The sequence below is a fragment of the Vicia villosa genome, unplaced genomic scaffold (genome assembly GCF_029867415.1).
Source record: "Vicia villosa cultivar HV-30 ecotype Madison, WI unplaced genomic scaffold, Vvil1.0 ctg.000460F_1_1, whole genome shotgun sequence".
Classification (NCBI taxonomy): domain Eukaryota; kingdom Viridiplantae; phylum Streptophyta; class Magnoliopsida; order Fabales; family Fabaceae; genus Vicia; species Vicia villosa.
Genome location: NW_026705220.1, coordinates 232,870 through 304,958, shown reverse-complemented (window position 1 = coordinate 304,958; position 72,089 = coordinate 232,870). Strand labels below are relative to the sequence as shown.

Sequence of the window (72,089 nt, the reverse complement as noted above, 5' to 3'; positions counted from 1 at the left end):
TACCTCGTTCTAAAAGCAGTCTTCTGAATATCGTCATCTTTCACACGTATCTGATGATACCCAGACCTCAGATCAATCTTACTAAACACACGTGTTCCAACCAACTGGTCCATCAAATCATCAATCCTCGGCAATGGATACCGATTCTTGATAGTGACCTTGTTCAATTGTCTGTAATCTACACACAGCCTCATTGAACCCTCTTTCTTCTTTACCAGCAACACAGGCGCACCCCACGGCGAAAAACTAGGACGAATAAACTTCTTCTCAAGCAATTTCTCTAACTGCTTCTTCAGTTCAGCCAATTCAGACGGCGACATACGATACGGAGTCATTGACACTGGACTAGTTCCTAGAACCAAATCAATAGAAAACTCTACTTCTCTTTCCGGTGGTAATTCATTCACATCTTCTGGAAAAACTTCTGGAAATTCACACACCACAGGCAATTCGCCACTCGCCACTTTCTCTTTTATATTCATCAATGCGAACAACATAAACACTGTTGCACCATCTCCGATAGCTTCATTCACCTGTCTAGCCGTCATTTCCAGACTATCAGAACTAACCTCTTCAGGAAAAATCACCGTCTTCGCAAAACAGTTGATATGAACACGGTTGAATTCCAACCAGTTCATTCCTAGGATTACATCAAGTTGTTTCAACGGAAGGCACACTAATTCCATCCCAAATTCTCTGCCAAAAATGTCAACCGGACAATTCAAGCATGCAGACGAAGTAGTTACTGAACCCGACGCAGGAGTGTCAATAACCATACTTCCATTTATATCAGATATCTCAAGATTTAACCTCTCAGCACAATCCAAAGAAATAAAAGAGTGAGTTGCTCCAGTATCAATAATTGCAACTAAAGGTGTGCCATGAATGAAACACGTACCTTTAATCAACCTGTCTTCCGGAGTAGTCTCAGATCCAGTCAAAGCAAAAACCTTTCCTCCCGATTGGTTCTTCTTCGGCTTAGGACAATCAGGACTGATGTGACCCTCTTCACCACAGTTGTAGCAAGTCACAACCCTCTTCTTGCAGTCAGCAGCAATATGACCCACTTGGTCACACTTGTAACACTTCTTCTGATCAACCTTGCATTCACTCCTACGATGTCCCATCTCACCACAATTGTAACATCTGATACGGGCACTGGAATCTCCCCCACTGGGTTTCTTCCAATCAACAGGTTTACCTCTACCATATGGCTTACCTCGATCCATATGTTTCTTTCCTTTTCTGTCAACCAACTCGCGAGAGTGAGATGACCTCAGCTTGATGTTATCTTCCTCAAAAATCCTGCTACAATCTACCAGATCAACAAACCTCCGGATTCTCTGGTACCTGATACCCTGCTTGATCTCATCACGAAGACCATTCTCAAATTTGACACATTTCGAGAACTCACTGGCTTCGTCATCATTGTAATGCACATAGTACCTTGCCAGTTCCACAAACTTGGCAGCATACTCCGGTACTGACATATTGCCTTGAATCAGCGCCAGAAATTCAACTTCCTTTCTTCCCCTGACATCTTCAGGAAAATACCTCCTCAAAAATTCCCTCCTGAATACAGTCCAGGTGATTGCTGTACCGCTAGCATCCAGCTCAGTTCTGGTTGACATCCACCAGTCATCAGCTTCCTCTGATAACATGTGAGTGCCATATCTCACTTTGAGATCCTCAGCACAGTCAATGACTCTGAAAATCCTCTCGATCTCCTTAAGCCATTTCTGAGCACCCTCAGGATCATGCGTGCCCTTGAACAATGGAGGATTGTTCCTCTGGAAACTGTTCAGTTGTCTGTCGGCACCAATCGCAGCTCCATTGGCATTCCCTCCCAGCACACCAACAATCATGCCCAGAGCCTCAGCGATAGCATCATCGTTTCTTCCTCCTCTTCCAGCCATCGTTCTCCTTAACACAAACAATCCAGTCAGAATAAAAGTATCGACAAATAACTCGTATTAGTCGCATACACGGAAAGACTGACACTAAGACTCTGATCACAACGATCGACTATGCTCTGATACCACTATTGTAACACCCCTCTAATAACCCGCGGCAATTAAATAATTATTAATCAGAGTAAACATGTAGAGAGGCATCACAATTCATAAAATGAAGAAAACATACGTCGGTACATATCATGCATTCACTGAAACAACTGAAATTATAACTCATTAAATAAAATCATGTTTTACACAGCGGAATCAAAAACATAGAGTCAACATTCATCATTAATGTATCCGACTCAACCAACAAAACCAATTAGAGTTATAATCAACTCAAAACAAACGTGTTCCCAGTGTTACATCTACCAGAGCATGACACCGACACTATAACTAGAAACCGACTTATGAGCTAATCCTCAACAAGTCGCGCCGCTATCCTCTATCTGAAAATGACAACAAGTAAGGGTGAGTCTCATCACAGTTAACCAATGTTATTGCATCATAAATAATAACATATCATAGTTATATCATTCACCCAATTGTTTCATATTCAGACAAATCATCATTCACACATCCACAGATAAACAGACAGTCAACATGTAACATATATCATCATGCTATTAACAAATCATGCACATGTATGAAACTGACACTATGCATGTGGTACCAATCATCACCAGTGGAAATCATCCACCGACCGATCTATCATCATCCAGATACGGCCCTGCCAGCACCAATTCCACACAATGGGAATTCGGCCCCTCACTGAATCCTCTCATCATCTAGGATTCAGCCCATGTTTATGAATGCATGCAACATATATATAACATACTTTCATCATTACCATTCTATGAGTAGCATCATCTATACTCATTTCATCATCATCATCATCATCATCAACAATACTAAGCATGTTCATATATACATTACATCATTCAATACAATCAATCAACAGTAAACCGCAGAATCACATCACAAGGTTTACACAGTCTAAAACAGCATACAAACAGGCCTACAAATCGAAAGTTACACAACATCGAACTTTCCAGAAAAATCACAAAATAGAAATTTCACATGCAGGAAACCATACGCGTATCATAGGGTCCATACGCGCCCATACGCGTATCCCCTTGCCTCATACGCGTATCATACGCATTTCAACAGACCAGGTTTTGCCCAAAAGCAACCTCATACGCGTATCAGTCTTGTCATACGCGTATCACCAGAATAATTTTCCTCTTTCAAAATTTCCATACGCGTATGAGCATCCTCATACGCTCCTCATACGCAAAACACCAGTACGTGGTATTTGGGACAGGGCAACTGCGTATCATACGCGTATAGCCCATTGGGAGTGTCCCCGATACGCGTATGACCTCATCCCATACGCGTATGGCACTGTTTCATACGCGAAACACCAGAAAATGCCCAGAACCTGCAGAATTCGTAATAGTCCAAAACCCATTCGTTTTTACTCATACCAGTCCACGATTTTGAGTCTAAAAACCAGAAAAATTGCATCTAAACAGCATACGAATTCGTCCATAACCATAGTATATGATCTCATAATCAATTTCATTCATCATACCCTAAATCTATCAGTTATTAGGGATTAACAGTTCAATTTCAATGATGAACACAGATGAAAATTCAGAATATAGAATCAATGGATCAAATCATACTCCTAATCCATACTATCACCTATAATACGATAAAAGAGATTAAACGGAGAGTCTCCCCTTACCTCAGATAAAAGTCTTGGTTCTTGGTCTCTCCCTCTACAGTTCTCCTTCACGTACCTTGTTCCCAATTCTATTCTTTCACGTTCTTTCTTTCCCAATTCCCAATTCTGATTATTTTATGAAAAATAATATTAAATTAGTAAGGGCTTTACTGCACCACACCCCCTCTTCTTACTAATTTCACACATGGCCCAAATGCCATTAACCATCATTTTCCTCTTATTTTCATAAAATCCATAATAATAATAATTATTAATCTAATATTCAAATTAAATTAAAAATTAAAATTATACGGGTGTTACACTTTACATATACTGATGGTATATGGCTTAAGTTTGTACTAAGCTTGGATAAAAAAAATGAAAATGAAAAACTAAACTATATATAGTGGATTCTGGATCAGCATAAAGACAGGAGTGCCCCTCAACTCCTTTTGAGCGGGAGTCTTTTTGTGAAGGTCGCGGGCGCGGTAGCTCCACCGCGGGCGCGGTGAGGAGTAACAGACATGATCGTGTGATCGTGGCAGTTAGCTCCATCATGAAGTGGCAGAATGATCGTGAGGAGTAACAGACATGATCGTGTGATCGTGGCAGAATGCCATTAGTGCATTTCTTCTTGAAAAAACCTTAATTTCCTGGCGTTTCGGCTCGTTTCTTCACTAGAGGCTTCGAAAAGTCAAGTATCCTGAAAACAAAGAAAGTACAAGCATAATACGAGATAAAGATAATAAAAACTAAGGAAAACATGTGATATTCGAGCCAGAAACATAGTGCGATTCAGTGTGATCAGTGTCCATTTCTCCTTCCACCAATAATTGTTCCAAATTTCTCATTCCGCCACCATGCATGCTTCCTCTTCTACTTTTGTCTTTTTTTAATTCCTCGTAAAGGTATGACTATGCTTGATTTAGATATCCAGTTTTGGCATTTTTGTTTTCTGTTGTTCTCCATGGTCTCCTTTTATTGCTCTAGATAGGTTCCCCTTGGTTCACCTATGATGCTAGATTCAATATTCTCTTTACACGGTATATCAACTTCCCATACTTCTTCAGTTTGCTTCGCCTCTTCTTCATTGATTTATTTAAGCAGCACCTCATTTATTTCTTTTAGTTCTCTTCCTTTTTAGCATCCTAGTCCAAGGCCCGACAATTGTAATCATTTGATCCTCTTGCTGCTTACCTTTCTTTTGATCCTTTCTTGCACCCTTGATTCCCAAAGCTTGTTCCTTCTGGGCCCGAACTTCACAATTTTCAACATAATGGCCGAATTTCCCACGAGAGAGACTTAAAAAATGTCGGTCTTCATATTCCACTTTGTAATGTTTTCCTTAAAAAATTTAACTTGTAAAAATTTTGATCTAAAAATATAATTACTTCTATATTTAGGAGATTTTTCTCTCAAAATAAAAAGGTGTGATTTATTTTTTAAATGCATGAAATTAAAAATGTAATAAAAATATTTTTCATAATATATAACTCAAAATGTTTAAAGGACATAATTTTTTTTAAAAAAAAGTTCAAAAAATTGTGTTATTGGATCTAAAATTTCAATTAGCCCAAATTCTAAAATATTTGTTCGAAAAGGGAAACTCTTATTGCACTCATATGCTTTTTCACATACCGTCGGTAAAAACCCCAAAATATCCCTATATTTCGGATATGCGTCTCAGAAGTCACTTTTAAAAAAAAAGGGTGACTTCGCATATGCATATCCGAAGTCGCCCTATTTTACACAAAAAGGGTGATTTCGGATATGCATATGCGAAGTCACCTTTTTTTAAAAAAGGTTGCATTGGGAGATGCATATCCAAAATAAGTTGTGTTATATCAAAAAACGCAAACAACCACCCCCATTCTTTGCATTCTCTTCAAACACCGCATTCTCCCTACAACAACAAAAATCCATTTTTTTAACCAAAATTTCTATTGAAGATTCTCACTCCAGAACCTCCATTCAAGCATTCCAACTTCAACTCAAAGCTCAAACAATTTGTAAGTTTTCAATATCCTTACCTCAAGCTCAAAGTTATGATTTAGGGTTGTAAGATTTTAGGATAATGTGTAGATTTATCTTATTGTAGTTTAATGTTTTTGTTTAGATGTAAAAAATTGGATTTTGGATGAGTTAGGGTAAGTAATGGAAGTTGCTCAAAAATGGTTGTTCGCAGGTTATTTCGGAAGTGCATATCCGAAATCCCCTCTTACCAGTTTCAGATATGCACTTGCGAAATGTGCTCTGAGTTATTTTTTTTTAATTTTCAATTTTGTTTCTTACTCGAACTTTAACTGTTCTTAACCAGTGGCATTTTTTCAGAAAAAGGGCAGCCAATCAGGCACCGACCGATCGACTAAGGTGGAGGAGGCCAACCCAGACAGCCTCGGTTCGACGCGAGAGAGCCACACAACAAGGAGTGGCTCTGAGACGGGAAAGAGTCCAAGTCTAAGTGGAGGAGGCGCCAACAGGATCTATTATGGCTAGATTATCTGGGTATGAACCTATTTATGGCTGACTACAAGTGTAGAACAACGAATGGGACGCATGTCCGGTTCTCCGCCCTAAAAGAGATTTATGAGCACAACTTGGAAGCGGCAGCTGGGGCCGAGGATTAGGGGGATACGGTTTTTGTTGAGTACCACCGCGGTTGTGCTTTGCGATGTTGGTTCATGTTCTTGGTTGGCACGTCCCTCTTTGTGGATAAAAGTGCAACCTACATGGGCGTGACATACCTCCAGTACTTTATGGATTTGAGTACAGTTCATGAGTGGAACTAGGGGGCCGCCATTCTGGTATACATATACCAGAAGCTGAATGAATCATACAACTGGATGATCAGACAGTTGACTGGCTCTTGCACACTCCTCACGGTACATTTAATTTTGAGGTGTAGTAGTAGGATTAGGCATATGTTAGGATTAGACATACTCAGCAGTAGTAGTAGCCTATGTTTTATCATTTTTTTGGTGTTGTAACATTTCGATATTTTGCACTTATCAGAACACCGGTTACTATACTTTGATATTTTATTTTAGTCTACGTACTTTTTATTTCCATTACATTTTATCTGATAAAAAGGTATTAAACTTAGTTACTATGATTATAACAATGTATGTTTCTAGTTTTTTTTTTCAAAAAACAATTCTCAGAGCACATTTTGCATGTACATATCCGAAAGTGGTTTAGGGTGTTTTTCGGATATATATATATATATATATATATATATATGCATATCCGAAACATCTTAAAATGTGAAAAGGGTGCTTTCGGATATATGCATATCCGAAGGGTATTTTGGGGTTTTCAGAGGTGTTTTTCACCCTATATGGGTATAATGAGAAATTTCTATCCGAAAATACTTGCACCTCGTCAAAACCAAACCCGTAATAATCAATTTTAAATTTGGACAGAATTGGACCTTTTCATCAGCGTGTTTAATTGGGTTGTGTGTTTTAACCCGAAACTCTCCTACCTCCCCGTTGTCCACTCCCCTAACTCCATTTTTGTTTCCATCTGCTTTTGTTGGAAAGAAAGAGAAGCAAGTGCATATCCGAGATGTTGTTTGGGGTTGTAAAGCGTTAATTTGGAGGGCTATTTTCCCTCGTAGCTTTGGCCCCTTTTTGTAAGTGCATATTTTACTGAGTCTAAAATTTTTTTAGATAAATTTTTTAGTACTCATAAATATAAGTTGGGTATCTGCCATATTTTAATTTGTTTTAAAATAAAATAATTAAGTGACATAACATTGAATTATAGTTTTTGATTGAATGAAGTTAATAGTACCCAATTAAATTTTAGGGTATAAAAGCATCTTCAATGGGGAGAACTTATTAGAGCATCTCCAATTGGAGAACTTATTTTGGTTGCTTGTGTCATATTTTGTGGGTCCAAATTGCCACATTGCATATAAGCAATCTCTAAGCAATTTCAAGTACTTTTACTCCAATGGTAATTATAAATAAGCAACATACATTTGACCCCACCAATTTATATTATTTTATTTGTACTACAATTTAATGGCCACTTTTCAATTGAATTTGTTCAAAAATAATAATATTTAATGTTAAGTTCCCCACTTTCAAGATTGTTTCATGAAGCTCTATCTCTTAAATTTAAGCAACCAATGTTGCCACATCAACACACTCCAATGGTTAAAAAAATAAGCAGCAGAACGTAAGAGATAAAGAATCAATAAGTTCTCCCCAATGGAGTGTGCTGATGTGGCAATATTAATTGCTTAAATTTGAGATAGAGCTTCATGAAACAATCTTGAAAGTAGGGAACTTAACATTAAATATTATTAGTTTTGAACCAATTCAATTAAAAAGTGATCATTAAATTGTAGTACAAATAAAATAATATAAATTGATGAAGTCAAATATATGTTGCTTATTTATGATTACTATTGGAGTAAAAGTTGTTGAAATTGTTTAGAGATTGCTTATATACAATGGGGCAATTTAGACCCACAAAATAAGACACAAGCAACTAAAATAAGTTCTCCCAATGGAGATGCTCTAAGACTCTTGATCAAAATTTTATGGTACAAAGAAGTTTTAGAAAAGGTTACGACTTTGCACCTAAACAATTTCCCTTAGCTATCATGGAAAGGTGGTGCTGGTGAATTAAGATGTGAAATATGTACCTATTTTGCTTTCACATCATTGCTAATAGGTTAATAAACTACATCAATTGGAGGCATGCATTAATAGAAATGTAATTTGTAAGATGCATGTAACTGGTTACTCTATATTTATAGAGAATAAAGATTACATATACACTGGAAAAATTCTTTAGTCTTTGACACACCTTTGGAAGTCATTAGAATTAGTAAACAAAAGAAAAATGGAGTAAAATTGTAGAATTAAAGAATAAAACTCATATTATATTAGATTAAATAAATTCAGGATCATACAAATCTCAGATTCCCTAATCCACTAATATATAAACTCTTAACCACAATAGTATTCACTCATATCTCACAAATATTGCATAACAATACATCACACTCTTGAATATTCATATCATGTTACTTAATAGATTGAACGTTGGTAAATTGAAATCCTATTCTTGTTTATGCAGACAATGAAGTTAACATAACTGCTCCAAGGAAAAGAGATATCCACTTTCCATAGGCATTGATTTTTACCGAACCAGAGTTATCATTTAGGGGCTTAGCTTGAGATGAATGATCAGAAGAATCTGGTGATAGGGGCTTCTCCTTTTCGGCTTTTGGAGTCAGTGCAGAAGGTTCCGGCGCCAAAGAGGGTCCCTTCTTTGGTGCCTTAGCAACGGAAAAGAAATCCATAGGAAGAAGCACTTTGCCAACTTTATAGATAGCAAGATGCTTATCGGTATATATAATGCCATTGATTGTAGTGTTCACTTCTCCCGTTGATATGTTGACACTTCCACCGTAACTCACAACGTTCAGCTCCACCTTTCCTGGTTTAGCTCCTGCAAGTGTTCTCACAGGGTTGGTTAGGATATCAAAGTTAGAGCTTGATACGTAGTCGGAAATAACGTGGAACTGTAAGAGTTCGAGTTTCTGTCCGTCAGAAAGAGAGTTGAGGAATCCTGCTTTGAGTTCTGAGAAGGCACTGTCATCTGGTGCAAGAATTGTTAATCCGCCTGTTTTTGTAGTCAATAGTTGCGAATTGAGTTGGTTGATTAATTGAGTTGTTTTCATGAGTCGGACTAGGACGTTGAATGACTTGGCTTTTCTCAGGATTCCGACTATGTCAACAGCTGCGGTGTCAGGTGTGGAGTCAGTAGGTGATTCCGGTAATGAAGGTACCAATGGTTTGGGGGATGCAGCTGGCGTGGTTGGGGAAGGTAGTGTAGGTTGTATTGGAGCATTAGCAGGTGATAATTGGGATAAAGTAATTGTGGTGGAATACAAAAGAGAAATTAGTATTGCAAGGGAGAAGGAGAAGAGATGAGATTGCTTCTTAAACATCATTTTGGTTTTGATTTGATGAATGTTAATGCTTTGATGTTGTTTTTGTTCTTCAAATGAATGGTAAACTTCCAAACGAGTACTTGATGCATTGATGAAATGTGGGAGAAAACATTTATAGAGTAAGAGAATATGGTAGAGAACATTGAGAGTTAGGTGAAAGGCATTGTTTTAAAGCCTGAAATTGTGATTTGTGAACTTAAAGTTGCTGCATGGTAATGAGATTGAGGTGCTGCATTGCATCTACGAGTCTATGTGATTGATGGCTACATAATTCTTTCATCATAACTATATTTTACCGAATAAGTATTAAATATGTCACATACACCCACAAATATGTATTCTAGGATAAATGAAGGGTTTAAAAATTGTGAGATAATGTTGTTGTACATTCGTGCTAATGCATATTATCCATGTTAAACCTATTGAATTAGCAAAATTATCTATTTATATTCCAAACTTAGATGTCAGTTTTTTAATGGATGATGGTGTTTACCTCTTAAAATAAACAATATGTTAGTCAATATTAACAATTAGGGGAATTTGGTGCGCCAAGTTTTTCTTTCTATGAAGGAATGTTACGGGAGTGCACCACAGATATTTAAATGCGAGTTAGTATAATTTATCTCAAATCTACAAAGGTTTATGAAAGTCATGTAGGTGTACAATTTTATTTATTTATTTTGCTCGCGTTTCTTATTTGAAGAATCACTAACAAAAGTACCTGTTCTCATAGAGCCACGTTTTGGGGAGATTGCACACATGTGGATTAGAGAAACAAACTATTATTGTAAAAGAGGGAAGAGCAAGCCGAATGGGAGGCATCCCGTATACGAGCAAGGCTGGATTTTGTAGGTCACGTCATATTTCTCCCCATAAGACTTGTGTTTTCTTATAAATATGTACTCGTATACTTTTCAATACACAATCAACAAAAAAGATTTACACTTTTTTATTCTTTTATCAGAATGTTTTACTTTATTTTGTGCATTTATTAATTTATTAGCTCAAAACATTAAAAAAATATGAAATATTAGTATAACCACTTGAAGAAAAATGAGTTATAGTGGAGAGCTACTAGCCCGTATCTCGACTGACTTTCAAGTTCGACAATAAATTTGACACGCCTAATAGGATATTACGTCCAAAACTATTAGAAAAATCATGTCACAACTATGTTTTGCATATGCATTCGTGTTCGGGAAAAAGTCTCGACAATATGGACCAACCATCATCATCATCATCCAAGAGATCAAATAGACATTATCAAGCCAATGGTTTACAGTGTTTGGAACGTCTACATTTGTGATTTCACCCAATACTTCTAGAAACACACTGGTTTACCTACATGAAGCTCTCAATGGATATGACCATGTCTTTCAGACACTAGATCGACATGGGAATTGATGCATTGTGTGTCATGTCTCGTAACAACTAATTTTCATTATAAAACTAATTGTTTACAATGAAGTTCAACAAGGTAAGGAGTAGGAGGCAGAACAAGTCAATTTTGGTGATGAATTAATCAACATTAATTCTAAGGGGTTCAAGAAAACCAAAATAAGGTTGGAGTTCCAACTCAAAGCGAGTAGATTGTTGCAATGACATGACCTTCGTCGGCCTACATGACTCATATACAACATGTATGTTTTTGTTACAATTAACTATTAGGGATGCCAACCTCAGTTGGTTCAAACATACCAATACGGGTGGTGATTATATTGTTAAACATCAATCGACCAGTTATACTCAACTTAAACTTATCGACGATACTCCAACTACAATACTCCTTAATGTCATCACATATCCACCAAAATATCCATTGTATCATCTTAGTGGCGTTCTCTCAACCAACTTCAACAACACAGAAGACAATTGTGTCATTCGCATCAACAATTTCTTAGCCGACACAAACAACACAGAGACATTAAGCATAGATTCCCCAAATGAATGTCAGCTCTAAATCTATCTCCAGAATCTAGAAATTAACATATAATCATCCTAGATAAAGATTCGAGTAGTATATGTCTATAGCAACCCAAACCCTAAGCATAGAGAAAAATCTAAGATAACAATCGACAAAGATTTGTAAAGCAAATTAAATATAATGTCTTGAGCGACAAATATACATGAGTTCAAAGTAAATACATATACAAAACTCAACTAAGAGAGAATACACAAAGAGGAAGATAAATGAACCAAAAATTTCTCGATTTGTCAGCGCCAATTGATGATCTATCCATCCCGGATCATCTGTATGCAAGCTCCGAAGTTGTTTTCTAAGCTCTCTACACTATTGGCAACAACAAAAAATTATGAATTGTTTCGTCCATAACCTGAGAAACGTAACTTCGATTTGCGCTCGGTTCAAAGCATTGGAAAGCTTATTCAACGCTCCTTCTAAAAAATGACAAACTATCAACCAAATTGATGATTTTTTTATTCTTTTATTTTGAGCCTTATTTTTTGATGAGTTGCACAAAATCACGCGTTTGAAGCCGTGTCTTCGACACTTTATTGCCCATGCTCCAAATACGCATCAATACCTATAAAATGAAATAAAAACTATCAAACGGTACATAAATACACAAAAAAAATGATTAAATACAATTTATAAATAATTATACCAAAATAGGGGAATTATTCAAGGATATTAACAAATAAGAGTAAAAAAGTGCCACAAATTAACTACTCAAAACACGACTTTTTGGCACCTAATTAGCTACCACTGTAACACGCAAAGATTGAGGAGATGCCTATCCACAAATATCATTTCCATTAATGAGCATAGTTGTGGTTTTATTGTTTGAGCCAAAAGGTTTTATATCGGCTTGTGAAGGATAGAAAAACACTTAGAAAGGGGGGGGGGGTTGAATAAATGTAGCTTTAAAACTTGTAAGATAAAAACAATTTGCACAATGATTTTTATCCTGGTTCGTTGTTAACTAAACTACTCCAGTCCACCCCCTTGGAGTGATTTACCTCACCTGAGGATTTAATCCACTAATCACACGAGATTACAATGGTTTTCCACTTAGCCAACTGCTAAGTCTTCTAGAGTATACTGATCACAACCTGATCACTCTAGGAACAATCTGCTTAGATACCTTCTAAGACTTTCTAGAGTATACTGATCAACAACCTGATCACTCTAGTTCTTACAACTTAATGTAAACAAATTCTTTTAAGAGTTACAATGCTTCTAATAAAGTTATTATCACAACTGTGATTTTCTCTTAAGTTTAAGCTTAAATCTCACTAAGATATTACAACAGCAATGTAGTGAGTTTGATGATGAAGTTTGAGAGCTTTTGAATTTGACAGCGTTTCTGTTTAATGCGCAAGTGTTGTATTCAGAATTCGTAACATAGCTTCTCATCAGAACTTCATATTTATAGGCGTTTGAGAAGATGACCGTTGGGAGCATTTAATGCTTTACGTAATCCGTATAGCATTGCATTTAATGTTTCACTCTTTTGTCAACTACCTCGAGCCTTGTTTTCGCTGTGTCTACTGACGTTGCCTTTAATAGCTTCTAACGTTCCTTTTGTCAGTCAGCGTAGCCTGCCAGTCTAGTACTTGCTTCTGATATGATGTTTGTGTAAACAACGTTTGAATATCATCAGAGTCAAACAGCTTTGTGCAGAGCATCTTCTTGTCTTCTGACCTTGAAGTGCTTCTGAGCGTGATACCATGAGAACTTCAGTGCTTCTGCTTCTAATCTCAAGTTCTTCTGATGCTTCCATAGACCCATGTTCTGATTCTGCTTGACCATCTTCTGATGTCTTGCCAGACCATGTTCTGATGATGCATGCTGAACCTTCTGAGTCAGTGCTTCTTGCGCTGATTTTGTGCATACTCTTTATATAATTCCTGAAATGGAAATTGCATAGTATTAGAGTACCACATTATCTCATACAAAATTCATATGCTTGTTATCATCAAAACTAAGAATATTGATCAGAACAAATCTTGTTCTAACAATCTCCCCCTTTTTGATGATGACAAAAACATATATAAATGATATGAATTTACGATCAGAATATCAGACGGCTAAAGACAATTACACAGCTATAACATAAGCATATAAACATAGTGTGTGAATATGTCTCCCCCTGAGATTAACAATCTCCCCCTGAGATAAATAATCTCCCCCTGAAATAAATACTGGAAGAATTTTATAAATAAAGGACTTCCCTGAGTATTTTCCATTTCAGTTGAGACGATCACATATGCTTAGATCTTCAGAACATTCATAGCTTCTGATTCTTGCTTCCATAGGACAACTTCAGAACTTGAATTTCTTCGATCTTCAGAACATTCAGCTTCTGATTCTTGCTTCCATTGGACAACTTCAGAGCTTGAATTTCTTCTTGAATCATTTCATGCTAGATTGTATCAGAACATTGTTGAATGTACCAGAGCATCATCAAAGCATCTCTACATCCTTAAATGTTTCAGAACAAACTAAACAACAAAAGTCAGCATGAATGAATCAGAACATAAAATATGTATCAAAACATATAATATATATCAGAACAAACAACAGAATGTTAAAGAGCATATTTTATAACTAAAAACATGCATCAGAACATATAAGGAATAAGAATGTGTTAGAGCATATTCTATCATCAGAATATCAGAACATTCTTCCTTCTTGCTTCTGATCTTGAAGCTTTGTAGCACTCAGCTTGCTTCAATTTCCATGAGCTTGATTCTATACAGAATTTCTTTTCCACATGTCTCTGCTTCTCATGTTGAGCTTTAAAAAGGATCTTCAATTCCTGCAAAACACTCAAAGACATAGAACTTGCTAGTTCTGTTAGAAATGTGGAGCCTTTCTCCCAGCAACTGATAAAATAAATAAGATCATTTATCACATCTTTCTCCCCCTTTTTGTCATAACATCAAAAACATAAACGATTCAGATGAAAAACAAGACAAACAATATGAGAGAAGAAAAGATAAATTTCATTGATTGCCAAAGAGAGAAATTATCAGAAGTACAAGAGGGATGCTCAGAAAACAGATGAAGCAAACAAAGAAAACAACTAAGACTCAAAGACTAAAATGACCCTAGCTTGGCAATGATCTTGGCCAACATGTCATGAATCCCATTGTTGCTCTCAGTCTGCCTCTCCATGAAGGTGTGGAATTCAGCATTGATCGTGCGTTGCTCATCCATGCGAGAAGATAGCTCAGCCTGGTTCTTCTGAATAACTTCCTGAGTCCTTGCGAGACGAGAAGGTTCATCAGAAGAAGCTTCACAACTTCTGTCCAGAGGGATAGCATTCTGAACCGCAGCTTCTATTGTCATATCATCACCTTGATTTTCCTCAACAGGAATAGTTTCAGCAGGATGATCTTCAGCCTCTGCTTCTTCCATAGAAGCATCTCCATATTCTGCAGCAGGCACCTCAGAATCTCCATTCTCAAGAGCCTGAAGAATGGCAGCCAGATTCCTTGGAGCAGAAGGACCTTCAACTTCTGGTGGATCAACAACTTCTGGAATAACCAAATCAGGGTCTTCTTCAGAAGGATTCTCCCTCAAAAAGTCAAACAGAGATTTAAAGTCTCCAATCAGAACTGGATACTGAGGTCTCCAGACCACAATCTCTCTACAAGGATTGTCCAACAGCTCATCAACAAACGGCTTCTCCTCAAGAGCTCTCCTGTTTCTGATGGGGTGATAGTAGACACCATTATCAACCTCAAGAAGATATCCAACATAACCAGGATCAGCAGCCACTAGTCTCTTCTGAACAGCCATTGCTCCCACTTGAAAATCCTGGCGGAAGCTTCTCCAGATGTTTCTTGTAGAGACATCATCAAGACCATTGAAGAAAGCATCCTTCAAAATATCCAGCCTACTGATCACTTCATTTCTGAACAACTCCAGGTAGATATGGGGTTCAGGTTCAGGTGGGTTAAAGGTGAATTTGTAGTCAGGGTAGAGAAGGCAGTAAGGGTTGGATTTTCTGGTAGTTAGTGGATGGTATAGAGGAGGTGGAGGTGCAGTGGTTGAAGAGGATGGAATATCTATGGGAAGGATTGAGGAGGAAGGAATATCTATGATGGGAGTTGATGAGGATGGCATATTTATGATGGGGGTTGATGAGGATGGCATATCAGAAGGAGGTGGGGGATGGATATTTAGTGGTGTAGGGTTTAAGACAGGTGTAGAAAGAGATGGTGGAGGAGGATTTGGTATGGTAAAGGTGTTTTGTGGTTCAGAAAGAGAAGGTTGGGTAGAAGATTGAGGTTCAGAAGGAGGTGGTTGATATACCTGCCTGGAGAAGTTACCAGATCGTATTGCTTAGAACGAATCTACTTTAAGAGGATCATAAGTGACCTTCTGCCTCTTTGCTTCTCTAGCTGCTTCTTCTGCAGCCTTTCTCTTCAGCCTTGCTTCTTGCTTCTTCTGATCCTTCTTCTGAAGATCAGCAAGAGAAGGAAGCACTCTACCACGAAGCCACGCAGGATCAACGGCAGATTGAGTCCTAACAGAAGCTTCTAAGTAATGCTTGACAGCCTTGTGAAGTTCTAAATGAAACATAGTAGCAAAGCCTTCAACAGGAACTCTTCTTGAAAGAATATTTGGGAAGCTTGTACCAACAGAAGTTACCTCCCTAATGAGATCAAGTCTGAACAGCTCAACACCATTGAAGACAGGACCTTGAACAACTCCAAGGAATTGGGACGCTCCAGTGGTCCTTATAGAATCCAACAAATTACTTTCTATCAGAATATCAGAGATCATTCTGGAATAAGGAATAGTATTTCTTGGAATGTGAGGACACTTCGCACGTTCTTCATCTCTAGACTCTACAATAGATGTCTTCAGATTCTCAAACAGAATGTAAGAAATGTTGAGTTCCAATCTTCTTCCAATGCAGAAGAGAGTGTATTTGTGATCAGGACTGATGTAGGCGGAGGAGGAGATTAACTTCTTTCTGTGATGAAGAGAACCCAGAATAATTTTAGCCCACACCTGATAAAACGCCCTCAATGTACCAGTTTTATGAGATTCAATACCGGTAGCAAGTGATATTTGTTGTTCAACCTGAAACCAGTTGACTCTTCCAGGAAGAGGACCAGTGCAACCTTCTTCATCATCTAGGTTGTATAACTTCCTTATCATCTTTTCAGTAACTACAACTTCATGCCCTAACACGAAGGAGATGATTGCAGTTGGAGTAACCGTTGCATGAACCCAGAAGTCTTTCACCAGGTCAGGATAAATTGGTCCAACCAATCTATCAAGATAGTTTGACCATCCTTGTACCAAGATCCTTGCATCAGGATGGAAACCATTTGCTCTTAGGTTTTCAAAGTCCACAGCGGACTCACACAGAACTTCCAAATCTTCAGTGGGTATAGTGCATGTCTTCAACGGAGCATACCCATGCTTTCTTAGAAGTATTTGAGTGGAAGAGAGTCTTTCTGCTGGGCTAGAGGAACTTGATGAGGAATTCATGACGAAGTGCTTGGTTACAGATTAAAAACTAGGGTTTGAGAGAAGAATGCAAAGAGAAAGACAAATGAATAGAGAGAGAGCGAAAAAGATGAAATGAAAATGAAGCGGGTTATTTAAACGGTTTGAATAAAAGAAAATAAAATAAAAAATTTAAATGGAATGATTACAGAAAAAATATGACATTAATATGCATTTAATGAGAAATGACGTTAGGAGAGATAAAGTGACAAAATGAACTGATTTGCACAGTTACCTAGGGCGGCGTCTCCTCAACTGCACGCATGCTTGTCCAAAAATAGTGAACACGTGTTCATTTTCTAGAAAGACTAGTGACAACTGTTTTGCTTTAAAAGAGCTTCTGAATCAACTTAGATAATGAAACGTTAGTAATAACAGAATCAGAACTTCTAATTGATCATTATCAGAACTTCTTATAAACATAAAATCCTAACGCATTTCAGAAGATACCCATACATAAGATCTTCTCATCTTCTCATTCTGGGCATAAATCCATACTGATATTCTTCAGAATAAACTTAAACCTATCTTCAGCAAGAGGTTTTGTAAAGATATCAGCCCATTGATGGTCTGTATCCACAAAGTTCAAAGAGAGAACACCCTTCTGAACATAGTCCCTCATAAAATGATGTTTAATCTCAATATGTTTAGCTTTGGAATGTAAGATAGGATTCTTAGATAAACATATGGCAGAAGTATTATCACAGAAAATAGGAATGTTACTCTCATATATCTGATAATCTTCTAGCTGACTCTTCATCCAGAGCATTTGTGTGCTACACCCAGCATCAACAACATATTCTGCTTCTGTTGTTGAGAGGGCTATGGTAGCTTGCTTCTTACGGTACCAGGAGATCAAATGATTTCCAAGAAATTGACAACTTCCAGAAGTACTCTTCCTTTCAATTCTATCTCCAGCATAGTCAGCATCACAGAATCCTACTAAGTTGTATTCTTTAGATCTTTTGTAGACTAAACCAACATTAGTAGTACCTTTCAGATACCTCAGAATTCTCTTAACAGCAGTTAAGTGAGATTCTCTAGGATCTGATTGGAATCTAGCACACAAACAAACACTGAATAGAATGTCAGGTCTAGAGGCAGTTAAATATAGAAGAGATCCAATCATACCTCTGTATAACTTCTGATCTACCTTCTTACTTACCTCATCCTTACCTAGAACACATGTTGGATGCATAGGAGTTTTGGCTTCTTTGCTTTCAGAAAGATTAAACTTCTTTAGAAGTTCTTTCACATACTTCATTTGATGAACATAAGTTCCATCAGAAGTTTGGTTGATTTGAATCCCAAGAAAATACTTGAGTTCACCCATCATACTCATTTCAAATTCAGCCTGCATAGACTTAGCAAACTCCTTTCCAAGTGAAGCATTAGATGTTCCAAAAATAATATCATCAACATAAATTTGACAAATTAAAATGTCCTTCTTAGACGTTTTACAGAAAAGAGACGTGTCCACTTGTCCTCTAGTGAAACCATTGTCCAGAAGGAAAGAACTTAATCTTTCATACCAAGCTCTGGGAGCTTGCTTCAATCCATACAATGATTTCTTAAGTTTGAAAACATGTTCTGGAGACTTAAAGTCTTCAAAACCAGGAGGTTGGTGGACATATACTTCCTCATCTATATCACCATTTAAGAAGGCACTCTTAACATCCATTTGATACAGAGTGATGTTATGCTGAGTGGCAAAAGAAATTAATAAGCGAATAGATTCTAACCTGGCCACTGGTGCAAAGGTTTTTGTATAGTCAATCCCTTCTTGCTGACTATATCCCTGAGCCACCAGTCTGGCTTTGTTTCTTACCACTTCTCCCTTCTTACTAAGCTTGTTTCTGAACACCCCCTTTGTACCAATGATGTTGAATCCTTTTGGTCTAGGAACCAAATTCCATACATCATTCCTTGTAAACTGATTTAGTTCTTCTTGCATGGCAATTATCCAGTCTGGATCTTCTAGAGCTTGATCAACAGAAGTTGGCTCGATCTAAGAAACAATACCTAATTGACATTCTGCAATGTTCTTAAGGAATGCTCTTGTTCTGATAGGATCATCTTTCTTTCCAAGGATCACATCTTCTGAGTGAGCTGAGGTGAGTCTAGACGATCTTCTGACTGTTGGCTCTTCAGAAATTATGAGATTCTCTAAAGATGCAGCAACTTGATATTCTAATTCTTTGCTTCTGAGACTTTCAGCTTCTGGAGCTTTTCTTCTTGGTTCTACAGCTTCTGATATGTCAATATCTATATCTGCAAAATTCTCAAACTGCTTTGGCTTTTCAAGACCAAGCTTATCATCAAATCTGATATTGATTGATTCTTCTACAACCAATGTTTCAGTATTGTATACTCTGTAGCCTTTAGAGCGTTCAGAATATCCAAGAAGGAAACATTTTTGTGCCTTAGAATCAAACTTACCAAGATGATCTTTAGTATTCAGAATAAAACACACATCCAAAAGGATGAAAATATGAAATGTTGGGCTTTCTGTTCTTCCACAATTCATAAGGAGTCTTATTTATAATAGGTCTTATAGAGATTCTATTCTGAATATAACATGCAGTGTTTATTGCTTCTGCCCAGAAGTGCTTAGCCATATTGGTCTCATTGATCATGGTTCTGGCCATTTCTTGGAGAGTCCTATTCTTTCGCTCTACAACTCCATTTTGCTGTGGAGTTCTAGGGCAAGAGAAATCATGGGCAATACCATTTTCTTTGAAGAACTCCTCAAAGATTCTGTTCTCAAATTCACCACCATGATCACTTCTGACCTTTATGATTTTGCGCTCCTTCTCAGATTGGATCTGAGTGCAGAATTCAAAGAACACTAAATGAGACTCATCCTTGTGTTTTAAGAACTTTACCTATGTCCAGCGGCTATAATCATCTACGATGACTAATCCATATTTCTTCCCTCTGGTAGATGCTGTTTTGACTGGTCCAAACAGATCAATGTGCAGAAGTTCTAACGGCCTTGAGGAAGAGACAACATTCTTAGATTTGAATGCAGGTTTGGAGAACTTGCCCTTCTGACATGCTTCACAAAGAGCATCTGATTTATATTTCAGATTTGGGAGACCTCTGACCAGATTTAGTTTGTTAATCTGAGAAATCTTTCTCAAACTAGCATGTCCTAATCTTCTGTGCCAGACCCATTGCTCTTCAGAAACAGACATAAGACAAGTCACCTTCTGCTTCTCAAGATCAGAAAGATCAATCTTATAAATGTTATTCTTTCTCTTGCCTGTAAATAGGATTGAGCCATCCTTCTGACTTACAGCCTTGCAAGACTTTTGATTGAAGATTATATCATAACCATTGTCACTTAATTGACTTATGGACAATAAGTTATGCGCTAGTCCTTCTACAAGAAGTACATTAGTTATGGAAGGAGAGTTACCAATACTTATGGTTCCAGAGCCAATAATCTTGCCCTTCTGATCTCCTCCAAACTTGACTTCTCCACTAAACTTAAGCACCAGGTCTTGGAACATAGACCTTCTTCCCGTCATGTGTCGTGAGCACCCAGAGTCTAGGTACCATGATATTTTGTGCTTTGTCTTCTTTGCTGCTAAGGATATTTGCAACAGAAATTATCTTCTCCTTAGGTACCCACAATTTCTTGGGTCCTTTCTTGTTAGTTTTCCTCAAGTTCTGATTGAACTTGGGTTTAGCATTATAAGTAACAGGAGGAACAGCATGATATTCTTTAGGTTTGGCAGCGTGATATTTTTTAGGTTGTGTCACATGCTTCTTGGTGTGTGTAGTGTGAAAACTCTGTGCATGTGAAGTGAGCCTAATATCATGTGAGTGGCCATATTTGAACTGATCATACAATGGCTTGTATGTGATTTTCAAATCATCAACAGGTTCAAATTTATGTGAGGTATCACCCTCATAGCCAAAACCAAACCTTTTGTTTCCAGAAACACCATATATCATAGAAGCAAGATGACTTCTGCCAATACTTCTAGATAGGAACTTTCTGAAGCTCGAGTCATATTCTTTAAGAATATGATTGAGGCAAGGAATGGATTTTTCTGATATAGAAGGAGATCCAATATCTTTGGATAATTTTAAAACTTTTTCCTTCAGTTCAGAATTTTCCACTTCCAGCTTCTTAGTTTCAAATTCAAATTGCTTTTTCAGCTTTTTGTATTTGATACTAAGATGAGCCTTGAGTTCCAGAAGTTCTGTTAAACTGGAAACTAACTCTTCTCTAGATAGTTCAGAAAATACCTCTTCAAAATCTGATTCTGATGTAGATTCTGATCCATCATCTACTGTGGCCATCAGTGCAAGGTTTGCTTGCTCTCCTTCAGAGTCTGATTCTGATTCTGATTCAGAATCATCCCATGTTGCCATAAGACCTTTCTTCTTATGAAACTTCTTCTTGGGATTCTCCTTCTGAAGTTTTGGACATTCATTCTTGAAGTGTCCATGCTCATTGCACTCATAGCAGAAGACCTTCTTCTTGTCAGATCTTCTGCCACCAGAAGATTCTCCTCGTTCAAACTTCTTTGAACTTCTGAAGCTTTTGAACTTCTTTTGCTTGATCTTCCAGAGTTGGTTTACCCTTCTGGAGATCATGGATAGTTCATCTTCTTCTTCTGTTTCTGATTCTTCAGAATCTACTTCTTCAGCCTGAAAAACGTTAGTGCATTTTTTAATATTAGATTTTAATGCAATAGACTTACCTTTCTTCTGAGGCTCATTTGCATCCAGATCTATCTCATGACTTCTCAAGGCACTGATTAGCTCTTCCAAAGAAACCTCATTCAGATTCTTTGCAATCTTGAATGCAGTCACCATTGGACCCCATCTTCTGGGCAAACTTCTAATGATCTTCTTTACATGATCAGCCTTGGTGTAGCCTTTGTCCATAACTCTTAATCCAGCAGTTAGCGTTTGAAATGTTGAAAACATCTTCTCAATATTTTCATCATCCTCCATCTTGAAGGCTTCATATTTCTGGATTAGAGCAAGAGCTTTGGTTTCCTTGACTTGAGCATTTCCTTCATGGGTCATTTTCAATGACTCATATATATCATAGGCAGTTTCCCTGTTAGATATCTTCTCATACTCAGCATGAGAGATAGCATTCAGCAAAACAGTCCTACATTTATGATGATTTTTGAAAAGCTTCTTTTGATAATCATTCATTTCTTGTCTTGTAAGCCTTACGCCAGTAGCGTTCACTGGATGTTTGTAACCATCCATCAGAAGATCCCATAAGTCACCATCTAGACCAAGGAAGTAACTTTCAAGTTTATCTTTCCAGTATTCAAAGTTTTCACCATCAAATACTGGCGGTCTAGTATAACCATTGTTACCATTTCCATTGTATTGCTCAGCTGAGCAAGATGTAGATGTAGATGAAGGTGGTGGAGTCTCAACCATCTTGACTTAGTGTTTTTCTCTTCCTGAATCTTTTCTAAACACGGTTAAGTGCTTGCACCTTAGAACCGGCGCTCTGATGCCAACTGAAGGATAGAAAAACACTTAGAAAGGGGGGGGTTGAATAAGTGTAGCTTTAAAACTTGTAAGATAAAAACAATTTGCACAATGATTTTTATAGTGGTTCGTTGTTAACTAAACTACTCCAGTCCACCCCCTTGGAGTGATTTACCTCACCTGAGGATTTAATCCACTAATCACACGAGATTACAATGGTTTTCCACTTAGCCAACTGCTAAGTCTTCTAGAGTATACTGATCACAACCTGATCACTCTAGGAACAATCTGCTTAGATACCTTCTAAGACTTTCTAGAGTATACTGATCAACAACCTGATCACTCTAGTTCTTACAACTTAATGTAAACAAATTCTTTTAAGAGTTACAATGCTTCTAATAAAGCTATTATCACAACTGTGATTTTCTCTTAAGTTTAAGCTTAAATCTCACTAAGATATTACAACAGAAATGTAGTGAGTTTGATGATGAAGTTTGAGAGCTTTTGAATTTGACAGCGTTTCTGTATAATGCGCAAGTGTTGTATTCAGAATTCGTAACATAGCTTCTCATCAGAACTTCATATTTATAGGCGCTTGAGAAGATGACCGTTGGGAGCATTTAATGCTTTGCGTAATCCGTACATCATTGCATTTAATGTTTCACTCTTTTGTCAACTACCTCGAGCCTTGTTTTCGCTGTGTCTACTGACGTTGCCTTTAATAGCTTCTAACGTTCCTTTTGTCAGTCAGCGTAGCCTGCCAGTCTAGTACTTGCTTCTGATCTGATGTTTGTGTAAACAACGTTTGAATATCATCAGAGTCAAACAGCTTGGTGCAGAGCATCTTCTTGTCTTCTGACCTTGAAGTGCTTCTGAGCGTAATACCATGAGAACTTCAGTGCTTCTGCTTCTGATCTCAATTTCTTCTGATGCTTCCATAGACCCATGTTCTGATTCTGCTTGACCATCTTCTGATGTCTTGCCAGACCATGTTCTGATGATGCATGCTGAACCTTCTGAGTTAGTGCTTCTTGCGCTGATTTTGTGCATACTCTTTATATAATTCCTGAAATGGAAATTGCATAGTATTAGAGTACCACATTATCTCATACAAAATTCATATGCTTGTTATTATCAAACCTAAGAATATTGATCAGAACAAATCTTGTTCTAACAGCTTGTAGAGGAAATAAAGAATCCCATCAGATTTGGCAACTAAAAGTTAGAGCAACCAAATTCAACAAGGAATAAGACAATTAGAAAAAATGCCATTGTTCAACATGTTTGATTCACAAATTATACCAACCTACATCAATCCAAAATCTAGGAGAACTCCCGATTTTGGATGAATCATAAAAGAGTTTATCACTCATTGTAGTGCAGACATGTATCTTGGAACATCAAAAAATGCTCATATTTTGAGTGAGGGCAAGATCTTGCAGGTTTTTATGTAGCGGAGAAAAATTGAGATCAAAGTCATTGGATTGACTTGACTCGTTATTTCAATGAAAGTTTCCACCATGCTTTATTGTTTCCAAAGGAAATGGGAAAAGAGCGAAATAAACCCAAAGAAGTTTTGAAAATCTGCGTAAAAATAGAATTGTGTGTGAAAGAAAGGGCTTTGTTTGATTTTAAATTTATGACCGGAAAGACGTTACATTTTGTGCCTACATACCTCCTCAGTGCAATGGAAAAGTCAGAGCAAATGTAGTTCCACTTAAAGGGGAAAAGGTTTTAAAAACTGGATAGACACTTTATCGTCATAGAAGAGAATACTCAGACAATTATCTTGAACATCAGAACAAATGGACCCTTTGCATCACAAATGAAGGAAGGGCTCCAACTTGGATAAATCAACAAGTATTCCACTAACTCCTTCAAGAGGAAAAGGTTTCATCATATTAATCAATATCAAGACTTTGGGATTTTACATCTCACCACAATAATTAATCATGTCAAAACTTTTAAAGAAAAGCCACTAAGAGTCAAAGATATTTTTAAAGAAAGGGTTTTAAAAGAGTTTTCAAACATAAGAAGGTTTTAAAAAAGGTAGAAGATTTAGAAAAGTAAAGAAGGGAAGGAGATGAAGGGACTATCCTAAAGCATAAAGTAAAAGCTAAGGATAAGAACAATCTAACCAAACAAGAAGCCAACACTTGACATTAATGAGTCAGTGAAGATTTCCCATCCTTTGGACTTAAACCATAACCAAGGAAACACAATACCAACTATATGAACTTGATATCTTCATGTACAATTTGCACAAAGCCTTGGAAATACACCATGAGAACTTGAAGCAGAAATCGGGCAGAGTAACAACTGTGTTCAGATGAATTCCTTTTAACAATGCATTGGAATTAACCATCAAGGACTTTTAAAGAATCACCTTCATACACAAAGATAAATTACCCAATGCCTTGTAGTAAACTCCATGGACTTCCAGACAAACAATCACAATACAATTAAAGTATCAAGAACTCATATGGAACTCTAAAGTGCTAGGGTCAAGATCCTAATTCTAAGTCCATAGGTCCATCCTCTAAACTTAAGGTAGGGTAGCCAAAGTCCAAAACCTCTACACAACAAGCTTTCAAAGTTTTTGAATCCATTGTCGAATAATCAACCATCCTTGGGCTTGTAAACATAGGTTTAGGCCACGAATGATCATTCTCCAATAGGAGACAAAGAAAAAGAAAGGGGAAGAAGCATATTAGAACCATGGTATCCAGATGAATTTCTTTTGATTTTTATGGGACTTAATCTTGATGATTCATCAGAGGATTGATAGAATCAAAACCTCTACACAATGAATTCAAACAAGACTTACACCCACTAACCAAATAAGGGAAGAAGAAAGGGAAGAAAACTCAAACTATCATTAATATCATTCATCTAATATTATGGATTTGGTTCTTTCAAACCTATTAACATCCTAGATCCAATGATATTAATTAAACCAAGTCAAAGTATTAGAAAATATTCACAATATTAGAACCAAAATAAAAGGAACAAAAATTATTATTTAAAACATGTAAAAGGGATTTTAAAATGGTCTAAAATAAGAAATTATTGATTAAATACTTATGTGGTATCCAAACACCAAATAAATCTCTCATAAGACCATAATAAAATCAAAAAAACTACATATGATTTTTTTAGGAAAAGGTTTCATAATTTTCAGGAACTCAAAATTATTTAAAAATTACCTAAAATGAATATTTAATTGAAATTTTGTGCTGAAATACATAAATGGTATCATAACATCAAACAAAAATCCCAAAAATTAACCATAGGTCAAACACAAGTCAACAAGTATTGACAAATTTTTTTTATAATTTTTGAAAGTTAGAAAATAATTTTAAACCAATTAAAACAAAGCTAACAAAGAAAAAATCAAGAAAAATATCAAATGTCAAAATAAAATTCTACAAAAATATTCATTAAATCAAAAATATAATCAAAGAATTTTTAGGAATTTTTTGGTAATTTTTAAATGTGATTTGGTATTTTAAAATGGATTAAAAATAAAAAAGGATTTAAAAAAAGGAAAATAAAAAAATATATCAGATACAGTGTAGTGAATCACACCATCAAGAGATACGCTCATCAATACAAGCCTTCAGATCTATTCATTAATGCACTAGCATGATCATAGCACGTGTTCCATCATAGACCCTAAGCCAAAGTGCTTCACTGAGTCAAATGAAATCCAGCCAACCAAAACATAATAATTTCCAAGCTTTCATTGGTTGAAGGATGCCAACACATCATCTTCAACCTCGAGCTTCAGATTTTCAAATTTTTGCAAAAATTTGAAGATCAATCAAAGTGTAAAATCAAATGCTCATAGTGGCATCATTTGACTCGTCTCATCAAGACGATCTCAGCCATATCTTCGCGAAAGTTTTATTTGAACTACATCTCACTCGATTTGGAAAAAAACCAGAGAAATCACAAAAAGTAAAACTAACATGAAATGCTTAAAACTCAACCAAATTCAAAAATAGAAGAAGCTACAACTTCAGGGAGATAAGGAGAGTAAGATAGACACAAGTTTGATAAGAAATGATCACGAATTGCTACTTGTTGAAACTCTGAAAATGAAGTTTGGTAGCTTGATTCAAGGCACAATTTGCTTTGGTTTTGATTGCTTTAGCTTCAGAGCAGATCAAAGAAGTTTTATGGATAAAAAATTTGGAGCTAGAAGCTTTGGAAAGACGAAAATAATTTCTGAAATTTAGAGCTCGAAGTTGAGTTTGGCAGGGGTGATTTGGCTCTCAAAAGCTTGCCTAACGAAGAGGGGAATGTCCATTTTATAGGAGGAATGAAATGGAATGCTAAGAGGAGAGAACTGATCAAGTGTAGGGTGATTTTGTGTGGGTCTGCATCATGATGAAAGTGTGATAGAGGCCCAATTATCTGAGATGAGAAAGAAGGGATGAGACTTATACTCAAGGAGAAGCCCAATGAAATATGTACAGAGGATGAGGCTTGTACTCAAGGAGATGCCCAGAAGATTTGAATGAAAACAGATGAGAAGTTTATTTGAAAACAGTTGATGGTTTGAATTGAAAACAATTGAATTTTGAATTGAAAACAGTTTAAAGTTTGAAAAAGAAGAATTGAAGTTTGGGGCTTATAACTCAGAAGAGAGGCCCAAAGGTCTAAGAGCAGTTTCACCGGGAATAATGCTCCTCTTAGTACCAGAGTTTTGTTTTGAAAAAAACAGATGAAAAATAGAAGAAGAGAAAGCTTAGGGCTTATAAATCAGAAGAGAGGCCCAAAGGTCTAAGAGCAGTTTCACTGGAAATAATGCTCCTCTTAGTACCAGAGATTAAAAAGAGATGAGAAGGTTTTACAGAAAACTAGGTTTTAAAATTAACAAAATATGAACAAAGGATGGGGCTTATACTCAAGGAGATGCCCAACTGTATTTAAAATTGAACTGTATGCACAAAAAAGGGTTGGGTCTTACACTCTTTAAAAATCAAGAGGCCTAGAGTTTGTTGTTGTTTATGAGAAACAGATGAAAGACGATTTGTTTGAAAAGAAATAAAAATGGTTGGGTCTTACACTCTTTAAAAATCAAGAGGCCTAAGAGATATTATTGAATGAAAGTTTTGATTTTGAAGGATTTTTGTTGACTGAAAAACCCTGAGCGTCTGTTTAATCGAGAGTTCTTGTAAAATAGTTTTGAATGACAAAGAGAGACTAATTAGGTTAAGAAATATTATCTACACTTAATTAAGACCTATGAAATTAGGTTTTATTCACAATATTATTTGAAATTGATTAGGTTTAGAAAAATCAAGAAGAAAACAATTTAAAAGTTTTTAAAAATACTTATAAAGTATCACTTATTTAACCTAATAAAAAATATATCAAACAAAACATTTTTTGGAATTTTTTGTATAGTGTCAAAATATGTTGGATAAATGAGAAGTCTGACAAAATTGGAGTGGAAAAGACTAATTTTGCTAAGGGATATGATTGTTTGAAGTTGTGAAAAAAATTTAAAAAACAAGTGATAAAAAAAATAAGGGATGGGCCAGCCAAGGCTTGAACCCACACCCTTGGAGTGAACAACTCAAAACAAAGCCAACTGAGCCACGCACGTGGCTTTTTTTTCAAATGCATCCAATGAATAATATATTTAAACAAGCGCTTTTCCTAGAACTTTGAAAACCTCCGCGCCGCCATCTTCATCTTCAACCTCAAGCTTTTTGAAATTTCAAATTCCTAACTCTCTCATTTCTCAAACAAATGGGATGATCCATACATGGTTTTCACTTGATTTTTAACAGGGAACATGATGGTGATCTTTGATTTCATTTATTTTAAGTGTAACTAAAAATTCATAGGTATGAACCCTAAGAACCCTAAAACTGAAATTTAATGTGAACTCGTATATGTGCATGATATGATGCAATTGGATGAGGGCTAATGATCTATATAGGTGTAGAAACTAACTGGTATCTCAAGTTTTCATTTATGATGCATGATTTAAAGAATTCAGAGTTTGAGGCTTACCTTCAAAGTGGAAATCGAACTTTGAATTAGAGATGTTCCAGAAGTTATCTGATGATTTGGACACCTTCACTTGACCCTATGGAGTGTGTTTGAATGCCTAGAATGATTTGAAACTACTTGGAATGGCTTGCTCAACTCCATCTGCAGCTTGCTTGAGTGTGATGTGAAACTTTGTGATTCTGATTTTATAGATCATGGATGAGTGTTTGGATAGCTCATATATGATGTGTTTGAGGTGTGTGATTGCTCATTTTCAAGGGAAGAGTTCTGGTTTGAAGAATTCACTTCTTCACTCCATGGAACTTTTGAAAAATGAGAAAAAGGAGAGAATTTGAGGAAAGCAAGAATTGAAGTTGCTTTGGAGTGAATTTGAATGAGAATGAGCTCTCTATTTATAGGCAATTGGACTGAGATAGCAAGAGGGTGTGGTAAGCATAGTGAGGTCACTTTGAGTGAAGCTTAAGAGTGAAGAAATGTGAAATATCTTGAAAATGCAATGATGGATTTTTTATTCCAATTAATCCAAGCCCTAGCCCTTGATTTGATCTGATCTTGCAGATCATTTATGATGTTTAGAGGCATCCATTTGGCCTTGGGAAGATTCCTTTCGTGATTCATCATTTGGTAATCATTTCAATTTTTTAATCATTACTTTTCACATGGCACTTGAATTCCATGTGTTCCGGGATCAGGATTCTTACAAGTCACGTCCTGAAGAGACCAATTTCCTTGAACATATCTCGTTGACCTGACCCGACGATAACCTACGAGCATGGCCGAGTATACAAGCCGGAGCGAGTATCCACACGAGTCTACCCGGGTTGCCATAACCGGAAGACGACGAGTCATAAACATGTATCAGTTGGGTACTAGAAGAGGCCGCGTAGGGAAGGAATACGGGAGGCCACAACACAACTCAGAGATAACGCCTGGCAGTTACGCATAAACCAGCCGTAACTGATGATTAAATACATCATCATTAAGCCTCGTATTCAATGATTAAGCAACGTTTGTAACGATGGAAGGCCAAAGGGTGCTTCTTAAACGAGGCATTGAAGGCCAAAGCAACTATAAAAGGGGCTCCCACAAGAGGGATAATAAAGACAATCTTCTTGGATAAGTATTAAGAATACAACCTCCAAATCCCCAAAGTTACGCTAAAAACATCATCTCATTCAAGCTTTCCTCACCTTCGAGGACAGGCTTCATCGTAATTTGGTTTTTTACACAAAAACACCATGGTACCTTGATATTCTTTTGCAAATGATCCAAGGCTTGTACTACTTTCTCTTGGCTGATGATAAGGTATTAACATGTTTATAATTAGTGCAAGACTTATGCAAAAACCGACCATGGGCAAAAGACTAGTTATGCATAAGATTAGTTCATGAAGCCTTCTTTGAAAGTCCATAACTTCTAAATCAAGTAAGATCAAACCATGTTCTAAATATTTTTGGAAATCTTAAGTGATTTACTTCAACTCTCTTGTTAAGGTCTTGGAAGGATTCATGTTGGATATTTGTGAAAAAAGTCTAGGAAGTTGGTGAAAAAATTGTTAAAAAGATTTGGAATTTTTCTAAGTGTTTTTGGAAGGAACTTTATAGGCTCATATCTCTTAAAAGGTTGATCTTGTGATAAAACTTTATACGTGACAAATTGTTCATTGGGTAAAGATATACAACTTTCATGTTGGAAGATTTTTCAGTTGTATACTTGAAATTGAAAGTTACTTGCCAATGAAGTTATGGTAAAAACACTTGAAAACACTTATAATTTTTCTAAGTCTTTGAATTTTCAAACTTTGACTTTTGTTGACTTTTTGAATCTTGATTGATTTTCTTAATTTTTCTTGATCAAATGACTTTAATAATCATATGTTGATGATTTTGATCTTTAAAAGCCCATGGTTGACCAAATTTCTCAAAAGTTAAAGTCAAACTTGTACAGTTGACTTTTTCCAAATGAATTGCAATCTTGGAGATTTCAGATGAATCAAGCTCTCCTATTTAAATGAATGATGTGAGTAGACTATATTGAATCATTAGAGGTCCTTGAGCTATGATTTGAGCCATAGGATCTTGTCCTGGTCAAAAGTCAACTCCCTAGGTGAATTAGGTCAAAAACCCTAATTATGGGTTAGGTGAAATTGGGGGTTGTTGAACTTGAATTGAAGTACATCTTGCATTGGATATTGATGTGGAAATCATTTGAAGATGCTTGAGCTCTTTGGATCATGCTTTAAATTTTTATGAGTCTTCCCAAGTGAAAGCCCTGATTTCAGTCCCTGATAGGCTCAAAACCCTAATCTGGTGACTTTGATGGATTTGAGGTTTTATGCCTTGATATTGGAGATCATAGTTGGATGAATTAAACATCTTGAGACCTATGATTGTGTTGAGGATCATTTCCATCTATAACTTTTCATGCTCGATTTTTATCTTCCGACTTCGTGTCTTTGGCCTCTATAACTTTTCATGCTTGATTTTTTTCTTTTTGCCACCTTCTTCATTCTCATCTATAATTTTTAGTTCCATTTCATGTTCCTTCAATTTAATAAACAAAATAGTCAAATCTATACAAGACAAGTCCTTAGATTCATAAATCTCATTGACTTTAGGTTGCGAATTGTAGTTTAGACATCTATGGACTTTGATAAACAAATCCTCATTTTAAAAAACAATACACAGACTTCTCATATGATTCATAATGTAAATAAAATTATTTTTCATATCCTAAACATGGGTCATTGTGTTCACCCTTCCCTTTTTACTTTGGTTTTACCTTCATGGGAAAGTTAAAGGGTATTCCACATTTCTTTAGTAGCCTCACAATGATAAATCAATAACAAGAGCAATATTGACATTGGTTTTAGATTTAAAACTATACTGCACTTTTAGATTTTAGAAGAATCTCACACAACTCCTAACTCATGAAATCAAAACTCAATGAAGTTTTTCTTTAAGCTTGACTTGAGAGAAAATATGTTAGTGAAACAAAGAAAACTATTGAATTTCCAAGATTTGTGAAAATTATGGATTCACATATTTCTATAAGGATGACACGATGGTTTATATATACGTTGCAGCCTTAGCCTCTTTCCAAGATTTTCAATCAGAAAACTCTTTCCAACCTTATCTCCATCTCTAACCACCTGAATTTGTGTTTGCTTCTCATTGGCCATTTGCAGATTGCCTTTGAGTATCTATTTGATCAAGATCATTAAAAAAACGGGGAAACTGTGCATTTTACTCAACACATTGGCTCTCTTCTTTTCCATTGCACCTTTCATTTTTCTCATCCATTCATCCGTTTCAACCCAGAAATTCATCCATCATCTTCTTTTTACCCAAATATTCAACCATGTGAACCCACCTTAACCAAGAAAGCCCATAATTCTAAATAATATTCAATATCTGATCACTTTATCTCCCAAGAAACCTTCAAGATTTTGATATGATGTCAACAAAAATCACTCATAAACCTTCATATCCTTAACAACCTTCAAATAATCTCTATCTCTTAAATGTTGATGTAGTTATTGTCAATGTAATGAAGCAGAAAAAAATACATAAGGAAGATAAATTGGGACAAATAAGAATGACTTTTGGAGTTTTATACTTGTTTTCTTGTTAGATAGATAGAGATGAATAATTATTTACCTACTCTCTTCTTTTGCAAATCAGATATGCAAAATATAGATAAACACACAATTTCAGCAAATCAGCAAAATATAGATAAACACACCATTTCAGCAAATCAGCAAAAGTGAATTAAAAAGGGTAAGTTAAAACAAATATGAAAAGGAGAGAAAAATTAGGAAAATATTGAGAAGAATATAAAACATCTCTAAAAGATAGAGATAGTATAATTCTGAACTGTAAGCATGAGACAAAATATATAGTGAATAAAGAGGGGGAAAAGAAGATTTTGAATTCAAAATAGTGAAAAGTGAGAGAAAATATGTACGATTGAAGTGACAAAAGAAGAAAAAAGATTTGAAATAGGGTAGAGCCTACAGAGAGAAGAGACGTTTTGGCAAAGAAGAAATAGGAAAAGCAGGAAGAGTAGGAAAATTTTGAAAAACGTGAGCTTAAGAATTTGAAGAGGCCTGTGAGTGAGAGATGAAAATTTGCAGATGGAAACAAAAAACATGAAGTAGCTATGTGAAAGTAGCAGGTCTAAACTAAAAACAAATGGAAGCTGCTTAAGCCATCCACGTGGAGCTTTGGTGAGGCAGTAGGGCGTAATGGTAATTTCTTGAACTATAAATTTTCTTATATGATAGATAAAACAATTTGATGCATATGAAAATATAATTCAATGATCATGATGCACAGAGATATGTGACACACTCATAACATAACTTACTGATCACGCATAGAAAACAATAGATCACATATGAGAAACATATCATCCAAAATAGCAGTTAAAATAAGTCAAGCGCAACTGCTAGAATATTAAGGAGAATGGAACAATCATACTAATTACGACAATCTAGAACTTGATTTGGTACCCAAGTAAAGTTAGTAAACAACAAAAATCCTATATAAAAAGAATAATACAATCAAAATATGATTGGATATAAATTTCTTCACTTGTCTTGAGAATCCACTAACAAGAAACACATGTCATGTTTTAGATTCTCAAACACTTTTGTCTAGATGTCAATAAAGAAAAATAGGTACCTAATTAGAGTTGGATCCTTGAGGATTAGTACTAAGATCTTTAAGAACCCAAGTCATGATACTATTTGGAACTTTTACATTCTTTATGTGATATTGCAGACTTATATGACATTTCTCACAACAATAATGATTCACAATTTCAGTAGACTGATTCCTTCTATTTTTCTTAGTGATATAAGTGCTATTTAAAAAATAATAGCCTTATCGTTTATCACTTGTAATTATATAATCAATACTAGGTGAGTCGTGGAGTTGTTTTAGTTGTATTTTTAGGTTTTCAATTTCAAATTTTAATATAGGACACTTATTAGTTATCACACTCGACCCCCATCAACATTTTCTACTTATATTTGAGAAACATAAACTTGGTCATTAGAAAGAGATGTGTGATCGTTTTTTAATGACTCTAAGCACTTTTAAGTTTTAAAAAACATTCCTCAAGTTTTAAAATATTTTCTTTTAAGAAGAAATTTTCTTGAAAGCTTGTAGAGCATCATCATGCAAATCATGAAATTCCTTAGACAATGCATTATATGAAGGTAAGAGATGTGAGATGGAATCACTTACCTTCGGGGTCCTTTTGATTGTGTCTTGCCATCAAACAAAGTTTATCTACTTCTTTACTTTAACTCGAGTTGGAAAATGATGAGTCTTAATTTCTTCCCAAGAATTGTATGTCATACGTCCTTTGACTTTGCTCTTAGACTTGTAGAACTCTTGCTTGCTTTTATGCTTCAAGAAGCTTGAACAATCGGTTCGATGTTATATTTTCTTACTTCTTGTCGCCTTCCATTTTATTTGGTGGGTTATATTTTATAAATTTCACCAAAATTTTTCTCAAAGTGTTTTAGACCATTTCTCTTCATATACTTTGAAGCGTAACGACGGATAAACAAGACCTTATCTTCATCCTTTGAAGAGTATTATAACTTTCTTCATCATCCTTTTCATTGACCTTGGAACTCTATTCTTTTCTTTTTTTCTTTCCTTCCTTTTCAGATTAGCTTTAATTGCTTCAAACATTTTTTTGCTCATGCTCATGTTCTGTAAGCTTTTCAAACAGAGTTGAAATATCTAAAGTTTTTAAGTCTTGTGACTCTTTAATGGTTGTTACTTTTGGTTGTGATCCCCCACACATATACTTTAAAACTTTGTTAGCACAATCCTTGTTATATAAAATCTTTCCTAAATTTTATAACTTGTTGATTTAATAAATAAAGCGCATATACATGAATATTCCATGATTTCACTGTGTTTCATACGAAAAATAACTCATATTTTTCTCGTTAGCATGCTAATTTTAGATTGTTTCACATCTTCAATACCCTCATTAAGTATATGAAGTGAGCTCCGTGTTATTTGAATTGTATTACAATGTGAAATAGAACAATATATATTAGAGCTCAACATGGAAATTAGTATATTTCTTGCTTTCAAATCATTAGAAGCTCTCTTAGTTTCTTCATCATCCCAATCCATTGGGGTATTATAATTACAATACCGTCGATAATACTTTTTGTGACAAATGGATCATATTTGATAACAACCCAAAGCTTTTAATCAATTGACATTAAGTGAATAAACATGTTAACTTTCCAATATGCTTATAAGCACCCTTTGGGTCTTCCTTACCCATATTCTCAATTCTTGATTTACTAGACTTGATCAAAAGACCAACTCTAAGGCTTATTGTTAGGTAGAATATATGTATAGAATGGTCTATAATGGTGGGGGTTGAATATACATTTCCTCGAAAACCAATCTCAAAAGACATGATTAAGAGAATATTAGAAAAAGAAAATGATATAAATACTGAGACTAACAAGAGTAAAGCTTTGTCCTCTTCACCAATCCCTTAATGATCTTGTAAAATTATATCAACTTCTCCATCATGGATTTGTTTTCTACCGTTCAAAACGAGTAAAGTTATTGTTTGAGACACAACATGTGAGCCAAGGTCTTAGCTTTCTCTTTGCTGACTTCCCTTACAACTTTATCCCTAAAGCATAAGATAGTTGCACTCATGGCTATGTACACTTTCTTGATCTTCTCTTCCTTTTGTAGGCGTGCAAACATTAATGTCTCACCCTTCAATGCTTGAACATACTTCTATTGAGTTAGGCTTCTTGCATCTTCACTTTTCACAACTAAAAATTGTCATCGGAAAATTTCTCGATCACCCATTTATTATCCATGGTGTTCACTTGTAAAGAAATTTCCTTTTCCCGCACACTAGGCCCCACTTGTTTCAAAAAATTGGTACAATAATTCAAAACACATGGTATAGTTATTCAAGGTTCAAACACACTAAATTTTTTTATGTGTATGGACAAAAAACAATGACAACCAAAATAAATAGCCTCAAACAACACAATACTAGCCAAGAGGGAACAAAAACTCACAATAAGCCTGAAGAATGTAAAATGCAACAAACACAATAACTTTTTTATCAAGTTCGATCAAACTATATACTCTAGAGGAAAGAGCGCCTCTCAGATTCTCTATAGTTCCAACAAGTTGTTACAAGAGATTACAAAAAAAGTTATGAGAAAATAGTATCGCAAGTTCCCAAGAACAAACTATATTTTCTACCAAAATATTTCCCAATATCTCCAACTCTATATATGAATCGCACAATCCAAAAGTGTTTAGAAATGTTTCATAATCCCTATAAAAATCTTCGAAGGATTGCCAGATTCCAAAAGCACAATCATATGAATTTCTTCCCTTGCCTCTTTTTTCTCTCCTAAGATTGTCAGCTCCTACCTTGTCTTTGAAACTACATTTTAAAGGTTGTAAAAACAAAAAATGATAGAAACACGTATTTAAAACTATTAAAACTAAATGTGTTCTCAAAGGGCCCAAAACGCAAATCATTAACTTTTAAAATAAAAAGATTATAAATATCTTATAATATTTTTCATATTAATTTAGAGTATCTCAGAATATATATTAATTTATTAAAACCAAAGCGACCTAATTTTCTACTTGTGAAGCACCGACTAAATCGTCGTCCCACAGACTAACTCGCTGTCTGCTAGACTGGCCCTCCGCCCATCAGATTTCCCTCACACCATTAGAACTACGGCACTGCCGGTAGGGGTGTGGGAATAGGTGAGACGAGCTGCTAAAAATTTCAAAACCTAAGTTTGCTCCGTGGTCTATCATAGACTTGTTTTTAGGTCTGAGTCTTCCTTTTCGAATGACTGATTAGCCTATTAGATTACATAAAAGCCTATTTTATTTGAACACTGGTAAATAAGTAATTCAACCAATGTTTAAATAGATTAACAAATTAAAATATTAAGAATATTAAATGCATATTTGCATTGACTTATTCAAGTTTATTTCTTACCATAAGTTTTATGATACTATTTGTTTGAGAGAACTTATAAAAGCAACTTATGACATTGTTCATAAAGTTTTTTCAGCTAATTTTCGTAAGTTTTTCAAGATAATTCAGCTGTATTTTTGTATTTTAATTTAATATATACATATACAATATAATAATAATAATAACGAAATTATTCATATTTATTTAAATAGGTCGTCTAGTCTGCTTAAAATGTTTTTTTATGACCTATGACCTAACCTTTTTAACTAAATAGGATTATACAAAAGTCTAAACTTTTTTCTATATAAAAAAAGTCTAACTTACTCAGAGTCTGTGCAAAATAGACCGTATACTCCTATTAGATGATCTAACTTATTCTCACACTTAATTACCACCACCCTACATCTCGGCCTCCATGTCTCATGTGGTTATGTTTTTTTTTTCTCTCATCATCCTCAAACTTTTAAGACATATTCCTACCGAATATTTATGGATGTCAACTTAAGTAGAACAATCTTCTCATTTCTTGATGCATGGATGGTTGCTCTTTAATTTATAAAAAATATATATTTAAAATTCTAAGAATATTATTGCCGCTAAAATAATTAAATGTTTAAATTTCTTTTTACATCTCAACTATTTTAAAAATCCTAAATGGGAAATAATTTAAACATATATTTGTAATTTAGGGTAATTCTCATTTTACAGGAGTAAAATCTAATTAGATACAATTTTAAGAATATTTGTGTTGGGCTTCCAGCTACAACTTGATGGCCGACATCCCAAACCCAATAACCCCATATCTACCTTATCTCATTGATGCAACACCTTAATCTCAAATACACACAGCCAAATGTTATGCAAGTAATACTCATACATTAGTTGGATTTGGCATCTCTTTCACTCCCTTTCAGTTGCAAAAAAAACTATACTTTTCTGATAACAAATCACAACCTCCTTATCAGAATTCTAGGTAGCACAGTATACGATTTTAAACCAAACCTTTTCACCAACATTTCATTGTCACTCTCATGTTTTGTTCTCTATAAAAGCCAACTCCTGAATCTCATCAATACATCGACACATTACAATTTGTCTACACTGCAAAAGCACCATAGCCCTTATTCATCAAAACCAAAATGACGTTGAATAAGCAATCTCATCTTTTGTCCTTCTCACTTGCAATACTAATTTATCTTTTGTGTTCCACAACAACTACTTTATCTCAATTATCACCTGCTAATGCTCCAATACAACCTACACTTCCAGCTCCAACCCAACCAGCTGCTGCCCCTAAACCATTGGTACCTTCCTTACCAGACTCACCTAGTGACTCCACTCCTGACACTGCAGGCACCGTTGACATCGTCGGAATCCTGAGAAAGGCAAAGTCATTCAATGTCTTAATCCGTCTCATGAAAACAACTCAATTGATCAACCAACTAAATTCGCAACTATTGACTACAAAAACAGGCGGATTAACAATTCTTGCACCAGATGACAGTGCATTCTCAGAACTCAAAGCAGGATTCCTCAACTCTCTTTCTGATGGACAGAAACTCGAGCTCTTACAGTTCCATGTTATTTCCGACTATGTATCGAGCTCTAACTTTGATATTCTAACCAACCCTGTGAGAACACTAGCCGGAGCTAAACCAGGAAAGGTAGAACTGAATGTTGTGAGTTACGGTGGAAGTGTCAACATCTCAACAGGTGAAGTGAACACTACAATCAATGGCATTATATATACTGATAAACATCTTGCTATCTATAAAGTTGGCAAGGTGCTTCTCCCAATGGAATTCTTTTCCGTTGCTAAGGCACCTGCAAAAGGACCATCTTTGGCACCAGAACCTTCAACTGATACAGCAAAGGCACCTAAATCCGATAAGGATACATCTTCAGATTCGTCGCAGGTAACTAATCCAAAAGAACAGAATTCTGGCTCAGTGAAGATTGAGTATGGAAAATGCGTGGCTCTTCGGCTTGTATTAGCTTTGGCTGCGATTATGCATACCTAATATTGAGATGAAGGAATATGCTATTCAATTTCATTCTTCAGAACACGCACATTCATTCTGGAACATTATTTTTCCGCTGTCATTGTTTTTGAATTTGTACTTTAGGATGTATACTTTTCATGTTACTATGTTATTTCATTTTTTCATATATTTGATTTCATAAGACACTCCAAATTATTTCTTTCCTTCAAATACAGACTAACGTAACTTAAATGTCTAACACTACAATGACTCCTTCATATCGTTAATGTAAATCATAAAATGTTGGTGGGAATGAATAAACTTAAAACAATATATAATTCATTATAAATAAATAACACAACACTACAAAATTATGAGTTCACATTCTTCATTTACTTCATCTTTAAGCATCTCATGTATAAGATTCCGATCATACCAACAACAACGGTTGAAGCCCTCAGTCCATCTTCCAGCACCTATATAGAAATCGTCGCGAGAACTAAATGTAATTTGCTTAAGCGAATTCGCACTTCTCAATAGGTGACTAGCTAACTCCAATATATTCGCGGAGCAAACACAGCCATGTAACTTCACATATTTTAAATCATTATGAAAAACTCTTGCATTTTCTCTTCTTCGCCTATCAGATACAATCATGTGTGATTTTTCTTTATGTTCGTTTTTAATCTGTAAAATGAAAAAAAAATTAAAAGGCAAACGAGAAATATATTTAAATAATAAAAAGAGAGGGGAGGCGCTACGGCCAAAATAAAATCATGATACATACTAAAATACATAATTCACATATACTAATTGGTTGCGATTAACTAACCGTTAGAGAGAGTTTTTGGAGATACTTAGAAGCCATTATAATATCCAAAATCCAAAAGTAGTCTTTATTAGGATCATCCTTTCCGGAAATAAATAATTCCAATTGTCTAAGATTTTGAAATTGAACCAGATGCTTCATTAACTTGGGTATCTGTTTACACAAAAGCAATTATTGAGTCAATTAATTAAAAGATAGCTAGGAAAAATCAACACATAAACATCAACTAGCATGTTAGGGTTTTGAGTGAGTCACACCTGTGAATGGTGAGTTGTCATAGCCAAATTCTCAACATGATGTAATCTTGCAATCCTAACAAAGTTATATACACTATAGTACTTTCTCACACCTCCATCCCAAAAAACCTTCAATAACTTTGGTGCATTAACAAAGACTGTGCCCTTGGAACCTCTATATTCAAAGGATGAGAGATTCAAAGCATCAATATTTATCAATATCTTATAAGAATAGTGACTCTTATCGCAACAATTAATTATGCCCAAATGACGCAACTTTGGACTGACAATTTTCAAGTCACGAGTGAACAAGCAGTTCTTAAAGGTGACATCTTCAAGTCGGAGATCTTTTGAAAACAAATGAGGTATGACCTCAGTTTGAAGACACTCGTTGAGTCCTTCCAACACCATTGTAGTCACATTTTTTAGTTCATATAAATCAACAAATTTAGAAATTTTACTACTGCTGCAGCTAAACTTGGATAACATGTGAGACTTAATGTTCACTGTGTGTAAACGGTCAGAATACCCATAATTAGAAGGCCGAAAATTAGGAGATCTAAAATAAGAAGAATATTCCATGGTTGAGAGATTTGATGCAATGATATCTATATTCCGCCGGTTCCAAATATTCCCGCACTTAATCTTCAAATGAAGCAATGTTGAACTGATTATTTTTTGGTCAGATTTCAAGGTACATTCATTAAGAGTGAAGTTTTCAAGATGAATGCAATTTAGAAACAGATCCTGAAGCATATTCTGCTTCAAAGGAACTTGATGCAGCACAAGAGTTCTCAAATTCTTCATTCCAAAATATTCCATAGGTGCTGCTATGAGGCAGTTCTGTAGGTGTAGATATGTCAGAGAATCATTGTCAGATAAGAAAGGAAACAAAAATTTGTATGGCTTCATTGTATCTTCATCATCACTACTATCACTATCACTTTCACTTTCAGTATCACTATCATCAAAATCAACAAATTCACATGCGAAGAGCAGTTCAATACGATTGACACCCTTATGAACTCCTTTGTGAATCAATCTCTCAATGACATCGGTTTGATCATGACTTAACGGAAAATTTACTCGGATCGAACTAATCTTGTCACCGTGATATTTCAACATGAAAGCATCCAACTTTGTGGCGAATTGAGATTGAACCTTTCGCAAGAGTGGAAGGGTTTTTGGTAACTTTGGAATTGTTTTATAGTCGAACATGTTATGCATATCGAAATTGAGATCCTTCCTAAATCCCCATTCGTGATACCATTGTTTGGATAGTGCACTAGTTTTCAACAAAGTCTTCAAAGTTAACATGGAAAAGATATGTGATATAACAGAATCAGGTAACTCAGTTAACTGATCAGTCTTGCGTTTTTTAACACTTTTCATTGTTTCTGCAAACAATAATGAACAAACTTTAAAAATTGAATTAACAGCGTGATCAAACAAACAAAAACTATATTTGAACACGTACCTTAGAACTGTTCTTGATCGTGATGCCACACAGAACAATAGGTACACTGTAGAATGACAAATTCTGGAGAAGAAGATGACTGTGAGAAGCTTTCTGTTATGAGAATTATTTTTATGAAGAAGAATACTGTCGACGGAGAATTAGGGTTTATCTCTTCATAAAATTAGGGTTTTTCTTTAGGTTTACGCTCGCCAAGACTCATGCAATTTACACGTAAATTCAATTCTATATCCTAATTTTCTTTAGGTTTACGCTCGCCAAGATTTTTTTAAATCTTTTTAAGGGTTTGAACTAATAAAAAAATGGAATCCACTAGTATTATATTAATACAAAATATTAAGAATAATATGTTTTTATTAATGTTTTAATATATGCTGCGAATAAATGATATAAAGGTGAACTCTAGACTTTACTTGATCAAATGAGAATAATTTGGAGAATAAAATGTATGAGTAATGCTATTCATACACCACTTTCTACACCAAATACTTACACCCAATACTATTCACCGTATTTATACGGTGAATAGTGTTTTTTAAATAAAAATATATATTTTATGAACAGTAAAATATTATTATAATAATAATTAATTTTTTAATTTTTTTAAATTTGTGTCATTAGCCAACTTTATAACTTCATTAACCAACAATTTACATTGCATTAACCAAATTTGGTGACTATTGTAAAGTACTGTTCATGGGTGTGAGAATAATATTATTCAAATTTGGTTAATGCAGTGTAAAAATTTGGTTAATACAATAATGAAGTTGGTTAATGCAACATCCAGGTATTAAAAATAATTTTTAGCAGTTACCAAACTTGGTTAATACAGTAATGAAGTTGGTTAATGCAAAATCCAGGTATTAAAAATAATTTTTAGCAGTCATCAAACTTGGTTAATACATTGTAAAAATTTGGTTAATGCAATATTGAACTTGGTTAATGCACGTTTGTACATGAACAGTGTCGTCCGTAATTTTAAAAATAAAAAATATTTTTTATAAATATTATTATTTTATTTTAAAAACACTGTTCACCGTATAAATACGGTGAACAGTGTTTGGTGTAAGTATTGGGTGTAGGAATTGGGTGTAAGAGTAGCATTACTCTAAAATGTATATGTGGTTAGGAGATATGATCTCTTACATTCCTCCTATTCTTTTGATTTAGGATCTAAAATAAATCGATTTGAGTTGAATTCGTCTTAGCATGTGTGTCTTGTTTGCATGACAAGACTGTTGCAGGAAGCGCGTGTTTTTAAGTAATTTGGAGCGCAATCTTATCCTACCGTGTGCAACAAATATTGTTGATATCTTTTAGCAATTTGCTTTGGTTGAGTATATAATTAGGTTAAATTTAAATTATAGAGATTTAAATTTGAATTCAAATCAAACCAAATCTTTTCAAGTGACATCTCAAGTAGCCTATCTCATTCGGCATATCATCTCAAAGTCCAGTTCTCGTCTGGCAAACCATCAAAGTCCAGTTCTCACCCAAAAATTGGAGCAATCATTATCTCATTACGTGCATCAACCATGCAATTCGTTCTAGTACCATGCATTAGCACCTGCATCGATGTAAAACGTATTATACACAAAGCATGCATACATGCATAAACCTCTTCCAGGACTCAGTGACATCAAGATGAAATCGAGTGTAATCCTCCGCGGGATCAAAGGCTTAAGGCTATTTCTCAAGTGCTGAACTAGTTTTTTCCAGTGCAAGGATCTCTTTGTGATTAGATCCAAGCATCTAGTTTTGGGTAGGGGTGACGGTCTCTTTGTGTTAGATCGGAGTTTCTTACCAACAGTGTTATGATCTCTTTGTGTTAGATCAAAGTATTGAAACTTCAAGAAGGTTGGTTGGATCTCTTTGTGCAAGGTTCAAACATTCATTTCCAGCATTATGATGACTTCTTTGTGTTAGATTCGAGTATCATTTTCAAACAATGTAACGATCTCTTTGTTTTAGATCGGAACATTATATCTCCAGTAGTACTTAGATATCTTTGTGTTAGATCCAAGCAGTGAAATGATCTTTGTGTGTTAGATAGGAGCATAAAACTCAACAGAATGATGACCACTTTGTGTTAGATCAAAGTCTCTCCTCAACAATGTAAAGATCTCTTTGTGTTAGATCGGAACATTCATTAACCAGTTGTTTAGATATATTTGTGTTAGATCCGATCATTAGTCTTCATCAAGGGGAAGATCTCGTTGTGTTAGATTGAAACTTTCTCTCGACATTGCAATGATCTCTTTGTGTTAGATCCAATTAGTGAGATCTCAGGAAGCAGGGGTCTATGTGTGTTAGATCTGAGCATCATCCTAGCTGCGCTAAGATCTTTTTGTGTTAGATCGAAGCATCGTCTTTAGCATGTGAAGATCTATTTGTGTCAGATCTGATCATCATTCCAGGCACGTGATGATCTCTTTGTGTTAGATCGAAACATTTTCTCTCCAACATGTGAAGATCTCTGTGTTAGATTCGAACAATAAAATTCAACAAAAGGCGAAGATCTCTTTGTGTTAGATCTAAATTCTCCAAATATTCAACAATACGAAGATCTCTTTGTATTAAATTAGAGTATTCACTGACATTCTGAGATGGAAATATCTTTGTGTTAGATTCGTGAGGTAGGAAGCAACTTCTTGAAGTAAGGATGGTCTTGTCAGTCATGAGCAGCTGAACATAATCTTTTAATCCCTAGAGGAGTCTACTTTCAGTCAAGAACTACTTAACTTGGTTCCCCTTTCCATTTCATTTAACCTTCTCTTTCATTCTTTTCAACTTTCAAAGCAATTAACAAATAAACGATGCGAATCACACGTCCACGAGTCTTAAGTAATGGAAAAGAATGAGCGGGTACATTCCCTAACTCATTCTTCTTTCATTCATAGTCTTTTTTTTCGTTTAAATCACAAACTCCTCCCATAAATAACACACAACAAAATTCTCCTAAATAACTTAGTAAATATTGATAAGAATCATACTTTCATGAGCATTAAGAAAATGGAAAAGAGTGAGCGGGTACATTCCTTAACTGATTATTTTTCTATTCATAGTCTTTTGTGTGATCAACACCCAACAAAAAAATCTCTTTTCTATTGCCTTCAGTGCTTTCTTTCTCCTCAATCGGACACGTTACTTCCTTTCAATCGCAGACAGGTAACACATAAGACTCCACTCAGCGAGCAGCTATCCTAATGCTAGAATGTGAATGTAACTCCGTCCACTAAAAAACACAAAACAAACATAAACTTTTGAGCCGAACTACGACGCTCTGATTCCTCAAAAGGGATACGTAGGCATTAGGTTGCGGGGCCTAAGCGAGCACAATTTTGTAAATATTCCTTCTTTTCCGGTACTTTCTTTTCTTTCTGTTGCATGCATTGCCTTTTAGCATTAGGCTTGGGACTCATAGATTACACCTTTATATTATAACAAGCTCAAATGGTTCCTATGGAGTACCACATACGTGAGGGGTGTTGATACATTCTCCTTGCGTAAATGACTTTCTTACCCGATCTTTGGTCGTGAGACCTTTTCTTATCCTTTCTTTTTTCTGGGTTTTTTTCTCGATATTTTCCCTTTCTTCCGTGGATAATAAAGTTCGGTGGTGAATCTGTTGTTCAGGGCTTATTTTTTTCGCGAGCGTGCGATGATATATCAGAGTAAAAAAATAGATTGGTTGAAGAGGTTCACAGATATCGAACTCGGTCGGTTCGGTTCATTGATCCATTCCTTAATATTAGAATATTTTATATTAATTTGAAGATCATATAAATTAATATAAAAATATATTATAAGATATTTATAATATTATATATATATATATATATATATAATATTTTAAAAGATATTATAAGATATATATTTATAATAGTCTAAGAGATATTATAAGATATTTATAATATTTGAGAGATATTACAAGATTATAATAATATCTTTTATTCTAACAGTTAAGGAGATATATTTTTGTATTTGTTATGGATTTGATGAATTTCGGCTATTATAAATATACATCTCTTCTGTTATTATAGTGTGATAATTTTAGAGCTTTAGAGAAAAAGGGAGAATAAGGGTTTAGGGAATTCCAAGGGAAAACTTAGAAAGGAAAAGGTTTTTGGGAAACCTTTGGAATTATCTAAGGGAAATGAGAAATGCTTCTGAACACCTTGGATTTGAGTGATTCTTATATTGAGTTGGAGAGGTTGGGAAACACTTGGATAGAAAATAGGGTTTGCTCTTTAGGAATTGTGAAGGTTATTTTCTTGTAACTCATTTGTAATATCTTGTAACAACTTTTTAAGTATAATGAATTGGAGAATTGCTCTCTCCCCCAGAGTATATCGTTTGATCGAACTGAGTAAACAAACTTTCGTCTTTTTCTCGCCTTATTCTGTTATATTATCTGTGTACAGATTATTATTCACTACCACAATTTTAGCTTTTAATAGCATTTTTTAAAAGTGCTATTAAAAATTACTCATAGAAATCTATAATAGCCCTTTATTATCAGGCGCAATTATAGAAAAATCTTACATTAGTGTTTTACCTTTAAATGCTATTATATGTTGATAACGAAAAAATAAATTTAATAGCGTTTCTTCCGTACGTGCTAACAAAACAGATAACCCTTGAGAAAATCTCTATCCATCCCTTGAATCTCTTAGCCACTTGGAAAAATTCCAATTATACCCCCTGCTTCCGTAGATGCTGTAACGCCCGTTTTATTTTAGTTATTTATTTTATTATGTGTTTTGTGAATTTTTGGTGAATTATGGGATTAATTAACATTAAGTCATTTTATTAAGTTACCAAGTCGGTAAATAAATTAGTTTAGTTGGAGAAATATTATTAGAATTAATATTCTAGTAAAAGTAGAACTATTTAGTTTATCGGGCCTAATTGATTTTGGAGAAATATAGTAAGAGGGGGTGTTAAGAATTAAGCCCAAAGTGATATTAGAATTAGGGGTTAGTGAAATAAGGGAAATAGAAGTTTAGAGATATCAGAAAATTAGAAGATGAATTGTGAAAGAAGAAGGGAGAAGAGGAGAGGAAAGAAGCTAGGGCAAAATCCCATTGAGGCTAGAGTTGTCTTCAATCCAAACCAAGGTAAGAATGAGATTCTTCCATTATAAGTGTTTGTATGATGATAGGTTATGGTGGAGATTTGATTTCATGCTTCAATTTTCATGTTCATAGAATGTTTGCAATCTTGATGTTGTGGTTAGATGTTGAAATTGATGTTTGATTTACTGTACAATTGATGCAATTGGTGGTTGTTAATGAATAGCTATTTGATACTTATGATAGACCTAAAAAATCATAACTTAAAATGCTGTTTTGATATATAAGAGTTGAGTTTTTGGGGTTTGAAGGAAAATCCCGTAGCAGGAGAAAAATACAAATTTTTACATTTCTTCAGTGATGTAACCGGTTACATGGTTAAGGTAATCGGTTACATGTATGAAAAATGATGAAAAATACAATATTTTGGGAAATTTTGGGTGATGTAACCGGTTACATGGTTGATGTAACAGGTTACATTGAATAAAAATGGAGTATTTTTGCTATTGGAACTGATGTAACTAGTTACATGAATGATGTAACCCGTTACATCACTGAGTTGGCAGATTTTTCCAAAACTTTGAAAAATCATATCTTTTGATCCGTAAGTCCGATTGACATGCCGTTTGGACCGTTGGAAAGATAAAAATATTATCTTTAACATGATCATAACTTTGGGTTTTTAAATTAATATTTTTCTGTTGTTAATTTGTATTTTGCGTGTCAGTGTTGCGTTTAATGCGATAATATTGGTGGTAAATGATGAGGATGTTGTTGGAATAATGAACCTATAAACTATATGCTATATTATGATGGTGTCATTGTTATTGTGACTTAAAATGAAATGAATTAATGTGAAGGCTTATGCCTTGTTGCTTTACCATGATGTTGTTATGATTGATAGTGACGTGATGATTAAATGACGTATGAGGATGAATGGTAGGTTGTTTCATAATACAACCAACGACGATTAGCCGAATTGGTAGTGACTTGATGTGTTGTTTGAGTTGCATTATTATTATTGTGTGTCGCATGTAGATGTTGCATACTTGCATTGAATTTGATGGTGACGTGGCCTGAATTGGCAAAGTGACGTGAGCTTGGCTCGATGATGCCCTGAATTGGCAAAGCGATGTGGGCTGAACCCCTGGGTAAAACATGCGTATTAGGGAGTTGGATGCATTGTATTGTCATGGTCATGTGATGATTAATGAATTGTTTTGCTAGTAATTATTGATAATGTGTTGTTAAATGATGAGTGATGCTAATGTTGTATGCAGTGGTGAGTTACGTATGAATCTTATCTCTCCCTATAGTTATTATCATACGTTCCTTTATACTGTTTGATATCTCACCCCTTCTGTTTATATGTTACCCTTTGTTGGTAACGTGCAGGTAACGATGGGGAGTAGCCGTTTTTCGTTAGTAGCTCGATTCGTGTCTATTGCTCTGATACGTAGCACTCGGGGGGGATTGTCATTTGCTTTGACTTATGTTATTATATGTAGTTAGATTTTGTTGTTGTCTTGTGGAGACATTTTGTTTATTCGTTCTTACGTTTTGAATGTAAGAGTTTATGAATTCCGCTGCGATGTCTTAAAGTTATTTGATTTGAATGACTAATTGATTGTGATTCCTTTCGTGGATATGTGCTATGTATCTTTATAATAAGCTATTGTGGTGTATGGGTTTTGAGTCGATAAATGTGACGCCTCGAATATGTTGTTGTTTTTGTGATTTATGCACCCTGATTTCCATATTAATTATGGGGTAGATTTTGGGTGTTACATTAGTGGTATCAGAGCATGTCGGTCCGTCCGGCCAAATTGTCGAGTCGTAGTGTGGTCTAACAATCGAGCATTGTTACTTAGTCCTAATTTCTAAAATAGGTGTTACTCCCTCTATTTATAGATTTAGGTTAGCTTGCTCTCTAAGCCAAAAGCACAAAACTATAAAAGCCAAAAATACCAATTTTGAAACTAAATCAAATCTAATCAAATCTGTATGTAACTAAATCAAATCTAACTAAATCAAATCTAGTTCGACACACTCATTATTTGACTCTATGAATTACAATTTAACACAAATTACATTTTGAAAATTCTAATGACAAAAATAATAGAAATACATATATGTGACGGTTGAAAATAAATGAGCGTTAAAGGTTCTAAATGCAAACTATTAACTTTTAAAATAAAAAAATCTATAAGTATTTTATAATATTCTTCATATTAATTTAGATTAAATTAGAGTATCTTAAAGTATATCTAAATTAATATAAGATATTTATAATATCCTAATATTAATGAACGAATTCGCAAACTAAAGCGGTGTATTCTGTTACCTGCGAAACACTAATTAAATCGCCGGCCCATAGACTAACCAGTTGACTGCCAGACCGACCTATCTCCCACCAGATTTCTCCGACATCATTAGACACTCGGTGCTGCCAACCAGCCTACCCTCTTAGTCTCAACGTCTTCGGTCGACGTTTATACTACTTAGTGACATTCTAATTTATACGAATTTTGAAACATGATTTTTTCTCATCATCCTCAAATTTTGAGGACATATTTCAACCGAATATTTATGGATGTCAACTTAACTAAGATGCTTTACTCATTTCTTGATGCATGAATTGATGCCCTTAACTTATAAAAATATATAATTTTAATTTTAAGAGTATTATTGCCGCCAAAATAATTAAATTTTTAAAAATCTTTCTTACATGCTTGCTTGTCTAAAGCCATTAGCTCCTCTTTTTTGAAGTTGGTTCCTAAATCTACTAATCCTTTGGGATTGGAAGATTATAGACCCATTTGCCTTGTAGGAGTGATTTACAAAGCTATATCTAAACTTTTGGCTTGTAGATTGAAGAAGGTTCTAAACACTATTATTTCTCCTTGTCAAAGTGCCTTTGTGCCGGGAAGACAAATGCTAGATGGTGTGTTAGTGGCAAATGAAGTGGTGGACTTTGCTCAAAAGGAAGGTAAAAGTTGTCTTCTCTTTAAAGTTGATTTTGAAAAAGCTATGATAAAGTGAATTGGGGTTTTCTTAGATATATGCTAAGAAGGATGGGGTTTGGTGAAATTTGGATGAAATAGATGGAGGCTTTAATTTTTTCAAGTCATATGTCGGTGTTGGTGAATGGTAGTCCGACAAAAGAATTTGTGGTAGAGAGGGGTTTGAGACAAGGAGACCCCCTTTCTCCTTTTCTTTATGTCATAGTAGCGGAAGGTCTTAAGGGATTGGTGAACAAAGCGGTGGAAAATGGGGACTTTATGAGTTTCGATATTAATAGGTTGTGTAGTATCGATATTCTCCAATTTGCGGATGACACTTTGTTGGTAGGAGATGGTAGTTGGAATCACATTTGGGCGATCAAATCGGTGTTGAGGGCGTTTGAGATTGTTTCGAGCCTTGGTATTAATTACCATAAAAGCAAGTTAATTGAAATTAATATTAATTCTAATTTTTTGGAACTTGCTTCTCATTTTCTTTCATGTAGGTTGGAGGATAAAAAATTCATCTTTCTTGGTATTCAAATAGGTGCTAATCCGAGGAGGATTGAAACTTGGAGGACTCTTGTGAACAAGTTAAAAAAAAAGACTTTCTTCTTGGAAGGTGCGTTTTCTTAGTTTTAGTGGCTGAATAACTCTTCTCAAATCCGTCTTAAGTAGCCTTGCTATTTTTACTCTTTCTTTTTATAAAGCTCCGGTAGGGATTATTAAAAAGATTACTAGGATTCAAAGTAATTTTCTTCTGGGAGGGACGGAGGGAGTTAAAAAGATTCATTGGGTGAGTTGGAAGGTTTTATGTTTACCTATTGAGAAAGGTGGTCTTGGTCTTAGAAGGATGGGCGTTTTTAATGCTGCTCTCCTTAATAAATGGAGATGAAGGATTCTTGAGGAGAATAAGGCTTTGTGATACCAAGTGTTGAAGGCGCGTTACGGTGATATTAATTTGGAAGTTGTTAATGGGGAAAGAGGAGGAAAGAGGGGGGAATCAAAATTGTATTGGTGGAAAGACATTATTTCTTTGTTCAAAGGAAAATATGAGGACTTTTTTTTGTTAAGAAGGTATCTTTCTCTTTAGGTAATGGCTTTTCCGTATCTTTTTGGCATTCTTCTTGGTTGACTAGTGGGTGTTTGCGGGACATTTTTCCTTCATTATTTTCGGCTTCCCTCTTGAAAGATGTTTCGGTGGGTAGTATGGGGGGTTGGGTGGGAGAGGTTTGGAAATGGGGAGATCTTGTAATTGCTTATCCGAACAACCCCGGTTTAATCGATGATTTGTTTTTGTTACATGATAATTTGAATCTAGTTTCTCCGAAGAAGGAAGGAAAAGATAAGGTGGTTTGGAACGATAGTGTGGATCATTCTTTTTGGGTAAAAGGTTGCTATGATTACCTTTCCTCCTCTTTTGTCCCTTTTGGTCCGGCCAATTTTAATGATAAGGCGTTTAGTCTTATTTGGAAGATGAGAGTTCCTCTCAAAATAAAAGCTTTTGGATGGAGGTGTTTTATTGAGAAGATTCCTACAAAAGATTTGCTTGTTCGTCGAGGTATTCTTTCTAATTTCAATGATATTTCTTGTGTTTTTTGTGGAGCAAATACCGAATCTACTTATCATTTGTTTATTGGTTGTCAAGTTGTCACTTTAGTGTGGAAGGAAGTGGCCGGTTGGATAGATTTTGGTGAAGTGGGAATGGTTGATCTTAAGGATAGTTTTTTGAGATGGAGTAGTTTTTGTAAACACAAGAGGGTAAAAAAAGGAAAAGAATGATGTGTTTGGTTAGCTATGATTTGGTGTTTGTGGAACTTTAGGAATGAAATTATTTTTAGAGAGGAAGATTGGAGCGTTATGGATATTGTTTGGAACATTAAAGCGGTGTTACGGAGGTGGTCTTTTATTGGGAATATTACACAAACCAATTGTAATTTTTATGAGTTTTGTAAAAACCCTTTGTTTTATATCTCTTAAGTTTCATTAGGTGTGTAATATTTTTTTTCCGAGTAGTATTTCTCGGATTTTTTGTAACCGAGTTTGAGAACTTTTGTTCTCCTTTAATGTAGCTTGCTTAAAAAAAACAATATTAAGAATCCTGAATGAGAATAAATTTAAACATTTATTTGTAATTTAGGGTAATTCTCAGTTTTTACAAGAGTAAAATCTAATTAGATTCAATTCTAAGAGTATTTGTACCGACCTCCCAAACCAAATAATCTCATATGATATCTACCTTGGCTGATTGATGCAACACCTTAATCTCTTTGCTTATGACAAGATGAGATTTATAGTTGACAAGGACACGTGAAAGAAATAGCAATAGAAATGTATAGTTAAACTTATGATTATTAGTGGAATATCTCATATACAAACAGCCAAATACTATGCAAGTATTACTTATACATTAGTTAGATTTGGTATCTCTTTCACTCTGTTTCAGTTGCAAAAAATTTTTAACTTTCTGATAACAAATCACAACCTCCTTATCAGAATGTTCATAAATCACTCTCATGTTTTGTTCTCTATAAAAGCCAATTCCTGAATCTCATCAATACATCGAGGTAGTACAATTTGCATATCCTGCAAAAGCACCATAGCCCTTATTCATCAAAACCAAAATGATGTTGAATAAGCAATCTCATCTCTTGTCCTTCTCCCTCGCAATACTAATTTCGCTTTTGTATTCTATCACCACTACTTTATCTCAATTATCACCTGCTAATGCTCCAGTACAACCTACACTACCTTCCCCGACCACGCCAGCTGCATCTCCCAAACCATTGGTACCTTCATTGCCGGAATCACCTACTGACTCCACACCTGACACTTCAGACGCAGCGGTTGACATAGTCGGAATCCTGAGAAAAGCAAAGTCATTCAACGTCCTAATCCGACTCATGAAAACCACTCAATTGATCAACCAACTCAATTCGCAACTATTGACTACAAAAACAGGCGGATTAACAATTCTTGCACCAGAGATGACTCCTCAACTCTCTTTCCGATGGACAGAAACTCGAGCTCTTGCAGTTCCATGTTATTTCAGACTATATGTATCTAGCTCAAATTTTGATATTCTAACCAACCCTGTGAGAACACTTGCCGGAGCTAAACCAGGAAAGGTGGAACTGAATGTTGTAAGTTACGGTGGAAGTGTGAACATATCAACAGGTGAAATAAACACTACAATCAATCAATGGCATTATATATACCGATAAGCATCTTGCTATCTATAAAGTTGGCAAAGTGCTTCTTCCTATGGATTTCTTTTCCGTTGCTAAGGCACCTACAAAGGGTCCGTCTTTGGCACCAGAACCTTCAACTGATACAGCAAAGGCGCCTAAACCCGATAAGGATACATCTTCAGATTCGTCGCAGGTAACTAATCCAAAAGAACAGAATTCTGGCTCAGTGAAGATTGTGTATGGAAAATGTGTGGCTCTTGGGCTTGTAATAGCTTTGGCTGCGATTTTGCATACCTAATATTGAGATACGGAATATGCTATTGAATTTCATTCTTCGGAACACGCACATTCGTTCTGTAACATTATTTTTCCGCTGTCATTGTTTTTGAATTTGTACTTTAGGATGTATACTTTTCATGTTACTATGTTATTTCATCTTTTCATATATTTGATTTCATAAGACACTCCAAATTATTTCTTTCCTTCAAATACAGACTAACGTAACTTAAATGTCTAACACTACAATGACTCCTTCATATCGTTAATGTAAATCATAAAATGTTGGTGGGAATGAATAAACTTAAAACAATATATAATTCATTATAAATAAATAACACAACACTACAAAATTATGAGTTCACATTCTTCATTTACTTCATCTTTAAGCATCTCATGTATAAGATTCCGATCATACCAACAACAACGGTTGAAGCCCTCAGTCCATCTTCCAGCACCTATATAGAAATCATCACGAGAACTAAAAGTAATTTGCTTAAGCGATTTCGCACTTCTCAATAGGTGACTAGCTAACTCCAATATATTCCCAGAGCAAACACAGCCATTTAACTTCACATATTTTAAATCATTATGGAAAACCCCTGCATTTTCTCTTCTTCGCCTATTAGATCCAACCATGTGTGATTTTTCTCTATGTTCGTTTTTAATCTGAAAAATGAAAAAAATAAATTTAAATACAAACGAGAAATATATATAAATAATGAAAAGAGAGGGGAGGCGTTACGGCCAAAAATAAAATCATGATATATACTAAAATACATAATTTACATATACTAATTGGTTGCGATTAACTAACCGTTAGAGAGAGTTTTTGGAGATACTTAGAAGCCATTATAATATCCAAAATCCAAAAGTAGTCTTTATTAGGATCATCCTTTCCGGAAATAAATAATTCCAATTGTCTAAGATTTTGAAATTGAACCAGATGCTTCATTAACTTGGGTATCTGTTTACACAAAAGCAATTATTGAGTCAAGTAATTAAAAGATAGCTAGGAAAAATCAACACATAAACATCAACTAGCATGTTAGGGTATTGAGTGAGTCACACCTGTGAATGGTGACTTGTCATAGCCAAATTCTCAACATGATGTAATCTTGCAATCCTAACAAAGTTATATACACTATAGTACTTTCTCACACCTCCATCCCAAAAAACCTTCAATAACTTTGGTGCATTAACAAAGATTGTGCCCTTGGAACCTCTATATTCAAAGGATGAGAGATTCAAAGCATCAATATTTATCAATATTTTATAAGAATAGTGACTCTTATCGCAACAATTAATTATGCCCAAATGACGCAACTTTGGACTGACAATTTTCAAGTCACGATTGAACAAGCAGTTCTTAAAGGTGACATCTTCAAGTCGGAGATCTTTAGAAAACAAATGAGGTATGACTTCAGTTTGAAGACACTCGTTGAGGCCTTCCAACACCATTGTAGTCACATTTTTTAGTTCATATAAATCAACAAATTTAGAAATTTTACTACTGCTGCAGCTAAACTTGGATAACATGTGAGACTTAATGTTCACTGTGTGTAAACGGTCAGAATACCCATAATTAGAAGGCCGAAAATTAGAAGAATATTCCATGGATGAGAGATTTGATGCAATGATATCTATATTCCGCCGGTTCCAAATATTCCCGCACTTAATCTTCAAATGAAGCAATGTTGAACTGATTATTTTTTGGTCAGATCTCAAGGTACATTCATTAAGAGTGAAGTTTTCAAGATGAATGCAATTTAGAAACAGATCCTGAAGCATATTCTGCTTCAAAGGAACTTGATGCAGCACAAGAGTTCTCAAATTCTTCATTCCAAAATGTTCCATAGGTGCTGCTATGAGGCAGTTCTGTAGGTGTAGATATGTCAGAGAATCATTGTCAGATAAGAAAGGAAACAAAAATTTGTATGGCTTCATTGTATCTTCATCATCACTACTATCACTATCACTTTCACTTTCAGTATCACTATCATCAAAATCAACAAATTTACATGGGAAAAGCAGTTCAATACGATTGACTCCCTTATGAACTCCTTTGTGAATCAATCTCTCAATGACATCGGTTTGATCATGACATAACGGAAAATTTACTCGGATCGAACTGATCTTGTCACCGTGATATTTCAGCATGAAAGCATCCAACTTTGTGGCGAATTGAGATTGAACCTTTCACAAGAGTGGAAGGGTTTTTGGTAACTTTGGAATTGTTTTATAGTCGAACATGTTATGCATATCGAAATTGAGATCCTTCCTAAATCCCCATTCGGGATACCATTGTTTGGATAATGCACTAGTTTTCAACAAAGTCTTCAAAGTTAACATGGAAAAGATATGTGATATAACAGAATCAGGTAACTCAGTTAACTGATCAGTCTTGCGTTTTTTAACACTTTTCATTGTTGCTGCAAACAATAATGAACAAACTTTAAAAATTGAATTAACAGTGTGATCAAACAAACAAAAACTATATTTGAACACGTACCTCAGAACTGTTCTTGATCGTGATGCCACACAGAACAATAGGTACACCGTACACTGTAGAATGACAAATTCTGGAGAAGAAGATGATTGTGAGTAGCTTTCTGTTATGAGAATTGTTTTTATGAAGAACACTGTTGACGGTTTCGTTGGAAAAGCCGGAGAATTAGGGTTTATCTCTTCATAAAATTAGGGTTTTTCTTTCACGCTCGCCAAAGACTCATGCAATTTACACGTCAATTCAATTCTATATCCTAATTTTTATTATTAATTGTTATTTTTTTAATAAATAATTTGATATTTAATTTTCAGACTCTTACTAGATTTTTTTTTTAATTTTAATGGTTTGAAAAAATAAAAAATTAAGAATAAAATTTAAGAATATTTCAATCCACACCTTGATACTCTTATGCATCTGACGAAATTTCGTTTATGTTCCTTAGTTTCGGAAATACACATCAAGAAACACTCTTTTTTTTTTTGTTAAAATTTGTTTTTTTCGGAGCTTAATCTACGGAAGTATTATAAAATAGTGAACGTTGGAAAATTCAAATTAATTCAGTTCAGGGAATATTCCGTAGATATATCTACGAAACGTCTTAAAAACAGAATGTTCCGTAGATGTACATACGGAACATTCTGTTATATTTTAAATCAACTACATTTCATTCCAAAACTCCAAATTTTTGTGTGCCACAACAGAATAATACATCAAAATATAGTACATCCAAAACTCAATGGTATATAGTACACCAAAAGAATACATCGTATAAATCATCCAAATAGTGTCATATACATAATCAAAATAAATTACATCGATGTAATAAAAATACAGACATCAAAATAATCAGCACGATCACTATTGTGTGTGTTGGACAACATCCTCATCCTCGCCTCTGCCTCTAGCGCCTCCTCTACGTCCACCACCTCGTCTGTCGACTACTCTGCCTCTACTGTCAACTACCCCACCTGTCCTGCCACGATGTCTATGATACAAGAATGCCCCCTCTGCCACCCTCATGAGATCATCCAGTATACGCCTATTACCAGACCCTTTAGGGAAGAAACCACCGCCAATGCCTGTCTGCGCCATCTCAAGTATCTCACGACAGCGATGAAACACATCTTGAGTGTGGTCTAATGAGACTAATGGGTCTGTAATATCTCCTGATAAGCTGGTCTAGGCGGTGATCCCACTGCAGTGGGGATCATGTATGGGTGTGACAAAGTGAAATACCAAGTGATGTACCCGTCGACGCAGCTCTAGTCTGACTCTGCTCTGATCTCTCGAGCCTCTTCCGGAACCATGTGATGCTTATAGAATGCGAAGGCCTCATTTATCTGTCGACGGGTCATCCTGATAGGAGCAAAGACAAAAGGGTGGTGAGGTATCATGTGACAGTAGCGAATTGTCGCATGATGTGCTCCCAAAGATAGCAAACAATGATGGTCGAACTGGCAGCCAGCCATCCGGAATATAGTGCAGTGTTACCTCTCTGTTCCGGACATGTCTGGCGGTATGATCAATGTACCCCGTCAACATGGATAAATCGAACAGACCCCCTGGGTAACCCTTTGGCGCCTCAATCAGCCTTTTCATGCAATGTGTCAACATCATTAGGAGGTACCACAAGGGAGCTAGCACCATCCGGAGGTGGCATAGAAGATCCAGCATTGGCTGGAGGTGGCACAGAAGGAGCAGAAATATACCGACGACGTCTGCGCCCTCTCATCCTGACCACTAGATGTCAATTGTCCCAGATCTAAGAGTCCATAGGATGACGCTCCGTGGTGCACCTCAGCCAACGACCACACTGGATCCCAGCGCCTCCTCTTTAATTTTATTCATATTTCTTTTTTCTAATTTGTTTCTTTTAATTAACTTTTTTTCTTTTCTTTTTCTTTCAATTAAACTTCTTTTTGATTAAACTAACCAATTAACATATCTAGGATTAGCTTTTTACCATAAAATTAATTTAACAAATTATTTTAATCATAAAAAACACCAAAAAAAATTGTTTGTTTCTTTTAATTAATAAAGATAGGTTTAGGTGAAATAAAATGAGACTTTAATTTATTTTTAGGTTAAATAATTAGACATAGGTCATATTTGATTTTAATTTTAATTTTGTACATATTTAAGTAAATTAAATAATTAGTTAATTAGGTTTTAACCATTAATCAATCAATTAATTTAGAATTTGGATTTAATTAATTAAAATTAATTTAGACTTTTAAGTTTGGATTAATTAACATAAATTAGGTTTCTACCTTTTAACCCTAATCCTCTTTTCTGTAATTATTCAATCTTTCCAACTATATTTGTAATTGTTCACGGATTGTAATAATTTAGATTTAAACTCCTTAGAATTTAATTTTTCCAAATTATGTAACTACAAAAGCCTTGCAATAGTTTAAACTAGGACTTTACTAGTTTTGCATCCCCGTTTTGGTTATGTACCCCCATCCCGAAGCCATGTAATAACGTAGATTTACTTTCCGCATTTACTTTCTGCACCTATAAATTGCTTAGATGTATGCTAATAGGATTGTATGGAAAGATAATAATTGGACGTAGCCCACTAACCTCAAGATTAAATAACTGAATCTAACACACTATTTTTACTTGTTCACACACTCACCTTTAGGGTAACCCTCTCTTGTTACCTTCGATTAAATGGTCAAGTCCCTCGAACATAGGGATGTCTTAGAAAGGTTGCCTCTGATTAATATCATCATTGTCCCTTCGATAAAAAGATCATAGTCCCTCGATGACCCTTCGATGTTGCCTACGAAATATGATCTAGTCCCTCGAGTTGCCTACGAGAATGATGATAGTCCCTTCGAATGCTAAGACATCCTTTCAAGTTGCCTTCTATGAACATTCGATGACCTTTCGATGTCCCTTTACATCCAATGAAAAGACTTCCCACTAACTAATGGTGTGGATAGTCTTTATCACACGAAAGCCTTAAAGTATAGGAAAGACCTTACAAAATTAGGGTAGGTAACTCCTGATTGTTTGCTCAACTCAAAACATTCAAAATGATTTTCACACCTCATATTTCAAAAAAAATTCAAAGACTCCACTTTGTATACATTCATACGAGAATCATTACAAAGTTAAAGTTCTTTTACAAACTGTTTTTCTAAACACACACTATACTTTCAAACAAATCAAAACAAGTGAGCTAAGCAATTAAGAGCCCATGGATAACCATGGATACATAGGGTGCTTACACCTTCCTTTTGTATAGCCTACCCCCCGAACGCAATCTCTTTCAAAAAGGTCTTTCTTGTTCTTTTAGCCTTTTCTAATTGGATAAAATAAAAGTCGATGGCGACTCTTGCTAACCGCAACATGTTTTGCGAATAACAAAACAAAATTTCAGTTCTCCCACTGTATTACATGCGCTTTGGTTTTTTATAGATTTTATTTCGGATATGTACCTACCAAATTTAACCTACCAAATTTCTAAATTTCAAAATATAATATTACAAAGTCCTTCTTTAAATTCAAATTCTAAACATAATCACTACACACAACAAAATAATACAAAATACAAATCAAAATAAATTTTGAACAAATTCTAATTGAAACACAAACTAAATTAAAATAAAGTGTAATGTGTAATAAATTTAATTTTAAAAGAGAAAAAGTTGTTCCAAATAAATTTTGAACAAACTCTACATATATTTTAACATGTTATTTCTCTATAATTTGAATTGGCATTATGTTTGGTAAAACTATAATATAGTAGCAATTAGTTAAATAGGATATATAACTTGTAAGAGAAAGCAGGTGGAAGTTCTATTTGACAAAGAAACATGTTGAGTTGATTTGTTTCAATATTTGGACAACATGTCGAAGAAGATGTTCTATGCAAGTCATTCGACATCGCGCCTGAATCAGAACTGTTGATTGAATCTGACTTAGCAATTAACAGCAATACATAATATTACTAACCAATATTATGCAATCATAGGTAACGCATGAAAGATCTAGAAGAATCAAATCAGAATATGCTTGACTGAAGACTTTCTAATTTTGGAGATTTATTAGGAAGATTTGATTGAAGACCTATTTTGTAGGAGAATCTTATGGAGATTTGTTACAGCATATTTGCTGTAATTAGAGGCCCAAGTCCATATGGGAATAGGTTATAAATAGAAGCTTTGTAAACTAGGTTTTTAAGCCAACCAATATGTAAAATTATAAGGGTTGTGTTGGTAGGTGAAACCACCCAGTTTGTGGGATGGTCACCTTGTTCTCACTCAAAAGCCTTTAGGTAATGAGTTGAGTATTGTTCTTGGAGGAAGCTTTTAAGCAACTCCAAGACGGTGTTCTTAGTCTAGAGTCAAGGCTGAGTATGGATGGAAGTGCGGCTTCCTGCCTGACATAGGAGTGTGTCTCCTCATCATGGTAGTGTATCTTCTATTCCGTGGCTACAGGATTGTGGAAATTAGGTCATTGGTACAACTCCTGGGACTGGAAACTGTACAACATCACTGAGGTGATTGAAAGTGGAATGGAGATATTCCATATCTAGGGAGGACCTAGGTAGAGATTCCTTCGGGTAGGGATTAAGTGAAGAGTTATAAACGGGGTAGTTTAGCTCTGAATTGATACTATTGATATTGGATTTCCTTCCTAGCTTGGTATGCCCCCAGAGTAGGTGTGTTTGTCACCGAACTGGGTCAACAATTTTGTGTGTTTTTATCTTTTCAGTACTGTTATTTTCTTGCCTTTGTTATTAATGTCAGATCAGATCTCTCAATTGGTATGAGAGCAGGCATCCTGTTCTATCTCTGGATGAGATATTGGGAAGATACTTTCTGGTTCATGTGCAAGAAAGATAGTTATACTGAAAAGTTGTATGGACTTGGTCAGTTCATATGTTTAAGAATTGTCCCTAGAAGTGGAGGATGGACTATTCGTGACAAGGTGTGTGGTGACCTTGCCTTGAGGCTGTCAAGATAGCAGTGACTCATGTTGTGCCTGAAGCTTGGTGGAGGAGTTTTTCGTTTATTCTGCTGCATCTGATGGAAAACTTCTGGTGTATACTTTGATGATGTATCCTATGGCGTGATACATGGAGGATTGTGTCGATTAACTTATTAAAGTAGCCAAATATAGTTGAGGTTTGTCTCAGATCCACTCATAAAGGAATTTTCAATAAGTTCATTAAAAGGAGACCGGAAGAAAGCAATTTATTTTTTCTCTCTTTTCTAGAAGACCAACCACAGGCCTTTGTTGAAGGGTCTCTTGGTGCATTTCTTGAATGATGTTCTACAAAAGGTTGAGACATCATATCAACAAATTATGCAGAATTTTGCTGGTTAAAGAGATTGCATAACAAATGCTTTGGGGGCTAAACAAATGTGTATTAATCACATATGTTTGGAACCTACTCCTGATCTGAAAGAGGAAGCATCTGGATCTAAGAAGTTTCAATGCTAGAAACTTGTCTTAGATGAATATGTTGATCAGGACATGAGCAATAAATGGGATACTTCTTGGGATGGTTTATTTCTGATCTAATGAAGTAGGAGTGCATAAGCTTAGCATGCTATTGTATTTGAATGACATTTCAACAAGGTTCTTCTTGTATAAAGTCTATACTAATGTCAAGAACATTATCTCTGATATCTGTTTGGTTCTTTTGACCAAAGGAATCAAAAATTCAGAGAAAAAGACTTAAGGCAACATTTATCCAAGGATGGATAATGAAAGGCAAAGTAACCTAAGCTCAATGGTTGATAAGTATATGCACTTTGGAAGTATCATCTAATCTATTGGACTGATTCTTCAGTATTAACTTAAGGAAGGGGAGCTGAACATACCACATCAAGAGCAAGGTATAAATACTCAAGGGAGGCCCCCCTCAAGTTCAGAGTTTAACTATGTGGTGTCTTCATATATTGGAACAGTTGGTGATGCACTAAGGGCTGAAGTGCATTAATGAGTCTTGAAGAAGTATAGATGGTTATGGTATAGTGCTGACTTTACCACTTGCTTGTTGTTTTCTGCTCCAGATACCTGTTAGAGGGAATCTCCTCTTTAGGTGCCAAATATTGGCTCCTTACATCTCAATGTCAGACAGGAGGTCTTACATATGTTCCTAAGGTGTGTATCATGTACGTCACTTTATGATATCTGATCATGAAGGATGATCAGTTGCTGAAAATCCTCCTTGTATCCCCAGTAGGAGTTATACATAGATTACTATGGGGGTTCCACCATAAACCATAGTTGTTGAATGTGTGTGTAAAATGTAGATGTCGGATATGATGTTAAGACGTCATCTAAGGTATTTACCTCTTCAGCAAAGTAAACCCAGTTTGTCCAGAATGAAGCACAAGGTCAAGCCACTGACCAATTCTGGAGTTATTTGTGATGAAGGAGGCTGACATGACTTTTGTCATGGAGAATAAACAGCCTGAGCCACAGGTATGCAGAAGAAAAGCCTTGAAGGAGGTTTTGCATGAGACCGATGGTGAATGCTTTGAGAGGAGATGAAGTGTTTATCTAAAGAGCTATGCAATTATGCAGCCCGAACTCTCAAGGTTCAGAAAAAGTATGGAGAATTTATTTTTCTCTATGTGGCTGAGTAGCTTGATCAAAAGAGCTACTGACAATTGAAAGGTTATTTCTCTCAATGGTGGTGTACGACAACCAGATCCAGCTATCAAAGCTGATGTCCTAAATCATGATGGAACATCATGACTACTAGTTGTTAACAAGTTTATCACTTTATTCAGAAGTGATGTTTCTGAATATGACAAGAGCAGTATACGAAGCTTCTGGCCCTATCCACAGGGGTGTATAGTGAAGGCATTACTCCTGAAAACAGCAATTAAATCCAGACATTGCTAGGTGTTATAAATCAGATAGGGGATCTGATCAACATGCCTTTCAAGGAAAGTTTCTTCTTCAACAAGGGGCAGAGTGACAGTCTGAGTACAACAAAGAAGCTAAGTACATTTGCTTTGGAATATGTGAAAAGTTCCAAGTCAAGTGTGTCCTTGCTTATGTGGATATCTCAGGGTACTTGATAACTCTCTCAAGGAGTTGTTGGTTCTGTTCTCTAAATGTCAGGATTGATTTTATAGTATGAAGTCATACTCGGCTGGTATGTCCAACCAGGAGTATGTAATAGTGGTTACCCTACACTATGGGAACCGTTCGTAGTAACTGAATTAGATCAGAGATATGTTCATTTGCTTGTTCCTGTATCCTGAAAAAGATAAAGTTAGTCTTTATGCAATGTCATGATGCATGTATTATGTGACGAGTTTCTCAAAATAAATGAGAAACTTGCATGTTGCTATATGCAATGTATGGATATGTATATGGTGCATGAATATGATTTAGAATATGATTTATCCTGTCTTGATTGAGAAAATAAATCTTTGTGTCATCGTGATTTTGTTGTCTGATCTTCTCTTGAAGATGCTCAGCTGGGGATTTATGATTTCTGCTTGGGGATGAAAGCGATTTGAATGATTGATCTTTGATGCACCCTGACTGGGGATAAGAGATATGAATGAACCCCGTTGGAGGAGGGATTGAAGATAGATACTTGAGGAATACCCTGTGGGGATATAATCCTATGAAACTGGTTCTATGGGAGGACGTGGATGCCTTGAACATTGCCCCAATAGTTATAGTGACTGTCATTCCTGGACTCGTAATGATTGGGACCAGCCAATGAGTATTGGTCGAAGTGTCAAATGGACTTTCATAGATTTTCCCCTGCTAGTAGGGATTTTTTAAAAAGATTCGCCTCGCGAGGACTTTATGAGGTGTGTACTATGGGTGACATGCTCCCAGTAATCGTAGACTTAGGATGATGCCCCATGTTGATTGGGAAGTAGCTGTAGATCCACTTGGGTGTATGCCCCTAATTGTTTGGTGCTCCTGAGAGATTCTTTGAATCTTGACCTGATTGCCTCAGTATTGACTGGATAAAGCATGTCATGTCCCTTGTATTCATTGACTTCTAGTCAACTGAGTCAGTCATAAGAGATGTTGCTGCTGAAATAGTTTCGTCTGTCGGGATGACTTTTAGTCATTAGTCGTACCCTGTGCATATTCTTTCTGATGCTAACATTTGAAATTATGTAGCAAAATATGTTTAATAATGAATTCATGAGATGCAATGCATATGTCTGTCTTGATTTTTTGAAAAACATTAAAACAGGAGATGTAAAAGCGTGATATTTGTAAAAACGTGATGTCTGTAAAAAATGAAATATCAACTCAGCATTTTTGGTAAACCTTAAGGAGTCAGGATACTTTTTTGGTGACAATATGCTTTCGACTAACCTTGCTTCAGTTAGGACTTTCAAGGGTTGTAACGTGGCTTGGTTCACGGTTTAAGAAACAAAGGATAAAGGCTCACAATTTTATTTATACCCATCCCAATCTTCGTGATGTTCTTCGATCCTATGCTCAGTTAACTTTGCGTTTCAGCTTTAGCAAAGCTTGAAGTGTTTAGCATTGATATTTGATGGTGGTTGAAGCACCAGAAGTTTATTTGGACAGTCAGTCATCCTTCTTTGTAATTCTTTTTGTTTTGGTCGAGGATTTGTAGTGACCTCTTTTTTACTTTGATTTTTGTTATCCCTAACTTTTGCCTGAACTGATTATTTTGAGATTACAGTCAGCGGGATATTTCAATTTTCGATTAGTCTCCTTCATAGGTTTTGACTTAATAGCCTTTTTTCTTTTGATAGATGTTGACTGCCTGTCTTAATGATTACGGGAAACCATCATTATTTGTGTAAAAGCGTACTGGTATGACTGAGTTAACTGAGTAACTACCCTGCCCCAGGTTATGATCAAAGGTTTTAAATTGCTCAAGAAAGAAAACTTCTACTCCTTAGGCTCAAAGGGGTTGACGAGGGACTATCATCCTTATATCTCCACTGTTTAGGAATTGAAACAATGCCTGTACATCGTCAACATAGTTCGTTCAAAAGCATACTGTATGAGGTTGCGGTATCGTTTTCGTCATCCTCCCTTAAAAGGTTCACAGCTTTAGCGAGAGTTAAATACCACAAAACATATGCAAAGTAAAGACATAATTTAAAATGAGTGATAGAGAAATAATTTATTCAAGACAAACATATGCAATGCACTAATGATGATTATTAAAACAGATAATGTCTATCATAATTCGAATGTTTAAACAAACAGAATAGAAATCAGCAAATGAAAAGTAAACTAATGATCTGAAAGTTCCTCCTTCTAGCCATCCACAGCATTAGCAGTCACGTTAGGAGTCTCAGGAGGATCAAATTCAACTTCCCCAGCGTCGATCATATCTTGGATCTTATTCCTCAATGTCCAACAGCTATTCGTATCATGACCAGGACTATCGGAGTGATAGGCACACCTCACTTTGGGATTATAGCTACGAGCAGAAGTACTAGGGTTCTTAGGGGGATCCTTTAAAGTGATCAACCCTGACTTCAACAAGTGTTGTAATGCTTGAGCCAGTGACATATTGATCTTTGTGAATTTGTAATACGGTGAACTGACTTTAATCGAAAATGTTGCGGTTAGCAAGAGTCGCCACCGACTTTTATTTTATCCAATTGGAAAGGCTAAAAGAACAGGAAAAGACCTTTTTAAAAAGATTTTGAGTTCGGGGGGTAAGTTATGCAAAGGGAAGGTGTAAGGCACCCTTTGCATCCGTAGTTATCTACGGGCTCTTAATTGCTTAGCTCACTTTTACTTGTTTGAATTGTTTGAAAAATGGTGTGTGAATAGTAAAAACTTTGTTCAAGGACTTTAGCTCGTAAATAAGCGTAGCCTTGTTTTGAAAGTATTTGAAATTGAGTTGGAAAAGTATTTTTGATTTGAATTTGAAAAGAGCGAGCAATTAGTAGCAACTACCCTAAGTTTGAAAATTCGTTCTTTTAGCTTTTCGAGGCGAAAGGATCTATCCATGCCATAAAGGGCAGGAAGTCTTTCAATTGGATGTTTAAGGGTCATCGAGTAATCGCTCGCCATAAGACTGTCCCATGCCATAAAGAGGGCAGGTAGTCTAAGGGAAGGATATAATAGTCATTAATCTTTTTAGGCATCATGCGAGGATACCTTAGCAATTGGACAATCATCTTATAAGGCAACATCGAGGGACAGACTTGATGATAATGAACTGAGGGCAACGTTTGTTTTGCTTAGGTATCCTCGGAATCGAGGGGCTTTGACTATTTAGTACAATTAAAGGCAACAAGGCAACAGGCAACAAAGGCAACCAGAGGGATTACCCTAAAGGTGTGTGGGTGCAACAATCACGTGGTTGTATTCGAATATTTTATCTTGTTAGTGATCTAACGTTTGATTAATTAATCTTGTCACTCCCTACATTACTAACCACACAATAATAATATAATAATATAATTTAAGTGCCTTCAAGGCCAAACAATACAACCAGTAAACAGTTACATAATAGTGGGGGAAGGGAATAAGAAACCAGCGGATCCCTTAAAAGGGTTTGACATAAGTAATAATAAACGAAGAAAAATATCAAGGTTCAGGTTTAGGGTTACCGATATCCGTAGCTTTGGCAACTCGACGAACCTTTAGCTTCGATTAATGAAGGTTGATGGGCAGAGTTTTGCCTTGAGCATGAGAAGCATTGACCCTGACCATTGGAGAATTGACAAAGGAAAAGAAAGCAGTGAGTGTAGGAGAGATTCATGGGCATTTGAAAATAGATCCTAACTGGCAAAATAAAAATTAAAATAATATTAAAACGAAGTAAATAAATAACCAAGGCTTAGAAACTTAGCTTCTTGATTGGCATGGCGCGTAGTCGGAAGAATCTTGATTAACCCTGAAAATTTAAACAACAACAGAAAAAGGTTAGTGTATGAATGATCTACAAATCCTAAAAAGGTTTATGAACCCTGAAAGGTTTTCAAACCCAAGAAAACTTATTGTGACCTAAAAAGAGGTTCGTAAGGCATAAAATGCGTTAGTGGATAACACCTACCAATAGCTAGTGATCATGCTAAAATCAGGGTTTAAGGCATAAAATAATTTTAATGAACCCAAGATTAAATTGTAACCCTAGAATAAATATTAATTTAAAAAAGAACAATTATTTTTAATACTAAAAGTAAAATCGGGTTTTCGATTAAATAAAATAATTAGTTATGAAATTAATATATGATAAAAGTAATAAGAATAAAAAGAATTATAATATAAAAAAAAAGAAATAAACAAAGTGTTTATGTAATTAAAAAAGGAATAAAGAATTTTTAGAAAACTTAGCTCTAGGATCCTGTGTGATGAACTTGTGGAGGAGTATGGTGGACGTGCAGATTCGTGGGCGTTGGATCTAGCCGGGTGAAGATCTGACGGTGATGATCTGCGGATGCGTAGCGTGTACCTGTGCGTGAATGTAGTGGATCTGCAGAGTCTGAAGTGGGCCCTCCTGCTGTATGCGCGTGCCAATTAAAGGAGAGAGAGACAATAGTGGACTTTGACTGGCGAATAGCGATTGGAGAGAGGAAGCTGAGCCGCTGACCAACGAACCAGCCATCGCCACGCGTGCGATTACTGTTTGTCTTCTTCAACATATTCAAAATTCAAATTCTGCTACAGCTCCGCTACCATTCTCACATGAATCTGCTACGTTTTCTGGTATAGGATTTCGTAGCAAATGTCCTGCACAATTAATACTCATATACAAACGTTAAATGAAGCATGAAATCATCCATTCTACCTAATTCGGCCATGGCAAATTCAGTAGTGCTATTATTTTTGATGGATGAGGCTTGAAACTACGAGAACGCGAATGTTGAAGCTTGGAGCTTCAACAATGGTGGTTTATCGTTCCTGCACCAAAACTTCATAACAATTGTTCTAAACGGTCCTACATATGAATATGAATATATACACGTGCTTGGAATTCATTCAAATAGCATGAATATGAGATTTCGAATTTAAAAAAACATATACAAACCGAAGGAGTTGGCTGCTTGTATCCCGGCCCGTGAATAACTTCAAGAACGGTTGGGAATGCTCCTTGTACTTCCAGGAAAACAATGCAACGTTGGAAATTGGCTTTAACTCGCTGTGAATTGAAATACCTTGTGCCCTAGTTATGAAAACTTTGTGAGCTTTGGAACCCTAGTTGCTGCTTCCAACTTTCGTCCCCTTTTCCCCTGAATAGGGTTGTTAATATATATGGGAAGGAATTAGGTTAGAACATGGGCTTGGATCATTGCATTATTTGGAGAAATATTTGATTGAAGATTATATATTTTTCTATTTTTGCAACCTATCTTGCACCAATAATTTCTCACGAATTTCTCTATGCTAAGTCCATATATTTGCTCAAGATTTGATCACAAAATAAACCAATACCATATCTTTTATGTTTTATATTATTTGTTTATTTTATTTAAGAATTTAAATGAATAAACTCAAAAATAACATAAAATAATAAAAATAGAAGAATGGTGCCATGGGCCTTATAATGGATCATGAACATGCTTGGAGTCCAAAAACCTAAGCCCAATAGTCAAAAGAATCAAGTTTGTTCATAATGACTTTTGTGTACTCTTTGAAATTTAACCAACTTTTGTGTTCATAATGCCTTGTGTAGTGGAATGTGTCTAGGAGCTTTGTGTATTGATCTGGATTTGTATCAGAGAAATAGTATGGGCAAATTTTGGGGTATGACAGCTGCCCCTGTTCAATTATCTTAAACCTGAAGATGTAGAGTGGTTTGTGTGCCATTCGGTATCTGAAGGTGGAAGATGATTGAACACAAGAATACCAAGAAATTTGCCCTACTTGAAGTAGGGACTTCTGTCGGAGATGGGCTTGTAGATGCCATCTGGTAATTGTTGGAGTATGGATTGTTGCGAAGTTTCTGCTTTTTGCTGTTTTCCCTTTTTTTTTTGAATGTTGAGGAACCGTCAAAGGTATCGACTCAAATCTGTGTTGGGTTATTTAAGGAACCGTCAAAGGTATCGACTTAAATTTGAAACATATCATTGAGGCACCGTCAAAGGTATCGACTCAGATATGCAGATAGATTGTATAAGGAACCGTCAAAGGTGTCGACTTAACTCTTGATGTGGGTTGTTAAGGAACCGTCAAAGGTATCGACTTAACTTTGAAACATATCATTGAGGCACCGTCAGAGGTATCGACTCAGATATGCAGATAGATTGTATAAGGAACCGTCAAAGGTATCAACTTATATCTGAAGTGTGTTGTTAAGGAACCGTCAAAGGTGTCGACTTAACTCTTGATATATTAAGGAACCGTCAAAGGTGTCGACTTAATATTTGAGAATAGATTGTTAAGGAACCGTCAAAGGTGTCGACTTAACTCTTGCAGATAGAGATAGTAATATCCTGAAAAATAGAGGTTAGTTTTCTTATGTCATGATGCATGTGTTTATGTAATGAGTGTCTCAAAATAAATGAGAAACTTTGTATGTTATGGATTTGTTATGCAGTGATGTATGCGATGTATGAATATGTTTGTGTCATATGGTATGCGAATATGATTTAGTCGAGGAAATAAATTCCCAGGTCTTTGTGATTTTGATGTTTGACTTCGTCTTGAAGATGCTCGGCTGGGGATTTATAATTTCTGCTTGGGGATGATCAGTAACTTGATATTCCCTGATTGGGGATAAAGGGAAACCATGTTGGGGAGCCATGCCTTTGTTGGGATAGTATGTTTAAAGATATCTTCGTGAGGACTGCTCTGTGGGGATATGATTTTGTGAAGACGGAATTATGGGAAGGCATGGATGCCTTGAATGTTGCCCCCAGTATTATAGTAACTACCATTCCTGGATTTGAGTAAGACATGTCAATGAGTATTGGTCAAGATGTCGAACTGGATTTGCACATATTTGCCCCAGTTAGTAGGGACTTTTGGAAAGTTTCGCCTCGCGAGGACTTTATGAGATGTGCACTCTGGGTGGCATGCCCCTAGTGATCATAGGGATTCAGATTTATTCGGATGCATGCCCCTGATTGTTTTCGGCATCCTTGAGAGATTCTCGGAATCTTGACTTGATTTCCCCAGATTGATCGGGAAATAGTTTGAAATCCACTTGGGATGCACACCTTTGACTTTTTGGCGTTTGAGAGATTCTTTGAATCTTGACTTGATTGCCCCCAGATTGATTGGGCGAAACGTGTCATGCCCCTTGTATACGTAGGAGACATTGCTTCTTGGAATAATTTTTGTCGGTCGGGCTAACTTTGAGTCATTAGTCATACCCTTTGCAAATTCTTTCTGTTGCCAAACATTTGAAATTATGTAGCAGAATACGTTTAATAATGAATTCATGAGATGCAATGCATACGTCTGTCTTGAGTTTTTGAAAAACATTAAAACAAGAGATGTAAAAGCGCGATATTTGTAAAAACATGATGCTGGTAACAACGTGATGTTTGTAAAGATGAAATATCAACTCAGCATTTTTGGCAAACCTTAAGGAGTAAGGATACCTTTTGGTGACAGCATGCTTTCGAACTAACCATGCTTCAGTTAGGACTTTCAAGGGTTGTAATGTGGCTTGGTTCACGGTTTAAGAAACAAAAGATAATGGCTCAAAATTTATTTATACCCATCCCTTCTTCGTGATGTTCTTCAATCCTAAGCTTAGTTAATTCGGCTTATGTATTCAGATTCCAAGAGACCTTTGGATTTGCATCTTTTGATAACGATGATGGTTCGCAAGCAGAGAGAACTTTTTGAGATGGCAGTCACTTCTTCCTTTTGGTAATCACAACTTTGTGTTGTATATTGACTTCTCTTTTTTCATCTTTTTGATATCCCTAACTTTTGCCTGAACTGTTTATTTCTGAGATTACAGTCAGCGGGATGCCTTGATTTTGCCTAAGTCGTCTTTTGATTTTTGACTTAGCAGGCTTTTCTTTGTATATATATTTTTCATTTTTTCTTTTGAAGATATTGACTGTCTTATTTGATGATTAACGAACCATTATTGTCTTTTGATTGACATCTCCAACACTTCTTTGATGTGTGCGGATGACCGCTTGTGATTGAAACCTTTGTTGAAAGGTGTACTGCATGATTCTCTTAAAACAGAATGCACAGCCAAATTAACTGAGAACTACCCTGCCCCAGGTTATGATCGAGGGTTTTAATTAGTAACAAAAAAACTTCTACTCCTTAGGCTCAAAGGGGTTGACGAGGGATTAACATCCTTATATCTCCACTGTTTTAGGAATTGAAACAATGTCTGTACATCGTCAGCATAGTCTGTTCGAAAGCATACTGTATGAGGTTGCGGTATCGTTTTCGTCATCCTCCCTCAAAAGGCATACAACTTTAGCAGGAGTTGAGTGACATAACAACATATGCAGAATAAAGATATAGTTTAAAATGAGTGATAACGAAATAATTTATTCAAGACAAACATATACAATGCACTGATGATGATTATTAAGACAGATAATGTCTATCATAATTCGAATGTTTAAACAAACATAAAAGAAACATGTAAATGAAAGTAGATCTAATGACCCAAAAGTTTGTCCGTTTAGACGTTAGTAAGTCTTGCCATGAGTAGGCATAGGAGTGGTGATCACCACAGGAGTTTTTAGGAGGTTTGAATTTGATTTCTCCGTCATTGATCAGATCTTGAATCCTATTCTTCAATGTCCAGCAATTGTTTTTGTAATGTCCAGGAATTGTTTGTGTAATGTCCAAGACTGTTGGAATGGTACGCGCACCTCGCATTGAGTTTATCGTCAGGAGTGGAGGTGTTAGCATCAATTCGATCTTCAATGGATGTTGTAATGCTTGAGCCAATGACATATTGATCTCGGTGAATTGACGCTTAGGTACGTCTGGCTTTCTTCGTTGCTGTGGGACTTGGTGTAGAGATTCAGAGTATCCGGGGTTCGAGCTTCCGGAATGTGTATCTGATTGAGAAGACCAGAACGGGTCATGCTTTAGACCATATCTGTAGAGGAGTGTCAGAACGAGTCATACATTAGACCATATCTGAGGAGGAATATCAGAACGAGCCGTACATTAGACTATATCTGTTGAGGAATAGCAGAACGAGTCGTACGTTAGACCATATCTGTTGGAATGTCAGAACGAGTCATACATTGGACTATATCTGTTGAAATGTCAGAACGAGTCATACATTAGACTATATCTGTTGAAGGATATCAGAACGAGTTATTCATTAAACCATATCTGAAGGGGAATGTCAGAACGAGTCATACATTAGACCATATCTGATGAATAATGCCAGAACGAGTCATACATTAGACCATATCTGACTGAAGATACCGGAACGGGTCATACATTGGACCATATCTGAAGGGGAATGTCAGAACGAGTCATACATTAGACCATATCTGATGAATAATGCCAGAACGAGTCATACATTAGACCATATCTGACTGAAGATACCGGAACGGGTCATACATTGGACCATATCTGATAGAGAATGCTTGCTTGTTAGAGTCGATGAGTTATTTGACGAAGTTTTGGAATGTAAAAGGACTGGTCAGAATGAATCTCCAGCTTGATTATATCTGAGAGGAATGATTGTCGAGGCGGAACCTGAAAATAAGGTTAGGAATATGCGATGTCATGAATGCAAATGCAATACTTTCAAGGATCTTTAGGAATTTAGTTAGCAACTTTAGAAAATGATTTGGTTGCATCTTTATTTGAAGAGTTCTGAATTTCGTCTTTGAACATCCTTCTTTGAGAATCGAGCTCACCATATCGAGTGGGTCATCGCCTCTGATTCGGGGATACTTTTGAACTTGAAGGTACATGGCTAGAGGAAAATAAAT

General features: G+C 35.6%; 4 protein-coding genes and 2 pseudogenes across 4 annotated transcripts; 3 read left to right on the top strand and 3 right to left on the bottom strand.

The window, feature by feature from the left end:
* Positions 1–8,590: 8,590 nt before the first annotated feature.
* Positions 8,591–9,734, bottom strand: LOC131628517 (fasciclin-like arabinogalactan protein 12). The gene has a single exon (XM_058899351.1). The coding sequence runs from the start codon at positions 9,656–9,658 to the stop codon at positions 8,771–8,773; it is 888 nt and encodes a 295-aa protein (XP_058755334.1). The 5' UTR covers positions 9,659–9,734; the 3' UTR covers positions 8,591–8,770.
* A 28,031-nt stretch (positions 9,735–37,765) lies between these two features.
* Positions 37,766–38,862, top strand: LOC131628516 (fasciclin-like arabinogalactan protein 12). The gene has a single exon (XM_058899350.1). The coding sequence runs from the start codon at positions 37,814–37,816 to the stop codon at positions 38,693–38,695; it is 882 nt and encodes a 293-aa protein (XP_058755333.1). The 5' UTR covers positions 37,766–37,813; the 3' UTR covers positions 38,696–38,862.
* A 157-nt stretch (positions 38,863–39,019) lies between these two features.
* On the bottom strand, positions 39,020–41,113 carry LOC131628533 (uncharacterized). The gene is made up of 3 exons (XM_058899364.1): positions 39,743–41,113; positions 39,489–39,638; positions 39,020–39,343 (listed from the first exon to the last, which is right to left on the bottom strand). The coding sequence occupies exons 1-3, from the start codon at positions 41,111–41,113 to the stop codon at positions 39,020–39,022; spliced, it is 1,845 nt and encodes a 614-aa protein (XP_058755347.1).
* Positions 41,114–49,404: 8,291 nt separating this feature from the next.
* LOC131628532 (uncharacterized) lies at positions 49,405–51,057 on the top strand. The gene is made up of 2 exons (XM_058899363.1): positions 49,405–49,696; positions 50,369–51,057. Exons 1-2 carry the CDS (start codon positions 49,405–49,407, stop codon positions 51,055–51,057), a joined length of 981 nt encoding a protein of 326 aa, XP_058755346.1.
* A 776-nt stretch (positions 51,058–51,833) lies between these two features.
* LOC131628515 (fasciclin-like arabinogalactan protein 12) lies at positions 51,834–52,862 on the top strand (annotated as a pseudogene).
* A 225-nt stretch (positions 52,863–53,087) lies between these two features.
* On the bottom strand, positions 53,088–56,343 carry LOC131628531 (uncharacterized; annotated as a pseudogene).
* Positions 56,344–72,089: the final 15,746 nt, after the last annotated feature.

Excerpts from the sequence above, each read along its gene's own strand:
- LOC131628517 (XM_058899351.1), bottom strand. The coding sequence starts at position 9,658 with ATGATGTTTAAGAAGCAATCTCATCTCTTCTCCTTCTCCCTTGCAATA.
- LOC131628516 (XM_058899350.1), top strand. The coding sequence starts at position 37,814 with ATGACGTTGAATAAGCAATCTCATCTTTTGTCCTTCTCACTTGCAATA.
- LOC131628533 (XM_058899364.1), bottom strand. The coding sequence starts at position 41,113 with ATGAAAAGTGTTAAAAAACGCAAGACTGATCAGTTAACTGAGTTACCT. Across the intron at positions 39,639-39,742 it reads TGACAACTCACCATTCACAG|ATACCCAAGTTAATGAAGCA; the intron begins GTGTGACTCACT and ends TTGTGTAAACAG. Across the intron at positions 39,344-39,488 it reads TCCAAAAACTCTCTCTAACG|ATTAAAAACGAACATAAAGA; the intron begins GTTAGTTAATCG and ends TTCATTTTACAG.
- LOC131628532 (XM_058899363.1), top strand. The coding sequence starts at position 49,405 with ATGTCGGTGTTGGTGAATGGTAGTCCGACAAAAGAATTTGTGGTAGAG. Across the intron at positions 49,697-50,368 it reads TGAGATTGTTTCGAGCCTTG|GTAATGGCTTTTCCGTATCT; the intron begins GTATTAATTACC and ends CTTTCTCTTTAG.